The sequence below is a fragment of the Enhydra lutris genome, unplaced genomic scaffold (assembly GCF_002288905.1).
Source record: "Enhydra lutris kenyoni isolate GAN:26980312 unplaced genomic scaffold, ASM228890v2 scaffoldscaffold21, whole genome shotgun sequence".
Lineage (NCBI taxonomy): Eukaryota > Metazoa > Chordata > Mammalia > Carnivora > Mustelidae > Enhydra > Enhydra lutris.
The window spans coordinates 51,710,340-51,782,428 of record NW_019154105.1 but is presented as its reverse complement, the minus strand read 5'-3'; positions in this window follow the sequence as shown (position 1 = coordinate 51,782,428).

Below are 72,089 nucleotides of genomic sequence, written 5' to 3'. Positions count from 1 at the left end.
GAGGTAACAGGGTTGTAAAGAAGAGGAGCTTGGTGACTAGACTGTTCTTTTACCCTCAGAAGTTCCTGACCAACCAGAGAGAGCTGGGACTGAGAAAACTGAGCAATGTTGTATTCATCAGCATTGGAGTGACAACAGCAGGAAGAGGAACAGGAGTAAGAAATGACACTGTTTGGGAAGCGAGGGAAGCAAGGACTGAACCCAGACCTAAAGCTTCCATCACAGAAGGTCTGCATGGGTATCCTCTTAAAGGATGAAAATTAACAATTTTAATTCTTAATTTAATTTATTTAATTTTTTTAATTCTATTTTAAGAAAATAGAATTACATTCTATTTCATGGAAGATGAGTGCTTACAGGGGGTGAACTACCCCTGAAAATAGACACATTGGAGGACAAAGACTTGACTGCATTTGAATGAAAGTGGCACTTTCAATAAGAAGGGAAAAACATTTTATTTTTTCACCAAGAATAAGATGTGCCAGGAGGCAATGTTGCCATGACATTTCAAAGTGCTGGTTGCACCGAGAATCTTGGCTGTAAATTGAAATGAAGCCATAATCAGGGGGCATTCAAACTCAGGCATGTTATAATTAAGTAATTTTTTGATCCAATGGTTTTATTAAGTTTCTCTCCACAAAAGCCAGCACTTCTCTTCAATTTCTATCGCATTCATCATATTTAGCTACTGCTCGAGACTTCCTAATAGAAAGGCTAAATATCTCGCTTCCTTTACTTATTTATAAATGATAATACAATGATTTAAGCTAAGATATTGGAAGTGTATGACTTACTAAAATACAGTCAAGCCTTTTTAAATGAATTGGTCACATACAAGGAAAAATTATAATTTCAGTGCCACATACATGCTATGAAGATTGATTAAAGGGGGGCGCCTGGGTGGCTCAGTGGGTTAAGCCTCTGCCTTCGGCTCAGGTCATGATCCCAGGGTCCTGGGATCGAGCCTCACATCGGGCTCTCTGCTCAGCAGAGAGCCTGCTTCCCCCTCTCCCTCTGTCTGCCTCTGCCTACTCGTGATCTCTTTCTCTCTCAGTCAAGTAAATAAATAAAATCTTAAAAAAAAAAAGGATTGATTAAAGGGATGGAAAATAACTCCTGGATTATCTACTTCCTTCTCTGGGACAAGGACATTTGAGCAGAGACTAGAATGATAAGAAGAAAGCAGCCATGATAAGATCCGAAAGGAAATCATTCCAACCAGAAGAAGCTGGACGTGCAGCTTCTGTAGAATGAACATAACATTACATAAGGTAGAATGAACCTTATGTAATTGAGTGACAATAGCAAGAACAGTAAGACTAACATGTAGAGTGTGAAGGGGCAAATAGGGAGGATCGGATTGAAGAGTCAGGCAGGGTAAAGATTATGTAAGACCCAAGGGGGTAAAGTAAGAAATCTGGATTTTATTCTAGTTGCAATCAGAGACTCTTAAAGACCTTTAGCAGAAGAGTGATATTATCTGATTCATTTTTCCTGAAGATCCCAGGGGCTTTTCTGAGGAGGAATGCAAAGGAAACAACAAGATCATCTAGGAGGAAATTTCAAACCAAATGATGAAGGTGGCCTATTTACAGTTTGGTTAGTGGTGATGGTGAGATAAATTGCTGATTGATTGATTAAGGGGTATGAGGAAAAGACCAATTATAGAAGAGTCAAAGAAGAATGCTAGGTGAGGACAGTGAGGACAGTGATGCCATTTATAGAGACGGGAAACCTTGGGGAAGAATAAATATGATAGGAGGGACTATGAATATTTCTGCTTTGTTCGTGTTAAGTTTGGAATACCAAATAGGCCTCCACATAGAGAAATTGAGTAGTAGTTAAATATAAAAACCTTGGGCTCAGGTTAGAATGTTGAAATAAATCTAGTGATTTGGGTTCTACTATCATAAAGATGGCATGCTTTAGAGGCAAAATGGAGACAAGATCATGTAGTGTGTAACTTAGCGAGCTCAGAGAAGAAGCTCTGAGTCACTCCTACATTTGGAGATCTGATGAAGGGATGAAGCCAGCAAGGAAGGTGGAGAAGAAATGACCAATATAGTAGGAAAAAAAAAGAAAGAAAAGAAAAGGGCATGGTCAACAATTACAAATGCTGCTAGGAATTCAAATTGAATAAGATCAAAGAATTGACCATTGGGTTTGGAACTAATGGGAGTGGGAGGAGGTGGAGACCTTGAATGAAGAAGAAGACTCATGAAGTTGTTCTTTGAACAGAGAATGGCAAGATGGGCTTAAAGAGACTCTGAGGCCAAGAGACAGATTATTTTCTAGTAGGGTGATATTTATATTTATGAGTATGTGTTAAGTCAAATGAAAAAATATCTAATGGAGAGAAGTTGATTGATTGTATTAATTATGCTAGGCTAAGTACTCTGCAATAAGATATAAAAAACAAAATCTCATTTGAACAGAATAGAATTGAATTGCTCATTTTCAACCATAGTTACTGGTGGAAGGAGTACTGGGGTGGGGATGCCTTTCTCTGTCTTGGTTTCTGCCGGCATTCAAAGGGACTCCTTCTACCTCAACACAAACCCTCCAAATTCTTTGAAAGGAGAGAAAGGTCAATGCAAGGGGGTTGATGGCAAGGTGTAGAGGTGGCATAATATATTTCACTTTTCACCCACATTTTATTGGCCAGAACTCAGTCATATTGCTCCACTAACAGTGGGAGAATGAGCAATATCATCTTCCAATGTAGTCTGCAGGGAAATGAACTGGGTTTGATAGATACCTATCATTGTCATTGCAGATGTCCCTACTTAATGGTTTCCAAATATGCATTTCATTCTTTCTCACACATATAGAACATGCTCACCCTTCCCCAGGGAGGCAACCCAGAGATCTGACCTACACTGAAACTAGTTCCAAGTCCAGGATTTCTGGGTGACCTCTCTATTTCTGGATGTGGTTTTCGTGGTCTATCAGCTAAATAGCAAAGAGCCTATGAGCTAAAAAGACAAGTTACCTTCCTCGACTTCCACATACAATGTGCAGTGGTGGGACAGGGACAGAATAATCAGGTAGACTACTTCCAGTCAAAAAAAGGAAAATTAGGAGATGCTTCATTGTCACTTGTCTTTAGCAACTCCGAAATACCACTGGACCAACTTTGTGGAGGTCTACCATGAAACAGGTGAGAGCTCCTTGAATAGACTCCAATTCTGCTCTCTGAAGAAAACACTCATTTGTCCTTTGTTCTTCTTAATTCTGGATTCACTCAAGGATATTCTTTCCAATTTATTAACGCATGTTGGCCACATCTAATTTGGGTGTTGAAGAGTGTGCCCTTGTTGAGAACTGCACTGGTCACATGGCCCATGTCCTACATGAGGGCTGTTCTTAGATTCCCTGAACAGTCAGGTTTTCTTTTAGGCAAGGCTCAAGAACCCTTTGGCAGCAAACTCTGTCGAATAATCATTATGCTTCTGATTTCCTTTTTTCTAGTAAGATCCATGAGCTGATAACTATGTTCAAGGTTATTTTGTAGATTTAGATCACAGATTTCTCTATTTCTTTACTTCCTTACCCCAAGACTGCCTCTCTCTCTACCTTTAGGCTGTAAAGCTTGAGTAGACAGGCCATTTATTTGACTCAAAGCTGAGCTCTGCCTTAAAGCTGAGTCACTCCATTCAACTAAGAAGTCTCACTGCATCTGTTTCTCACAGCCTTTTAAAATCTCATCTCTTCCTTTGAGTCTGCAGGCAGTTGACATCCAATTCAGTAGGACCCTGACTTTGTAGACCTTATTCCCTTTCATTTTTGCATGTAACAACCCATTTCTTTCCTGAGCTCATCTCTTTTTTGCACCACATTTTATTGATTATAAGATGCCCATTCATTTCTCATGTTAATTTCTTAAGACTGGCCACATTTCATAACCAATGCAATAAAAAGTCATTATGGAGAACTTAATTGAGTTTATTTTTCCCTCTCTGAGTAGTACACAAAATGAAGGTGTGTCTTACAAACATAGTCTATGAACTATAGAAATAATTTGCAAAGTGTAGTTCATAACAACCAACATAAACCTATTAACAATCCCTTTCAATCCCTCCCTTAAGAACTGTACACTCAGCACATAAGTAGCTCTCCAAGTGACCAGAGGTATCATTTTTATCAGAGTTTTGCCACCACAGATGTGGATCTCCTGCCATCCGTATTTCTATTCTTGATTTCTCAACACTTGCCACTCAACTGCAAAGCAAATATCCTGGTATCACTCCTGGGCAGGCACAGTAGTTTTCCCTGCCACCTCTGCGAAGAAACTACACACATGCTTGCTTGCACAGTTTGTTCTGGCCTTTTGCTCCTCCCTTCCCATGAGAACAGCATGTCTCAAGTAAATCTGACCCTTCAGTCTAAGTCCCAAGATAAGACATATAGACCAAGGCTGAGTAGATGAAAATTACCATGAAATCCAAAAGATACTAAGTTTAGGTGATTTTTAGAGATGATTTCTATTAACCATTCAAGGAACAAATAATCCTTGTTTCATACAAACTGCATCACAGAATATTAAAAAAAAGAAAGCTACAAATTCATTTTATGAGGCTACTGTAACATTGATATCAAAACTAGAGAAGAACAGCACAAGGGAAAAATATTTAAGCCAATCTCACTTGAAAATATAGAGGTAAAATTTGAAAATGCGTGTAAGTATAATACATTTAGTAATCTGTTAAAAGTATAACAACTAAAATAGGTTAATCCCAGAAAAGCAAAGATAATTCTACATTAGAAAATCTATTACTAGGGATGCCTGGGTGGCTCAATGGGTTAAAGCCTCTGCCTTCGGCTCAGGTCATGATCCCAGGGTCCTGGGATGAAGCCCACCTCAGGCTCTCTGCTCAGCGGGGAGCCGGCTTTCTCCTCTCTCTCTCTCTGCCTGCCTCTCTGCCTGCCTCTCTGCCTACTTGTGATCTCTGTCTGTCAAATAAATAAAAAAATCTTTTAAAAAAAGAAAAAGAAAAAAAAGAAAATCTATTACTATAATCACTAGAATAACATATTAAGGGAAGAAAACATATAATGATCTCAATCAATGAAGAATCACTAAATCCTACTTCGGAAACCAGTATTATCCATATGTTAACTAGAATTTAAATAAAAGCTTGGAAAAAAAGGAAAAATCACCTGACAAAAACAATTTCATGAAGAAAACCTCTAAACAAAGAAATAGGGAAACTATTTTTCTTAATAAAAATTATATATGAAAAGAACTACACTAAGTCTCTTTCCTTACAACCAAACATTAAAGGAATTTCTTGGAACAAAAGTGCAAAACAAGGATACAATCAAGATCATTTACATTCAGCAATGTATCAAGGCCTAGCCAAGATAAATAAGATATAAGAATTGAGGCTAGAAATTATGTCCTTATTTGCAAATAATATAATTATAAAAATTCCTAGATGATTTGCCAACAAATTATCAGAACAACTAAGGTAATTCAGCAAGGTTTCTAGAAGAACTTCAGCAAGAAAAATGAGCAGCCTTCTTTATGTGGTTAATAATCAATTAGAAAATGTAATAGAGGGGCGCCTGGGTGGCTCAGTGAGTTAAGCCTCTGCCTTCGGCTCAGGTCATGGTCCCAGGGTCCTGGGATAGAGCCCTGCATCAGGCTCTCTGCTCAGCAGGGAGCCTGCTTCCTCCTTTCTCTCTGCCTGCCTCTCTGCCTACTTGTGATCTCTGTCTGTCAAATAAATAAATAAAATCTTAAAAAAAAAAAGAAAATGTAATAGAAAAATATATGAAACATTTTGAAATATTTGAAATATATGAAATATATCAACAAAAAAACTTAAGGCTTGGGGCACCTGGGTGGCTCAGTGGGTTAAAGCCTCTGCCTTCAGCTCAGGTCATGATCCCAGGGTCCTGGGATAGAGCCCCACATCAGGCTCTCCACTCAGTGGGGAGCCTTCTTCCCTCTCTCTCTGCCTGCCTCTGCCTACTTGTGATCTCTGTCTGTCAAATAAATAAATAAAATCTTTAAAAAAATAAACTTAAGGTTTGAGGAATAAATTTCACAGAAGATTTTCAAGACCTTGATGAAGAGAATAATAAACCATTATTAAAAAGGGAATAATTCAAGGGAGCAGCTTCCCCAAATAAATGAAGACATATACAGTGTTCAGGAATAAGAAGAATCGATTTCTTGGTGGCTTAAACAACACACATGTATTTATGTTACATCTCAACAGTTTAGAACTCCAAAAGGGTTTCATTGGACCAATAGAAATGTATCAGCAGGAGTATATTTCTGGCACACCTAATCAGCATCTTTATCTTTTCACACTTCTCAAAGTTGCCTACATTCCTTGACTTGATGTCCCCATCTTCATCTTCAAAGCCCACCATGTTGTATCTCTCACAGTTCTGTGGAGTCAGAGCTCCTTCTGCCTTCCTCTTTGACTTCTGAGGATGCTGGTGATTACATTGGGTCCCCTGGGTAATCTAGGATAATTGTCATATCTTAAAGGCAGCTGATTAGCAACCCTAATTCCATCTGTAACACCAATTCCTTTTGGCCATGTTACCTCATATATTTTCATGTCCTGGTGATTAGGATGTGGCCCCTTTGGAAGACTGTTATTCTGCCTACCACAGACAGGATTTAAAAAGACCAATAGGCATCCAGATGCATCCAGGTTTGGTGAAGCCTGAAGTTTATACAACTTAGAACAGGTGCTCTCTTTAAGAAAAAGAATACAAAAATATTTTTGAAAGGTTTATAGAAATATATGGCTATGTGACTACAGTGTTAAAACTCTTGCTGGGGTCTTAGAAGAGTCTGGTAAAGTGAAGATACCTAAAGTTTATGTTGCATTAGCTTTATAGTAATTCTGCCCCTGAGAAAAAGATTACTATTTAATATAAGTAAGCTGGAATCCTTCATTAGCAATATGGACAAAGATAAAAATAAATGCCTTATATTACCTCTTCAAAAAAAATCCCATTAAAATAAAAAGTTAAATACAAAACAAAAGTTCAAAACATTTAGATGAAAATACAGTAAAGTATTTTTATAACCTTGGGACAGAAAGGGATTTTTTGTTTTGTTTTGTTTTTAGGCATATCCTAAAGAAAAAACGGGGATTTTAACTGCATGAAAATTTAAATCTCGTATTAAAACTTGAAACTCTCTGGTTTCCCTTTGACTCCCACTCAGTTCTGTCTGCGTTCAGTCCTTGTCTCCCCACCCCCTAGTCTGACTTTTCTGTTGCTGCGGGAGTGGGAGGAGTACGTGGCATTCCGTCCTGCAAGAATTAATAACTTCAGGGTTGGCTGTGCAATAAAGACAGATGGCCCCTTGCATAGGAGATGGACAGCATGCCGTTCAGTGTAACACTGTCCAACCTCCTCTCAGATGAAAGGAGCTCAAAATCTAACTGTGTGATCACTGAATGCTGGAGACTGCTGGACAGTGTCTGCTCTATGTAGCATACTCTCCATGAAAGAGCTGCCCTGGCTGGTCTTGTGATAACCTTCCTAACTATGTTATTTTTCCTTAAGGAAGAAAAGGGTTTGGATGAGTCTTAGAAAGCAGGGCTATTGGGAATTAGAGGGAAAAATCAGTGTGGGAGAAAGATGTCCATCTATCTTTTCGGTCAGGCTGCTCTACACTAAATTAAGAGTTTTCTATACCCACTTAATGTTCAAATTTCACCCTCTGTTTATTAACAGAAATGAAGTTAAAATACAAAAATCAGTATCCAAAGGTTCATATGTTTGAAATTTTGTAAGAAATGCTGGAGCCACATTTCAAGCCTGTGGAGGTACTGGAGTGCTCATGTTTCACCAAGTCCTGCTTCCCCAACTTTGACGCCTCTTCTGCTCCAGGGAGAAAAGCTTTGACTAACACACCTGCAGTCACCTCATCAGCCATGACTGTGCTGTTCTAAATCCTGAGGCAGCACAGAAGAAAAGCAATGAAGACTGTTCCCCAATGTTCCTTTGACTGCCATCACTTCTGAGTGCCAAAGGAAGCCAGGGAGCTTGAAGGCTGTCACAGACACTCTCTTGAAAACAAAACAAAACAAAACAAAACAAAAACAGCATGTCAAGTGCCTCCAATATCTCCTGCTTTCAGCCAATTCCTTTGGTAGCCAGCTAAAGTGCTACTGTCACTTGAATTTCTCTGACAGAAGCAAGGAAGGTGCCAACTAGGTTTTCTCGAAACCATGTCCTTGCACAAACACGCCACGTCTCCATGCTTCCGCCATTGAATCTGATAGCTGTTTACACCACAACAGCCAGCCCCAAGTTTTGTTAGGTTGTTTTTGTCTTTCCTTTAGTTCTCACAACATGGGGAAGTAGTAGGAGTTAAGGAGGAAAGGACATGCATCTGGTATATTCTGCTACTTTTTCTTTTCTCCAGGACTTCCTTTCTCTTTCTCTCTATTTCTTGGTTTAGGAAACCAATGCTAAAACCAGCAGTAAGTGGGGCAACATCTCCACAGGAACACTTCCTGCTATGTTCTTTTCATGCCAATTACTATGTGCTGAGACCAGTTACCTCATTTCCCCTCATTTTACCTTTCTTTTTTTTTTAAAGATTTTATTTATTTATTTGAGAAAGAGAGAGAGAGACCATGAGCAGAACAGAGAGGAAGAAGCAGACACCCTGCTGAGCAGGAAGCCCGATATGGGGCTTGATCCCAGGACTCTGAGATCATGACCTGAGTCGAAGGCAGAAGCTTAATGGTCTGACCCAGCCAAGTGCTCCTGGTTTTCCCTTTCTTACAGCATATAAAACCCACAGCACCACTTCATTCGTCCAACAAGTATATCTTAAGCAACCTTCCAGGGCTTTCCATTAGCTACAAGAGATACAAAGGCAGATAGAATATGGTTTCCTGCCCAGAGGGAGCCTCTGATTCATGAATAAGACGATGCAGAAACACTAATGATGGAATGCTAGGTAGGCTGTGTGTGGGAGCACAGAGGTGGGGCACCTAGCCCCGCTTGGAGGGATCAGAAAGAGCTTCCTAGAGGAGATTACATCTCAGCTGGGTCTTATGTGAGTCACAGACACCCAGCTAAGAGAGGAAAAGGGACAGGAGCAGACCAGGAAGAGGGAATGATATGCACTAAGGCAGGGCTTCTGAGTCTCAGAACTACCAGTATGTGGGGCCAAATAATTCTTCCCTGCAGGGGAGGAGGACTGTCCTGTGCATTGCTCAATGTTTAACAGCATCCCTGGCTTCTGTTCCTTAGATGACAATAGCATCCCCTTCCTCAGTTGTGGTCATCCTAAATATGTCTGGATATCATCAGATTTTACCCCTAGGGAACAAAATTGCTCCTCTTTGAGAACCACTGTGCTAAGCACAGAAGACTAGAAACAGGTTGGCATATCTACAGTGTAAATTATGAGACAGAGAGCAACTAGTGATGGAAAAGTAAGCAAAAGCCAGATCTCCCAAGGCCTTTCAACTTTAGGAAAGAGTGTTTCCTCTTTTGAAAAATAGAAATAGTGATACTTTCCCTAGAGGAAGGTGATGAGGGCTAAGTCAGATCACACAAAGAATGTAGCTCAGAGCTTGCAACACATAAAAAGAGATCTGTCCACTCTCTTCTGTTCAGTCCCACTGTCCAGTATGGGAGTTAGGGGGCTGCAAGGGAGGCCAGTCCAAGGGTGGAATGAGTGGGAGGCAGAGCCCCTGTGGCAGGAACAGTGAAGCCAGAGGCAGAGCTGATGAATGCAGAGCTGGACCTGCTCCCACCTGGTGAATGGAAGCTTGAAATCCTCCTCAACTTTGCCTTTACCCACTTCTGAGCTTATCTTTCCAGAACACCTGGCTCACATGTGTTAGACACACTTCTTTGTCTAATATTAATCTCAACCCAGCAAACCGCTACCCTGTTCCTTATATAGACATACTAGGTCATGGGAAAGGGGGAGAAGACACGATAATAAATAGAAAATCTGGCCTTCGAGACCTCCATATAAAGGGTGAGGAAAATAGCCCCCCTGCTCCTCCTGTGAGAAAAACCTCCCTTTCTCTAAGCCAACAGGTTCAGGTCCTAGCTCAGCCATCTGTGCCTCTCAAGCCAGTGCTGGTGGTCTCCCTATCCCCGCTGGGGCTCGAGCTTCACTTTTCCAAAGGACTCATAGCGTCTATACCTCCCCTCTACTGTAGCCATTGGCATGCTGCCTTATAACTGATTTGTTGGTTGGCTTGTTTGCTAACAAATGACTTAAGCAACTTGAAGGCAAACATTCTCTATTTCTCAGACACTGACTGAATTAACGTGCCTAGACACATAGCCTCAGGACAGCATTTCTATGCCTGAATGCAAGCAAGCCGAGACACTTGCCTCCCCCCACTCCCATGCTGGCATGTGATGGAGCTCACACTTATCTTGTTTAAGTTTTGTGTCTCAGATTTTCTGCCCTCCCACCTTGGCTTCTAGGGCTGCCGTTAACAATGCCATAAAATTAAAACAACCTTGGTGACTTAAATCAACAGAAGTTGATCTTCTCATAACTCCAGATGCCAAGTCTAAAATCAGTACCACAGGTCCCAAATCAAAGTGTTTACAGGGCCATGATCCATTCAGAGGCTCTAGAGAAGATTCTTCCAGTTCTGAAGGCCATGGGCATTTCTCGGCATTTTGTGGCAGCCTGACCTCAATCTCTGCTTCCGTGGTCATACTCTTCCTCCTTTTCTGTGTCTGTCCTCTCTGTGTCTATTCTAAGGACACTTGTCATTAGACTTAGGACCTGGATAATCTAGGATAATCCTTGATCTCAAGATCCTTAACTTAATTATATCTGCAAAGACCTCTTTTCCAGAAAGGGTCACATATGTGTATCCGGGGGATTAGTCATGGACATATCTTTTTAGAGGCCACCTGTCAAACACTAGCCCATCCTTCAACCAAGATGCCTTGTTTAGAAACCCAACCTGGTATGGTTAGTTGCTACAAGATTTTAGCCTGTTGGAATCCAGCTTTCTATAGTGAGACTTAAACAGAGAAAGTAGGCTCTTTTGAGCTCTACCTAGTTATAGTAGGTAACACATGTGTTTAGAAGTATTTTTCTTTCCTCCAGCATGTTGCAGCAGAAAGACCTCTGTGCCCAGCATTGAGCATAGGAAGACAGAATCCTAGGTTTGCACCTTGAAAACAAGTTAGCTACAGTTTCCTTATTTGTAATCAAGGGCCTTGGACAAGTTCATGGGTTTCTTTACCTCATTATCCATATCTTCTTTCATTTACTCTTTGTAAAAAGCCTTCAAGGTGGGAACTATTGCAAAACTGATTCTTAGAAATTGTGGCCACATACAATTAAGCAATTTGCCCTTTATCACAATATGGGTCAGTCTAAGGCCTGGTCTGACTCCAAAATCTCTCCTTGGCCCAAAACCATGCTAGACATCTCTTCCACCATATCTGGGGCAGGAAGCTCTCCATTTTATCCAAAATTACTCAAATATAGGATTTCATCAGAGAACCAGATTCAAAATACAACACACACACACACACACACACACACACACACACACACTATTCATAAAAGATTCTATAAATAATTGAAAATCAGTTTCATTTGCTTGACACTAAGTGCTGACAGGGCCCTGAACAGGGACCTACTTCAGCATTCTTCAGAGGCTTTGCTGGTATTTGATAACTACTTGCAGTGAAACAAACTCCCTGTCAAACAGGCTGGGTTTGAGATAAAAGTTTCTGCAAAACAAAAATCTCTTTTCCTAGATTGTCAACCGAACCTCAATGAGGTAGTGACCCTGTTATGACTTTTTTTTTTTTTTTTTTTGTCTGTGCTGGCTTTTAACCTGATTTTGTGGTTTACCAGACAAATAGCCAACTTAGTTGAAGGCCAAACCTGTGGCAGGAGAAGAAAAGGAGGGCAATAAAAATTGTACACTGAAAAGGAAGCTTTCCTCGTCTGGTAAACAGGTCTTTCCTCCAAGGAACATATATTTTGAAATATTTAGTCCTCCATATTGCATTTGCAAAGTAATAATCCATCCTATGTTTTTGTTAATTATAGGCCCAGGTAAATGCCAATCAGAGATTCTGATTAGAAGTTTATCAGGATTTTCATTCTGAGTTACTGTACTTATATGAAAAGCTCCAACTCCTAGCAGCAAGACCTAATACTGTCATAGGTCTTAACACCTGATGTTAAGGATGAAAAAATCAAAATGCTGGGGAGTGGGAAGGGGCTGGTGAGGTGGGGAATGGGTAGAAGAGGACATCTTGCATTCCCTCTAGAGGCTGGAGTGGTGACCCCTCACATCTGGGGCTCACAGATAGAAAACTGTCATATTAAGCAAAGCAGACTTCGTCCTGGAGCAGGGCCCATACTAATGGCTCATGCTGACTGCAGGATTTATAAGCTGTCAGGAGGAAGCTTGTGACCACCTGAAGGTAAAGCTACTCTGTCACAAAGCTACTCTGAGAAATGACAGATTACACCTTCAGTTTTCTCAAGAGTCTGATGAGGCCAATGTTATGGGACCAATCTATAGATAGATCATTTAGCTTTGACTTCACCCATAACCACAGGTTCACCCTTAGTGACATGACAAGGCACCTGGGATCACCTAGCTTCCTCTTCACAATGACCATCATTGCACCTAAATACACATGGTGCACTCCCTCCCTTCTTCAAGTCTTTGCTGAACTAACACCTGCTCAATAACACGTGTGCCAATCATTCTATTTTAAATGACCATCCCCCACCAAGGCACACCTGATGTTTCTTATTAGCCTTTTTCTTTATCTATAGTAATGGCCAGCTTCTAATAAACCCTATAGTTTATAGGTTCTATCTCTTTTCTATTTTCTATCTCCTCTGGTAGAATGCAAGATCCATAAGATCCATGAGGACAAGGATCTTTGTCATTTTCATTCATGATGGAATCCAACCACTTACTACACTGTCTAGCACATTGTGAGTTCTCAGTAAAATATTTAATGAAAATGAATGCAAACATCAGCACAAAATGGCAACTATAAAAGATCTTTACATACATGGTGAATGGTAGAATTGTGATCTTTTTGTTTTTTTAAGGTAAGATATATTTTATTTGTTTTTATACTTGGATAGAAATGACCACCAGTAACTCTGGGTAACCAGATACACGGGATGCAAAATATCAAGAAATGTCCCCTAGCAATGCCAAGGCATACCCCACCTCTGGAGACTGCTTATTTAGAGCCCAAACCTTGCCATCAGCTTCCAAAACTCAAGCTCTGAGTCTACCACTGTCTTTACTGTACATGAAAAACAAACTCTTTAGGACTCAGTAAACTATAAAATGAAGATAGGAGTAATATCAGGTTTAAGTAAGATAATCCATAGAAATCCATGAAAAACCTAGAAGACTCCCTAGTTATTCCAATTATCATTATATACTTAAATCCTAAAACACTTTTAGTTTATCTTGACTTGATAAGATTTCAGCCAGTAGACATAACCATGTATCTATCAATAAACAAAACCAACCACAACAATCTACCCATGCTCATAGTGATTTCTTAGAAACTTCCTAAATTATAGTCAATCAGTTTCTGAAAATCTGTCCCACCAAGGTCCCAGTTCACAATCTAATTTCTTTGATGATCTCATTCTATCACTTTGGTTTTCCTAGCTTCTTATGCCACCTCAGGAAATCTAACTCAGACTAACTCCATCAGCTCTTCTAATTTAGATCAAGTAAGTAGGATATGCAGCCAAAACAGTACATCAAGATCTGAGTTGTGAGCTGTTGGGCTTACCCCTGGCCCAACCAACTGATTCTCCTTGACCACAGGACTTAAGTGTTCTAAAGCATAAAACTTGACTGTTGAATCCATCACTTATTTTCTTTGATGTTATACAAAATATTTACTCATTCATTCATACATTCAGTGTTCACTGAACATTAGTCTATGTTTATATACCGACATTAATGCCAGGATAAACTAATTTAATATACAAAACCAAAATATACTGTGTAAATTATCCCCAAGACTTGCAATATATTCAATGACATGTAATACATTTTCTCGCATAGTCAATAGAAACTGGGTGACTGTACATTTTGCTACCTGTGAATCAGAGTAATAAACTATCAAGGGAAAAGGCAGATATACCAATTCAGATCAATAGAGCTTAATGTTGCTGCAAACTTATTAAATGCCAGGCCACCACTGCCTTTCTCATGAAGGATGAATTGCCTAAGGAATATTAATAAATTTCTAAAATGAAAAATCTTATATAAGGCCATTCCTAACTGAGACATATATCATCCCTTTTACAATTCAGATTTTCAAATACATAAATGGGACAATAAATTCTGAGGGAAGCTATTCAACAGGCAGTGGCTTCAGTTATTGCTCCTAGCATTCTCTGTTAGTGACAGTATCATCAACATGAGTCCAAAGAATGAAGCTCTGTTTCGATCTTTGGGAAAATCCAATTCTAATACCACAAAAATGAATTACTCTTTCCTTTTACCATCACCGTTACTATTCGATCATGGTAAATGTTCTATCTTTGGCTTGATGTGATTAAATTACAGTCCCTTGTTTTGTTATTACTCTCACTTTTTTCAAATTGGATTTTTCTAAAGGACGCATTCTTTGTGCAACCTGAGCCATGATGCTATTGCTTGGTGCACAGAGAGCCTCATGGAAGTTGCTCCTTTCAGCACTCAGATGACATACAGTTGCGTGGACAAGATTGCAGAGGCAAATGACAGAGTCTGCAGGCTTGGAGGGAAAGGCATTTAATTATAGTTTGAGTTCCATGCCTGAATTTCTTGGGGCACATCCAAGGTGGGCATCTATAAAATAGGTAAAGCACGTTTCATAATCTACCTTCTCACAAGAAAATTATCACCCACATCTATTCCTATTCAGGAACTCTGGCTCTGGCAAGGCCAGTGAGATGGGGACAACGATCTTTAAAACACAGTGTGAGAGCTGGTGGTGAAATTGGCCAAATTAAACCATCACGATTATTAAATACAGAGAAAAGGCAATAGACGGAAGACAAGAGTAGCACCATGCGCCATTTATTGACCACATGGCAGGTGCAAGGCCTTCTGTAGGTGACTTTATATCCCTCATTGTATATCATCCCTGCCATCTTGGAAAATTAGTATTATTCCCATCTTTTTACACAAAGGAACCCATGGAGGTTTATAGACATCAGAGAGTTTGGCCAAGTGCCCACATATAACAAGAGCCTGCAATTAAATTAAATCCAGTTTCACCTCTGACGCTTAGAAACAAGCTGTAGCTATGTAATTGTCATGGGATGCAGAAAAATTTAGGGGGGAGTGGTGGGCTTTCATATACTTTACAGTTATCTCAACATCTCCAGTGGTGGGGAGTATGTGTGTTGTGTCTGTAAAGGCTGACTCACATGCTCCTTTCTTCTCCTTTGTTCGGTATTTCCCAAATCACAGCAAATCTTTAGCCATCTTTGGGGTATTCCACAGCACAGTGTGACTTAGTCCACCGGCCTCGTTATGTCGCTGCTAGTAACAGTTGTTGTATATGCAACAAGGATTATCATTTCCCTTCTATGTCACTATTCCAGAATCTCTGGTAGCCCTAACTCCAAAAGCAATGGAAATAGCCATGTTTGAGGCCCTCATAACCATATCTGACTTTTTAACTTCTACTGAGAATTTACCATAGTAGGATGAACATTCTGACAGCTAAACGACCTGTCCACTCAACACACTGCACTCTTTGCTATATTTAGGACTTGGCCCATACTGTTTTCTCTACCTTATGTCTTTCCCCTCTATGTCTGGTGCAATTGTATCAATGGTATTCATTCTTCATGGCCCAGGTCAAATATCACAGCTTCTAGAAAGCTTTCTCAAAAACTCCCAGACAAAACTAATCTCTTTCCTGTTTCTATTCATATTTTATACTTTACTATGAACATCTAGTATCTATTTGAATAGAATCAATTGTGTTCATCTCCCTTATTGTACCTCATCTCTGTATTCCCTGCATCTAATACAGGGCCTGGAGCATAACAGCAGCTCAAAACCATTCACTGGGCTGTGTTGACAAATGAGCTCCTCATTGTAAATTTTTAGAAATTTGAAAGATGGCATGTCGGGGATCATCCTGGATATACCAAAAATGTACTACCTTGGGAGGTAAGTACTAAATTATATTTAACTTTCAACTTCTATGTAAGGATTTTCTGGAGATAAAATTCATTCTGAAAAGACTGAAGGAAGAAACAAGACTGAGCTGGGGGGTGGCACGAGCAGAGGGAAAGCAATGAGACAATGATAAATGCCCCCATGGAAGCATGTTTGCTTGGGTTAATAGTTCCTATTTGTAGCCTGGACTCCACATTTGTGAAATGCTGGGGAGTTCACAAAATGTTTCTTAGTAAGAATTATCTGATGCACAAAGTATGATCCCTCTTCGATAACAAAGAACTGAGCCTCAGAGAACTGCTCAAAGGTCACATGGAAGTTTATATAATTGGTTGGAGGTTGAGAAGAAACTAGGACCTAAGTGGGGTTTTGGGAGGCTTTGGTTTAGTTTGGTTTGGTTTGATTCCACCGTGGGTTCTTTGCCTTACAGCGTACACTGTGTCAATCAACAACTTGCAATTGGCAATTGTCCTCAGCTCACTCTTCTCCTTCATTATCCCTTTTTATCACTTTTTTCCAATTCCCTTCACTTTTCTCCCTGAAATCCCTGCACAGACTCTTTTAGATTGTCCCTGTGAAGAAAGAGCCCTGTAAACAATGCCAGGTGCTCTGCCTCGCCTTAAATCATTAAACCCTAAGTCTGCGGCAGGAAAGTGACTATTGGCAGCAAATTGGTCTTTTCTGATACACCTGTTCATACAGAGAATGGTCACTCCTGGGAGAACCATCCTAAAATATTGACTGTTCTACTTTCAGAGTTCTCCAAGGTACTGCCATTTAATACTCTTGGAGGAAAAAAAGTGCTGTTTGCTAATAGTATTTCATGTCTACTGCTCTATAGCTGCCCAAATTTCAAGTCAACAAAAGTAGATTGAGCATCTAATACAGGTCATGCCCTGTTCTGAACACTGCAGATTCTCCGAGTTAAATGAAACATGGTCCCTGCCATCACCGTGGTCTTAAGAATAGTGAGTTATAATACAGTAACTGAGTAGAATACAGTAAGGTGAATTTGTATCTCACAAACTGAGCAGAATGGTCACACTACAAATTTATGGCTTTCTTTGGCCCTTTCAAAGCCACTAACCTGTCCAGGCACCCCTCTGCCTCTTCCTAGGCAACATTCATTCCTCTCTATTGTCCACAACAATTCATACCTTCACCACCCCTCACCGCTCTCCTACCTAATACCTGATCCTTACGCTTAGCCAAAACTTTGTCCGTCACCTCTTAGAGAAGGTTTAAGAAGTCCTTTCATCTTCTGAGCACTGTTGTCTCATCTACTGTGGCAGCACAGGTTTATATGGAGCCTCTTCCCTCTTTGTGTCTTGCTCTCCCATCTCCGTGGAAATGAAAGTGATGTTTTTATTCCTACTGGCACACCATATCCTCTTGCTTCTCCAAGACTTCCCAACACTAAATGGCCTCTACCTGTGCTGTCTGGCCAATATTTTCCATCATCCCTGTTCAGACAGATGAACAACTCTCTCTCATTCTCCTGGTGTTCAAGTCCAAAACCCAATAGTCATCCTTGACTCTTCTCCCTTCCTCCATGTCTAATCAGTCACCATACGTGGAGATTCAAACTCCCAAAGTCCTCTTCTGTCCACCGCCGTCTGTGCTGATTGCCACTGCCTCAGTTCAAGCCAGAATCCTTTCCTTCAATGGTCATTCTAGTAGCTTCCTGACTAGCTCTCTCTTGTTCTATTCTTCATTCTCTCCAATCTAATGGATGCTTTCTAGTATCTGCAACTAACCATGCTCCTACTCTGCTTAGCATCTTTTCATGGCTCCCTCTTGTCTGTGGAGTAAAATTAGACTCACTTACATAATGCACAATGCTTTCCCAGATCTGCCTCCTACCTGCCTGGCCAGCCATTCTGCCTCTCCCACTGGTACCCCAGCCTTCTTAAACTTTTTTCCTCCCACATCTTTATCCTCTTGTTCATGTTCCCCCTCTGCCAAAAACACATCGCCCTTTCCATAGTCTAGCTTTGTAAGTCCTTTCCCTTGACAGATCCTTCAGGAAGATTTTCCTGACTTCCGTTAGGTCCCTCCCATGAGCTCACACACACACACTGACGGTGCGGTCAGTAATGTCAAAGGTTTAGAGAAAAGAGAAAAGGAGAGTCATTTTACCCGTTAAAATAGTGTTTCTTTAGGGACTCTATCTAAACCGATTTATCTAAACAGCCCATGTATTATTTGGGGGCTCTGCTTCCTTGAAAACCGAGTACTAAATTATTACAACCTCACTCATTTTCCTTTTTTGACATGAGGCCCCTGTTTTTATAGAACCTGATTTTCATGTCAGGAGGAATTTCTTCGGAAATCCCAGCTCCAAAGCACAGCAGATGCAGACGGCTCTGGGAAAAGAACAGTCAGAGGCAGTTAATCACGAGTGCCTGCTTTTCAGTAAGCAAAGCCAGATGCTACCGTTGTAGGTCAGTGACAGGTAAACTGCAAATAAAGTAAATTATCACATAGGCCACATCACATATCAAAGCTTTAATTGAGGTTGAGGTTCTTCATTCTTCAGGAGAAAACATGCACTTGTTTTCCATCAGGAGTGAATAAAGACATCCCTCTCCTCCATCTGCATCAAAAAAAGATCACCCAATTATATATAATCAGTCCATTGGGAGCCACTGTCCTGAGGACAGGCTCTGACTGTGCCATCATTGCCAACAATGGTGCCCTGCGTAGCTTGTGGTCTTGGGAATCCTTTTGCCTGGGTTTAAGCCCTGGCTTGGCCACTTAGTGGCTGTGTGGCTTGAGGATGTTCCTTGAACCCTCAGTCTGCTCCTCCACAAGAGAGGATTAATAAAGATAATAAAATTTACCTCACAGAACTGCTGCAAAGATTAAGTAACATATGCAAAATTCCCAACACCTGCTCAATGTCCAATAAGTGGCATTAACAATTATGTGGGTATTAAATGACAAAGTCTAACAGAATCCATTAAGAGGAAAACGCTCTTCTTCTACAAGTTTTTCTCATGTTTTACTCCCTCTCCTAAACTTCACCTCTAACTATCATTCTTTTGACAGCACAGTGCAGCTGCATTTGGGACCATGGTTGAAAAAAGATTTGGACTGATGCAGACAATTTTACCATCAAGATCTTAATTACAGTATTTTTGCAATGATTTTAATTTAAAGAGGGAAATCTCAAGTCCCTGGGTCTGTATTTCAAGAAAAGATCCCTGCCCAAGATTTAGTTTGCTCCCTGAGTCTTCCTCTTACAAGGTGGCCTGTCAAGAGCACACTGATTTTTATGCCATCATACTGGGTAGTTAGGTCACAGAGGAATCCCTCTACAGAAATTCACGTTGCCCAGCCTGTGACTAAAGAAAAATGCCCAACACTTACCAGATATAGAGGTCAGCAGAATTTACCTTGGGGCTTTCTTTAAAAAATACATTGTGGCCCTTAGTATCTAAAGCAAAATTTTAAGTTCATTAGAACTGCAGAAGATATACTAAAGTAGTGGTTTTAAAAACTATTCTGGTATTTATTTTGATCGAATCACTTTAAAAAAAGAAGGGAGGAAGGAAGGAAAAGGGAAGGGAAGGAAGGAAATGGAGAGAGAGAGAAGGTGGGAGGGGAAAAGGACAGAAGAAGGAGGAAGAGATCATTTCAACTTTTCGTTTTAGAAAATCTCACTTTTGGGTGCCTGGGTGGCTCAGCCAGTTATGTGGGGTCCTGGGTCCTGGGATCCAGCCCCACATTGGGCTCCCTGCTTAGCGGAGGACCTACTTCTCCCTCTCCCTCTGCTGCTCCTTCTGCTTCTCTTCTCTCTCTCTCTCAAACAAATAAATAAAATCTTAAAAAAAATTAAATCCCACTTTTTTCCTTATTTACGTATCAATGCAAAAATCTATCACTAATTAAATGCAAAAAAATCATCCATTAATATGGACAGATGTAGTCTGAGTTCTGGGTGAGAAACAGATGTAGGTATATACTGTACACACACACACACACACACACACACACATAGTATTTAACATAGGACAAAATTGGAGGAAATAATTTCTAGTTTCTTTTTACAAGAATTTGAATGGTTTTTGAGCATGTACAACTCATTCTGTTACACTGTGTTTTGTATCTCCTCCTCTTTTTTTTTTTTTTTTTTCAAATTTGTTTCACGGTACTCCCTTTAGAAGAGTAGCTTATGAGTTCCTGAATTAAAGAAAAATTGTCAAAAGGGTGAGCAATTTCTTGTGTAGGAGCCAGGGACTGGGTTCAATGCCTCCTGATTGATGCTAATGTAAGGGATCCTGCTGTTCTCCCTGGTTCACAGATACACATGAAGAAACAGCTGGCAGAGCCACTTTGCCCTTCACGGAACTGCCTCACCCTGTAGCATCCTTCTCTCTAAATTTTGCCATGTCAGCTCTTATTTTTTTTTTCTTAGCACTTATTTTCCATTATTCCCTTAATGGGTTTGAATATTTCTCTGAGACCTTCCTAGAGTCTTCAGTTCTATCCTGTAGGTCTATTTCTCTGTCTTTCGAAGGCAAGTGTGTACACACACACACACACACACACACACACACACACACACACACGTTTGACTCTAGACTTAGATTTCCTCATTCATTTAACAAATATGCATTGAACACCTGCTCTGCTTCTGTCTCCATTCCAGACATGAGGGATACAAGAAGCCTACAGGAAGCTTGCACTTTGCATGGGTAAAAGATATTAAAGAAATGTATCAAACAAAAAATTGTTGATCACAGTCATAATGAACGCTAGAGTAGAACGTAGAGTATGAAATCACAGCTCCGAACATGGGGATCTAACGCAAAATGGAGAAAAGCACACTAAAATATCAGTTTTATTAAGAACATATTGCACTGATCCCTCTGTGGGCAGATCCACTCACTTCCTGAGGGCGTGAACTAGCTCCCCTTCCCCTGGCTTTCTCGCTGCTTAAAGCAATTGTACATTTTTGCTCCATGACACCTTGTCCCCATACCAGACCAAAGGTTATGGAAATCTCAAAGCTTCTCAGGGTTCAGCAGGTGCCTGCGTTCTTATTGTCATGATGCATCCCCCTATGCTAGCTTTTTAACATGTGTATGTCGTAGCTTCCATTATTAACCTATGGATATGTGTCTTTGGATTTGACCTTCTATCTCAGGTATCTTTCTTTCTCTTGATGACTCTTGTTGAGTACACACTATAAAAATGGACATAAGAGGGTTTTTACTGTTACTTTGCTTAGCTCTTTTGTATTCCTTCTCTCAATCACAAAATGTATATTAGACACCGACCCTGTGCCAGGCATTGTGTGACCTACTGAATACACGGCTCGGAACAGAGCAGGTATAACCCCTGCCTTCATGGAGCTTACACATTAGACTGACTTTTTGTTGCTATATGTTTCCTCAAATACTTTCTAAAATGTCTTGAAAAAGGCTTAACACTGTCAAAGATGTGGCTGCTGCAGAAAATAAGATCTCTGGTCCTGCAGAATTGAAGTTCTTATGAGGGAGATGAGACTTAGCACACAAAACAATACATGAGATTATGTTGTGAAACAAGGAAATGGATATAGATTTGAGGGTCCAGGGGAGACATCTCTGAGGAGATGAGGTTTGGAAAGTGCCTTGAAGAAAAAATAATCTTGGATAATTGATGAGAAGAGAGGAGCTCATCAGGGTGGAAATGACAGAGGATGATTTGATAAGATTGGAGAGAAGATAGGAAAGAGACAGGGTTAGCTAGAATGCAAGCTGACCAAAAGAAAAAAAAAGAAGAAGAAAAAAAGGAAGGTGGGGTGTTAAGTGCTAAGATAAGTTTTTGAGAATTGTTTTGACGTGATAACATGAAGATTTTTCTTTTCCTGGTAAGTGAGGAGCTCTTGGATCCTTTTCTAGTCATGTTTATGCTACAAAAACTATTTTTGAAAATGTATCTGGATTTCAAGGATGGGGAGACAGATGAGAACATTGCCAATTTGATTTAGGTGTGATGATACGTGTACAAGCATGTAACCCAATGGGACTGAAAGAAGTGAATCTAAGAGATAATTATAAGACTGTGCTACAGTCTGAATGGAAGGGATGAGGAAATGATGGACAGGAATATAGGCCAGGAAATGTGGGGAGTGAGGGAGTGAAGGACAGATACAAACAGCAAAAGAGTCTCGGTTAAGTTGGGGGTTGTTGAATTTTATTTGGTGGTGGAGCTTTTGCAAGAAAATGTCCTGTGTTTGTTTAAAACCAAGGACTTGGTGCCTGGGTAAGTCTAGCCTAGAAGTCAGGAAGTCATTGGAACAGGAGGGATGTACAATTCTGAAAATAGATGAGCTCTATGGATGAAGGGGATACAGAGACAAACCCAAACTTTCAGAAGCCAAAAAAAAAAAAGCAGTAACTATCTACTAGAAAAAAAAACAAAACACAGAATAATTAGCCTTCAGATGATAAGAATGTCTATGCCATTGACATCAGACATTTATTATGCTTACAAATTTCTTGGGAAAATGTAAATGCTAATTTGAGGTGGGGGGGCTTCTTCATTAGGTTGCCCTTACTCTAATTTTGTAGTTTCTAGAGAGGTCAACACTGTTGGCTTGGAAGAGACCAGCTTCCATAATTACCTGACAAATGCTAATGATTTGTGGGTAAATGGTAAACTCCCTATAAAGACAATGAGAAAATGGAAGCTGATTTATTTCCAGTAGCTGCATAAATCATAAGAAAACTTGAAAGATTTAATTAGGAACAAAAATGGCCCCCAGACAATTTAGTAAAGGTGGGTTGTTTCCCCCCAGATTCTTGTCACTGTTAGCTCAAGACCCCCTATGTTGAAAGCTTTAGTGACAGATAACAAGCTTCTATTTCCGACTCTTGCAAACCATTTGTGATCCTGTCATTGAGGACGTTCCACATATACCAACGTATTTGCCAGTGAACTCTCATGACCCCTCTTCCCAGTCACACAGGAGAAACTCACAAAAGTATTTAAATTTTAAATTGCAATTTCACTTTTAAAAATACCAGAGAGTGAAGGTATCATTGGAAAGATATAATCCCTGTGACAATTTCTGAATGCAGACACCGGTTCTGATGCTCAAAGCTTTTAAAAAAATCAAAACATGTTTCACGTGTTAGTATTCTGTCTTGTCTGGCTGCCTTGAGTGAAGCCTATTTCAATCCATACTATACCCACTTCCAGGAAGTTATTCTCAAATGGAATGTTAACCGTGGTATTGCTAGTTCCTTATTTTTAAGTGTCTATCTCACTAGGCAATTTAGGATGAAACAATACCTTACAGTTTTAAGGTCTCACTCTATCATCTTGTTCCAACAAAGCATTTACCTAATTTCAAAGTCCTTTCCTTCTGAAATCATTCATTCATTTACAAAGAGGAAGGAGGAAGAGAAGGAGAAAAAGAAGGGGCACCTGGCTGGCTCAGTTGGTACAGCATGTGACTCTCGATCTTGAGTTCAAGCTGCAAATTGGGTGTAGAGATTACTTTAAAAAAATAAAATAATTCATTCATCCGTTCAACAACCATCTAATTGATAAGTAATGTGTGGATAAATAGAAACAAGACAGAAGAGGTCCCTGATCTTACGAAACTTACACGTGTGTGTGTGTGTGTGTGTGTGTGTGTGTACCTGTGTGTCTGTGTGGCCAGGGTGAGGGAGCACTGGGAGGAAAAGACAAACAAAAGAGAAGCTAGGACAATTTCAGATATTGATAAGTGCTGTGAAGAAGGAAATAAGGAGTGAGTTGCTGCTAGAGGGTGAGGAGGAGACCTCTGAGCTCAGATCTGCAAGAAAATGGGGAGCCATCCATGGGCATGTCTAGGGAGAGCGAGTTCCATGCAGAAAGTCTGAGGTGAGAGCAAGCTAGACAAATACAGAAACAGAAGAAAGGTTGAGATACACATGGCGGTATTAGTCATAACTTGCAGCCCCTACGATGGTGCACTGTTGCACGTTTCACAGTGATATCTATGTGGAGCCGAGAGGAAAAGGGAAGGAGCAGCAGAAGGAGTGGGACAGATCACATTGGGTCTTGCAGGTCTTAGCTGGGGGCTGGGTTTCATTTTAAGCATAACATGATTTGCTCTGTATTTTTTAAAACCTACTATGGCTGTGCAGAGAATACACTGTAGCATGGCAAGAATGGAAATGGGGAGACAGGTGCAACCAGTTGCCCAGGGAAAGTGGATAGCAGCCTGAATTTGAGAGAAAACAGTGGGGTTGGAGGTGAACCGGCAGTTTTAAGATGCAATTTAGGGGAAGAGTTTGCCTGGACCAGCTAATGGACTGAATATGGAAGATCAAGGAAAGGGCCAATTCATGTGTGATGCCTACATTTTTGGTTTCATCAGCTGAGAACACTAAGAGGAACAGAGTTTTTGGGGGGGGGAGTTGGAACAGGAAACCAAAAGATCACCACCCCCCAACTCTTCTTACCAGTTTTCTTACCTTAAATACACCTCGTCGCTGTGTGTGCTATGTTTTATTGTAACTTACATTCTAATAGATTTCGAGCCCCTGGAAATTTTATTCATGTTCCAGATACTCCTTAAGTGTCTGGCACATAGTAGGAGCTCAAAATACACTTATTTAATAATCCATGAAGTAAAATGCTACAAGTCCAGTTGTTTTTCTCTTTGGAAAAGCACTGTTTGCATAATTGAATATTTCCTTTTACTTTGACTTATGAACTTTTGTTCACACTGGAAAATGCATACCATATAATAAAAAAGCTACGACTATTATTTAGATGTGCCATAATTAAAAGAAGTCCCTATTTATATGTAAAGCAGGTCATAATTTATGTAAAGAAGAAATCACATAAGTTATTTATAAACAAGAAATCTTTGCAGTCCCTACAGGGTTTGAGTTAGTCCCTCTGAATTTAGTAGGATTTCAATACATATTTATTTAATAAATGGAATTGAAAGTAACAGAGTATTTTATGTAAAAGCTTTCATTGGTCTATAAAAATTATATATGAGTGGGGTCCTTTAGAATAAACTGTTAAAATCTTGGGAGGGTTTAAATTTGCTATCTTGGAAAAGAGAGCCATTGGTATTTAAAGGCCCGAGTAAAGAATCAAACAGGTGCTTTTCATCCGAATTGACCCCTGGAGATTATATTTTCCAAGGCTGCCCAGCATGCTAGCTCAGTAACGTGTTCATTGCATGTAACTTACTGTTTTTGTTGTGGCTGCCACCCTATATCTCATAGGAAAATGAAATGTTTAAACCACAAAATCCCAGGTGGTTCAGCCGACAGGTATAAAAAGCAACACGATACGGAAATAAAACGTTGTCAGTTTTTGATTAATGGGAGAAGTTTTGATCTAGCAGGCGGGCTTGAGTTTTTTTTTTTCCTTTCCTAAGCCAAAGTGTTCTATAAAATCTCTACCTACACAACCACTATCTAAAAGCACAGAGAAAAGTCTTTCTCTGGGTGCAGTAAGGAACACATTGGAAAAAATGCTGGTCTTCCTTCAGTGTAGCTAATATATAAGAAATGATAGAGACACAAGACCTCAGATGGAGAAACAGGACTGATGAGGACTCTGTGGGATATAGCTGAAAAATGAAGCCATGACAAGGCTTGAATTTTGCATTTCTTGTCTAGCAGGACCCGACCAATCTGTCATGGGGTGCATGGGGGGAAGAGGGGACATAAAAAAGGGAGCCAAGAAAGAACAGCAACAATAGACAAAAGTATTATTTATTGGATCTTTTAGTAAACAATCTCTGTGGCTCACACATTGCCATAGGTGTGTATCTGTTGGCCCTAAGTCCACAGTCATCTCATGAGGCAGATGTGTTACCCCTACTTCTAGCAGAAGAACCAGCTGTTCAGAAATTATACAGAAATTTACTCAAAATGATATTGCCAGGAAGAAACCAGCCAGAATCCAAATCCAGCTATAGTGGATCTAAAACATCATCCTGAACTAGGGAGTGATACAGAAACAGGTGACATCGGAGGGCCAAGACATGAAGCAGAATAGAAACAACTCCCTTAGCCAAATCTGTGACCAGGTCCTAGGGAGAACACCATACTGAGAATGAGTCCTTCAACTTTGATAGAGTACTCACTGTCTTTCGTGAATGTATTTAGTAAATAGCTTTTAAGTATAGTTTCAGTTCTTCTCAACTACTTCTTGCTGTCTTCAAAATGCACCAAAGTAACGCCCCATTTGAGGTATTATTGAGGAAATGGACCTCAAATGACTAACCCACCTGATCATGGCGGTGAGGGCTTTCATTCCCAGAGGGGCAAACCAGGTAAGCAGAATGCCCCAAGAAGGTGTCACCTGAACAGGGCCCTGAGTGTGCCACATGACAGAACAGGTGGAAATGTCCTTCAGTCTCTCCCCCAAACCCTTAAATGTCTGCAGCGTTTAGTGTGTTTCCACCAAAATAGTTTTGCTGGGGTTGCATTCAGCAAATATATCTCTGGCCCATTTTCCAGGTGCTCTGTGATTGTAAGCTGTGTGCACATCACGAAGGTCAGCATTGACTGTAGTTCAACTGTCATACTTTCCTAAGCCCTTTTCACTTTTACAGTTTATGATCACCAATGACCAATTCTGTGTCCAGTAACTTTCTAGGCACGTGGGGGTTGATGGTAAGCTTTCTTAGAGGTACAATCCTGTTAGTCAATTTCAAAGATAAGATAAAGGATGAAGAAATACTCAATTCTTTGATAACAAGAATGAAATACAGGAGTTTAGAGAAGGGAAGGGAGGAGCTGGAATTAGCAAGGAAGAAAGGATTAGCAAAGCAGTAAAGATGCACTGGTCTGTGACAGATGTGTAGGGACTGGTGATGTTGTTGGGATATCAATGCTTACCAAGCAGCAACTATGTACCCAGCAACTTCTGAATATGTCATGTAATTTCTCATAGGCAAATTTCATTGATTTTACAGATGGTAACATGGAAGTTGTAAGAGAATATATTATCTTGGCCAATGGTCATATAACAAATAAAAGGTACTCAATTATTCAAACTCAGATCTGAATACGTCAAGATTCTGGGCCATTCCCAGTACACCAGAAGACGGACCATTATTTCATGGCTGGGGTTATAACCTGAGTAAACCCGAAGGTTTTCTCTGTTCTCCGGTATGCCAGACTTTGCAGTGTATCCTCTGCAGGAAAAATCTTCTTCCTGTTTTCCCTTGGTTAATGCCTAACATGTCTATCAAGTTTCCATTAAAAATCAGCTCATCAAGAAGTGATGTGTGGAAAAAGGGAGGAGAATCAGGAGATCCCCTGAACCTCCAAAGTGAGTGAATCCCCTGTCCTCATAGCCACCTGCACCCTCACACCTGTATTAGGATTAGGCTTGGCTAAAAGTTCTGACCTTTGATTCCTTGGTCTCAGAGAACTCCCTCTTCTCTCACCCCTCAGCTTTCCATGTGAGGATTGCAAAGGCCACATGAAAAATGAGGCGTGGTAGAGAAGGCAGCATCCCAGACCTGAGTTATGCTGCAGACCAGAGATTTCAACAGGAGGTTTGCAGGGAAGGTCTGTTGCCATGGTCTTGCTATCTAGCTTCTTTAAAACCACCTGTTCACTTACCCCGTTTGGGATGCAGAACGCTACGGTACCTCCCATGACCTAACTCTCTGACGTTTAGGAGTTCCAGCTGCAGGAAGGGAGCCTCCCAGACCAGAGCTCTGTTCCTCCTCCTCTGCTTACCTTTGGCTAGCGTCCGTCCATCCCGCTCACAGGACTTCGCTGAAATAAGCAAAAAGCACACACACCCACATTCTGAACTTGTTCATTTCCCCCCAAGCTGTAGACTTACTTTGCACGTGGTTGGTTTTCGGAGGTGTCTCAGGTGAAAGTCACACTGCCTCTTTGGCCATAGCATACAAGTTTCACTAGCTTTAATGGGGAAGACCATATCACATTTTAGGTTAAGTCCAGGAACACAGTTGAAAAGATGAAATTTTAAATTTTAAATGAGAAGTATCTTGAGGCGGGAGAATAGAATTCAATTAAACCAATGGAAATCAATTAAACCAAGTTTCCTATCTCCCATCTGTTATAAATTATTGGGAATCACTTCAATTTAAAGTGCTTTGTGTGGGGCACCTGGGTGGCTCAGTGAGTTAAGCATCTGCCTTTGGCTCAGGTCACAATCACGGGGTCTTGGGATGGAGCCCCACATTGGGCTCCCTGCTCAGCAGTGACCCTGCTTCTCCCTCTCCGTGCTCTCTCTTGTTCTCTCCCTCTCTCTCTCTCTCAAATAAATAAAGTGTTTAAAAAAAAAAAAGTGCTTTGTGCAATATAGTCCTCGAGAATGATGAAAACCACAATTCAGCATGTTTTTTCTTGATCTTCCAACATTACATCTTATTATCAAAAGTCTCTCCATACATTACCTATATTTTCCCCAAACTGCCTTAGATTGCAAACACCTAGTTCTTTTCCTGCTAACTCACAGCAGCCTCTGGCAGATGAGGCTGAGAGAAGTCTTCATTCCAGGGTGCTGCCCTCATTCCCGGGGTTCACAGCTCCAATCTGGGCTCTTCTGTGATGCCCCCTAAGCTCTCCACTTAACCTGTATTTGAAGCCTTGGGTTTAAAGCCAAATTACTTAAAACGCTTAACTTTTCCCTCGGCTCTGGAAGTGGCCTTGGGTCTTCCTGAACGTGTGTGCATTTCTCTGCTATTCTAACAGAAAGTGACAATATCCTCGTTTGTGTGTGCCTATGTATTTGCTGACAAAAATGAATGAATCTCTCATCTCTTGGCTACAGTCTGGATGCCCAAGGAACAGACTTTAAGATTTCACGTCCTTCCTCTCCTTCCAGACAATGCGGGTTGGCTTTTCCTTTTCATGGGTAGATAAGCAGATAGATGAGTAACTAATAGGTGGAATTGAAGATACATGGATAGATGAGAAGGAGAGAGAGGCATGTGTGTGTGTGGTTGGGTCAGGCAGACTCGAAATCTAGCTTAGGCTCACCCTGAATGAAAACCTATGTTGGTGTCCCTGAGGCTCCTGAGAATGTTCCTTCTCTCATAGTCACTCTCTTTGAGCTGCGTACTCTTGTCTGCTTGCTTTCTTGCTTTCGCTTCAAAGTAGGCAGCAGTGGCAGCCAACTCCAGAAATCTCGGCCTGCTGTTTCATGGACTGATTTATCCTATCTTCTGCTTTTGACCCTAGCTGCTTCCCCAACCTCGTGCACTCTGACTCACTGGCCATAACGGCAAAAGCCCAGGGCATCCTGCAAAGCCGTCTTTCAGAAGGCCACGCTGCGCTCCTGAGTCCACGCAGGTGCTGTCTTCAGCTTTGGCTAGTGCTGCAGAGAGCACATCACAAATCCCAGCTGACCAATGAGGTTTCTGTGCAAAGCCTGCCCTATTCAGCCCTTCCCACCACCAAATAGGTTCCATCACTGAAAACAAACAAACAAACAAACAAACAAACAAAACTGCCAAGCAGAGATCCCGATGCTCTTGAGCCTCTGGATTCTAGAGTCAGCAAAGGGAAAATATCCTGAACGACCAGGTAAGGTCCCTGGACTCAGAGTCAATGCTCAGGGCAAGGCAACAGTTACAGAACTCCATTCTTCCCAGGACTTGATGCTACATCAATTAAAGATTTATTCCTATTGACAAGCACCTTAGTAAGAACTAAATTAGATTGGTTTCTTCTTAACACGTAGCTATTCTCATCCTCAGGGAAGAAATATTGTTTAAGAGGGAGATAAAAACAAAAACAAAAACAAAATGATGGGGAGATATAGAATACGTAAGGAAGAAAGCTAGAGAAATCCTGGGTAAGACTAATATGGTGCCTGATCAGGGGATTTGAGAAATAGGAACCTAGACCATTTTAGTCTTAGAGCAAAGGCTCTAACCTTTGGAGAGGGTGATGAGAGAGATAAGGGGATGGTGTCCTTTTTCTACCCGTAAGTAGAGTGTGTGGGAGGGGCAGTTCAAAATCAAATAAACCTCATTTCTCATTATTTCTATTCAGATTCTCCTTCACACACTCCACTCAGGCCCCTGTAGCCCCTCCTGACATACCTCCACCATCCCAGACATGTCACCAGCGTGTGCAACAGAGCGGACCTTCTTTATGCCAGCCCACTCAGAGAGTTCCCTAAGCCTCTCTCCTGACTTCCTGCTCTCTTTATGACTTATCACCAGCTAGCATGTTTTACACATTTTGCTGATGTATGAACAGACTTCCGTCGGTTTTGTTCCCTCATTGTAGCTCCACTGTAGCTAGAGAAGGGCCTGGAGGGCTAGAGCAGGCCCCTACTCAGTATTTGTTGCCACTTTGCATGAATGAATGAACAAATGAGAGCCTGACTGCCCATGGAGCCCATTCCAAGTTCTGACGTATTAGCTCTCTCACTTCAGACACTGCAGTTTGACTTTTCTTTTTTATGTTCATCAGAATCCACATCCTGATCACCTAGGACTAAAACAAAAGGATGGGTCACTTTCAGGAGAATCTCAGTCATACAAGCCACACCAAGTGAAGGGAAGGTTGTATCTAATGTTTGTTTTGTTTTGTTTTTATTTTAGTAGGCTCCTGCCCAGCTTGAAGTCCAATGCTGGGCTTGAACTCATAACCCTGAGATCAAGACCTGAGCTGAAGATTTAGCTGTTTAAATGGCTGCGCCACTTGGGCACCGCCTCCCAAGTATTTATTTAGCTTGAAGAAGAGCTTATTTTCCTGTGTGCAGCAGGCACGCACATGTAGGTGTGTTGAGCAAACCTGTAACTATAACAGGAATGCTGCTAGGAATAAATGTCGGATTTTCCAAAACTTGGTTGTGAACCCAGTGTCCAGGAAAGTGGGTTAGACCACTTATACCATTCTTTTCACGTGAAAAGACATCCTTGTTCCCAAACAAGGTCACAAAATATATTCTGAAGTAAATTTGGCTTATAATTTGGGACTTGCCTAGAATACTAGAGATGTAAAATGTGGAGCCCAAGGCCAATGAGACACGCTCATTCTGACAAGTACACTGGGCAACTTGTGAATGGTTTATATCGGTTGTATTGAAATCTGGGCAGAAGATACAGGCTATTAGCCTGTTTCCCAATGAGTAGTAAGAGCTTGAGTGATAGCACCTCTATTTTAAGAATGACAAAGGCCAAAGTCTGTGGTTAATATTTGCTGTGGCAAAACCAAGTCTGGGTCTTTGTGTGCACCTGTCATATTTTACTTACCCTTTCTCCAGCGAAGGCATCCTCCAGTTTCTCACCCCCACAAACAGTGATGCAAACAGGGATCCTCAGATGTGCTGAAGAGGAGTTTATGAGCAGGAACAGGGTTGTGGGAGTGTTATGGATACACACACATAATTTCATTCGCACTGCCGGATCTCTCTCCCCCATGTTTCTACTCGTGTACACTTTCTCCAGCAGAATATGAGAATTCCCATTTCATTCTCATCACCAGTACTTGCTATTTTCCTAATTACCCATCTCAGAAGTATGAAGGATTGTATCAGTCTTGTATTACCAGCCTGAAGAGTATAAAGGATTAGATCATCACTGTTTTAATTTACACTTCTCTGATTATTAGTGAGTGCAAGAATCTCAGATACTTAGAAGAATTCAGGTTCCCCTGTCTGTGAATTGCCAACGCACAGCTGTTCATTATTTTCTACTTTATTTTAATTGCAGATCAACAGACACTTCTATTATGTCCTAGATAATAATCCGCTGGCTTTTAATGTTGCAAATACAGTTCCCGATTCCCAATTTGTAAGTTGTTTTGTTACCTTCACTGTCCTTTCCTGCCAAAAATCCTTAATTTTGTTGTAGTCATTATCCAATTACCCAGCCCACTCTTTGAGATCTTAAAAAAATTTTTTATTACTTTTTTTTTTTTTTTAAGAGCTAGAGAGAAAACATGAGTGGCAAGGGGCAAAGGGAGAGGGAGAGAGAGAATCTTAAGCAGGCTCCATGTCCAGCACAGAGACCAACATGACTTGATCCCACAACCCTCAGAACATGACCTGAGCTGAAATCAAGAGTTGGATGCTTAACGGACTGAGTCACCCATGTGCCTCCTCCATTTTTTTTTTTTTTTACATTTATACATTTTCTTCATGGAAACATGTCCACAATGTATTGTTAAAGGAAAAATAATGAGTTCTAAATTAGCAGGTATACTATGATCCCACTTATATACAATGACTCACAAGATTAGTAACAAGTATGCCCCCCTCATTGGTTTGAGTACAAAGTAAAGCCATATTTCTTTTACTGTTCAAATTACAATAATCCAGATCCTGTTTTGCTCACTTTAACAGAAAATATCACTTTCTTTCTCAGCTCCCCTGTCCCAAGATCCCTCAATGTCAGTTTTCTTGATCTTTCCATAGAACCAACTCTTGGTTTGTTGATTTTTTTTCCCTACTGTTTTTCTATTCTCTATTTCATTTATATCAGCTTTAATCTTTGTTATTTTCTTCCTTCCATTAACTTTGCTCAACCCACCTTTGACTTTTAGGGCATGTGCATTAGTGTTTTTTCTAAAAAGTCACATTTTTAAAGTTTAGCTTTCTAGCTGGCGTCGATTTTTAAAACACTGGTTTTCTTCTCACACAAAAAGCAAATTTCTTCAATGATTATCAACCAAAGAGTCCTTCCTTTCCCCATGATTTGTAGTGCAATTTGTATCATTTAATCAGGAGTAGATTCTGAGTTCTTCTTTATATTCCATTGGCCCTTCTGAATTCATGTATTCTATTATCAATTAATTAAACAAATACTGAGCACCTGCTATAACTGAGACATTTATTTTACATGCTGGGAAAATAGACACATTTCCTGGCTATCACAGAGCTTATCTTAGGATAGGTAGGTAATGTAGAGCCTTCAAGGTCACTGAAAGAACCCTGGCATTTACTAAAATAACAACAACAGCCTGCACATGTATTGTGATTACTGTGCACCAGGCACTGTTCCAAGGGCATTACACATATTGATTTACCTAATCCTCTCAACAAGTATGGGATATATTTACTACTATTTTCTGCATCTTACTGATAAAGAAACCATAGCACAAACAGCTTAAGTAACTTGGCTAAGGGCATACAACTATAGGAGGATGAAGCCAGAATTCAAAACCAATCAGTTTCATTCTGGAGCCTATGCTCTAACCCACTGCCTTGTACTGTCTCTAACTGGGATGGGAACCCACTGCGTGAATACCACGAATGACCCAGATATTAGGTTTACTTAGGCTACTGTGTTGAAAGTAGGCTGTAGGTGGGCAAGAGTAGAAAAATGAGACCCATGAGGGACTCTTTCAGTAGGCTCAACAAGAGATAGTGGTGATCAGGACTAATTAGTAGCAAGGGAGGAGGTAAGAGGAGCCACATTCTTGATTGTTGATAGCTGGGCAGTGGAGCGTTGGAGAGAGAGAAGAATCACTGATGATTTCAAGGTTTTTATTTTGAATGACTTGAAGGATGGAGTTGTCATTTACTAAATGGGGAAAACTGCCTGAAAAACAAATTAAGGGAAGTAAACTCCCTTAACCCTTTAGATGCTATTATATAGTCATTAGATGTCATTAGACACTGAGATTTCAATCTGTAGTTGTATATGTGAGTCTGGAATTCAGAGGCAAGATCTAAGACATATAAATATGAGTAACATGGCCATATCAACTTAAAAGATTAGAAGATATCACCAAGGAAGAGAGAGTTGGAAGACAAAAAGGTCCAAAGACTGATGTCAGCGTATTCCAACGTTAAGAAGGCACAAAGGTGCAGAGGAAATGAAAAAAGATTAAGATGAACAGCCAGTGAAGTTGGTATAAAACCAGGGGGCTACAGTTTTAGAGAAGCCAAGTAAGACGAGTGTTTGGAAGAGAAAGTAATCCACTTTATCAAAGACCCATGACAGGTGTTGATTAGTACCACTGTTTGTTTTTGTAAACTCATGTCTCAGCAACACTACTATGAGATCTTATTAGTTAAAATAATTTGTTTATTTCTTGTTGGCTTATGAAAGAACTCATAAATCTATAAAGAAGGACTGTTTCGTGTCTTGTCTCCTTTTCCTATTAATATACTTCTATGGTATTTGTTAGAAATGCCCACCAATATTTCCTTATCTTCTCCTTTCAGGGTCCCTATTAGGATTTCACTTCCTGCCTCCCCTGTCCGTGGGTGGGACCAGGGGCTCTTTCTGGCCAACTGAGTTTTCAGCCAAGTGACATGTACCCCTTTGGAATCACAGCATTAAATGGTGGATGCCAGGCCTGCCCAAGCTGTCTTTGCCCCTTAGATGTAATGACTGGCAATGTTTAAGATGATGGCTCTTCCCTCAGCCTGCCTCTCTGAGTGGTAATGAGGTCAACCTCTCTGCCAACCCATAAGGAGCATTTAGTAAGAGGAACAAAGTCTTGAGGTGGTGGTGGCCTGTCGTGGTGGCCAGAGGCAGTGGCGAAGGCCACGTGACCCAGGGGGACCACGTCCCCTGCCTGCCACCCAGAGCTGGCCAGGCCTGTGTCACAGTGTGAAGGAGGGCACAGTGGGTCAGCCAAGAGGATGCCCAGGCTGTCCTGCCCTCACCCTTCCCGTCCCAGAGCAATCACAGGCAAGTTCTCTGCTCCCTCCCATCTAGAAATTAGGTCTGAGGGAAACTGAGTTCCTGCCAGATTGGTAGCTCCCCAGACCAACCCCAAATCCTCTTCCAAGTGTCTTCAAAATGATTTTCTACCAAGACGGCCTTCTGTTCCTCTACTTCACCTACCTCCACGAGGGCTTTCTCACCCTCGGGCTGACCTGCACCTCCCCCCAGCTGAGCACTCACGGGGACCCCCCTTCCTCACCAGCACCCTGGCTGCAGAGAAGGTGGCTTCACAGACTGGTCAGAACAGGAATGGCCGTGACCCCCAAAGAACTGTGCAGCAGCACCTTTCCCATCTTCAGTCGCATCTCCCTGGGAAAGGCCCAAAGATCCTTTCCCAAGGATTGCCTGCGGGCCACCGTACTGGGGATCAGGGCCGACACCCAACTGAGCTTCCTCCACCAGGAGACACTTAAGAGCCTCCCCACAGCCCGGCCCTTTGCACGCAGGATATTTGGGGTCTGCGAGGGTCTCAGCAGGCAGTTGGCCTCGTACCCGCCTGCACCACCCTGGAGTGGTGCTGCCCGAAGACAGCAGGGTCACTTGCCACCCGCGCGCCTCCATCACTGGCCAGCGAGCGGGAGGAGGGCGCCTCGTGTGGCCCAGGAACTGCTTTGACGGCCTGATCAGCATCAGCTTCCCCATCTTCAACCTCATGCAGGTCCATCTGTAGCACCTGCAGAGCTAGGGGCCCTCCTGGGCCAGACTCTCTTGAGACAGGGAGCCGAGCTTCAAAGTGCAGGGAACTACTGACCCCTTTTGTTTCTGAGCTGGTGGGGTGGGCTTGGTTCCACCTTCTGGGCCATGGCGGAGCACCTTGTAGAACAAGCTGGGGGAGGGGGAGTGGCTGTACTTGGTCCCAGCAGTCCAAGAGTAAAGCCAGCAGGCCTTGAAACACAATGAGCTTGGTGAACAGGGCACAGTCTCCCCTGCCCTCCTCCCCAGGGCTGGCACTGCCTTCCGAAGGCATTGCCCTAAATGACCTGAGCTGGGAGTGACCAACACCACTTCCTGGTGCTCTGTGACCTTGGACATGCTCCTAGTTCTAGTGACCCTCTGCCCACGGGGCTCAGAGCCAGACTTGGCCTGCCCCTATGCTCACAGGGAGTGGGGAGCTCCAGAGTGAACAAGAAGCTGGCCTCCAGGGCCCTTGCTAGGTCGGGCCAGCCTCTGGCTCAGCTGCAGCCCTAAATGTAGCCTCCCCAGTTCCGCCCCTCCCCACCCCACCCCTCCTGTCTAACCATGGCTTCCCAGGGGACCTGAATCCTCTTTCACCAGAGCCTCCTGCTGGGGAACAGCCTTCTCCCAAGAGCATTATTCTGATCTTGGGACTCCACAGCCCAAGTCTGGATGGCAGGAGTGTGTTTCTCCCCCCACCCCATTTGTAATGTTCCCAGGAGGGTCACACCTCCTCCAGGTGGCAGGATTTGAGGAGTTGCCATGGGTTGGGGTCTGAGTCGTAACCTGGGGGCATCTGGCACATCCTTGGCTCCCCACCTAAGCGGGCACTTGGCCAAGACACAGGGCAATGTAGGGCCCACAGGGCTGTCTGATTTCCATGAATGGAGTGCTTGGAGACAGCTGGCAGCCTTCATCTTCCTAAAGTGGGAGACCCTGAGACCGTGTGTAGCATGGGGGCTGGAAGCTCGGAGGAATCAGAGTACCCCAGGGCAACTGGTCTCATGGAGAAGTCCCCTGGGGCCTGCTGGGTGTCACAGGGATATAGAAACCCCTATGTCTGGATGATGTTTGGGGTTTCTTGATTTCTTGGTTTTGTTTTTCAATCTGGCTGACCCTGGCTCTGGTCACAGTAAACACTGACCAGCGTGATACGGTTGCATGCAGAGGGTGACCATAGGGTCAGTTTTCATGGATGGCTCGGCTGCCACCATGTGTGAAAGGGGCTGAGAGGGGTGCCTGAGTGGCTCAATCTGTTAAGTCTCTGGCTTCAGCTCAGGTCATGATCCCAGAGTCCTGGGATCCAGCCCCATGTCAGACTCTCAGTCTGCTTCTCCCTCTGCCCCTTCCCCATTCACATTCCCATTTGCAGTCTCTCTCACATAAATAAAATCTTTAAAAGAAAAAAAAAAAAAAAGGAGGGGGGTGCCTGGATGGCTCAGTGGGTTAAAGCCTCTGCCTTCGGCTCAGGTCATGATCCCAGGGTCCTGGGATCGAGCCCCACATCAGGCTCTCTGCTCAGCAGGGAGCCTGCTTCCTCCTCTCTCTGCCTGCCTCTCTGCCTACTTGTGATCTCTCTCTGTCAAATAAATAAAATCTTGAAAGGAAGGAAGGAAGGAGGGAAGGAAGGAAGGAAGGAAGGAAGGAAGGAAGGAAGGGAGGAAAGAGAAGAGAAGAGAAAAGAAAAGGTCGGGTCTGAGAGGGCATGTTTGCTCACACACACATTTCCAATCACGGCTTTCATTTCTCCCCTTTGTTCTGTCCAATTTTTGTTCTTGCCTTGGACCTGCGGGTGTGAAATTCATCTCTGTCCTTCCTTGCATGTGTCTGCTGGTGAGCCCCTGTCTCCTCCCCAGGGTCCCAGGCAGACCCTGATGGCTGTCCTGTTAGGTGGGCTTCCCACCTCCTCTCCCAGCCTTGCTTACTAGCTTTGCCAGGCTGGGCAGGAGAGGCAGGGACTGCTCACAGGAAGAAGGGGTGAGGACCCAAGGGCCTCCGGGTTAAAGAAAGTAGCAGGGGTTGGGGGTCCACTCCAGGCAGGTGAGACCAAATGAATGGTTGGGTCACACTCTATACTGAGCTGCAGGCTGGGCAGCAGAGGGGAGGGCCCCCAGGTCCTGCTGACCCCCATGTTCGTCCCCAAGGTGGCTCACCGCAGAGTGGGCCTGGCCAGCCCCCTGCACCCTGAGTCCTGCACGCTGCCAGGCTGGTGCTCTCCAAGGTCACAACCCTGCCATTGGTGTAAGTCCTGATCTGGAGTTACCTTTGATGTCATGAAGACACTTTGTTTATATATTTTAAAGATCTGTGCCAAGATATAGTGTATTTAATAAAAACGAAAATGACCCCCAAAAAAGAACTTGTTTTATTTTTTTTAAAGATTTTATTTATTTGTGGAGAGAGGGAGAGAGAGTATGCATGAGCGGTGGAGAGGAGCAGAGCGAGAGGGAGAAGCAGGCTCCCCACTGAGCAAGGAGCCTGATGTGGGGACTCCATCCCAGGGCCCTGAGATCATGACCTTAGCCAATATCAGATGCTTAACCGACTGAGCCACTCAGGTGCCCCCAAAACATGTTATCTTTAATATCAATACACTTTTTAGTATTTTGGGGCAAGTGGAATTGTATAGGAATAGAATAGAAATAGAAAAGCAGTATTTTGAGATAGGAGTATGTTGAAATCTTTTTTGTTCCCATTTCTTTCAGACCCTTAACTGACTGAGCCACCCAGACACCCACTTTTGTGGTTTTTAAGCAATTAAAGTGTTTAGGTTTTATGAAGTGTAGCATAATCTCGATCATCCTGATTTGATATGTCTCTTTTTTTTTAATCTTGTTGCATTGGTCAGGACCTCCAATTCCATGATGAAGAGTGATGGTGGGAGTGAGGAATCCTCATTAATTATTAAACACCATTACATAATGTTTATAGTGGATTTTAATCAAGTTAAGTAATTTTCCATTTATTTCTCATTGTCCAGATTTTTTTTTCAATCACAAATAGGAATTGGATGCTGTCAAATGCACTTTCTGCATCTATTCAGTTAACATGTGATTTTCTCCTTTAATCCACTTGTAGTAAATCCCTGTTATAAACCATACTTGGATTCCTGAGATAAACCCTAATCATGATACATTGTTACATTGTAGGATTTAATTAATATCTCATTTGCATTTAGTCACTTATATTTGCAAGTGAAAAGGGTCTATAATTTTCTTTCTCATATTTTTGTGTTTGGAAGAATGGTTCTTCTAGTCTCATAAAACAAATTGTATCTAAACAAAACCATCATGCCCTACACCTTAAACCTATACAGTTATGTTTGTCAACTATTTCTTAATAGAACTGGGGGAAAATGAATTGGGCATATCTTTCTGTTTTCTGGAAATAAATCACTATGGTAGGAATTATCTGTTCCTTGGTAATTTGATGAGACTCAATGCAAAAATTGATTTATTTGTTTTAATAGTTTTAAACACTTTACTTATTTTAATTTTTGATTTGATTAATATTCTGTATTACTTGTACTCAATTTCATTGATCTCTGCATTTATCTTTGTTACTGTGGATCAAGTGAGTTAAGCATCAGTAACAATGCCTGGGATAATAAATGCTATAATATAAATGTTAACTTACTGTTATAAATTGTGTTTTATTTCTTATTTGGGTTTAACATTACACATTGTTAATTCTTTTTTTCATTGAGCAACCAGTTCATTTGACTTCAGTTTTTCCTGTGGTAAATGTTTTTAAAGCTATACATTTTGCACTGAATACTGCCTTAGCCATATTCCATAAATTCTGTCATATGATACTTTTGTAAATCCATTCTAGTTATTTCATCAGTTTATCATTATTTGTCCTTTTCCCCAAGGGTTATTTAATATTATGAATTCGTTTCCAAAACTGTGCTGGTTTTCTAGCTTTCCTTTTGTTCCTGATTTCTAATTTGATTGCATTTTCCTGTTATGTTGATTCTTTTATTGGTTAAAACTTTACTGGGGCACCTGGGTGCCTCAGTTGGTTGGGCATCCAACTCTACTTCAGCTCAGGTCATGATCTCAGAGTCCTGGGATCCAGCCCCATGTTGGGCTCAGTGTTCAGTAGGGAGCCTCCTGGAGATTCTCTCTCCCCTTCCCTCTGCATCTCCCCCCACTCACGTACACTCTCATGTCCACACTCTCTCCCTCTCTTTCTCAAATAAATAAATAAGTCTTTAAGGGAAGTGGGTGGGGGGATGGGGTAATTGGAGGTTGGGCATTGAGAAGGGTACCTATTGATATAATTAACACTGGGTCTTCTATGCAACTGATGAATCACTAAATTTTATCTCTGAAACTAATTAAAAAATGAATAAAAATAAATAAATCTTTAAAAAAACCCCAAACACCATTTATTGTCACATAGTATTTTTACAGTTTGTAAGTGTTCTGTGAGCATTCAGTAATGCTAAAAATTTTCTACGTATATTTTGTATTTGTATTTCTGTATAAGTCTATTATCCTGAGCATATTAATTATGAGGGTCTCATCTTGCATTACACTTAATTTTTGTCTGTTTGCTCAGTTTCAAAGAAACGTGTTAAAACCCTACCCCACTGTCTTCTTATAAGCAGTGCGGTTGGACTCAGCCCCTCTGCCTGGTTCTAATGTTAGATGCTTCAAATTAGGATAAATGTCAGCATCACTCGAACATGATGCCCCAGCCTGGCCAAGGCTGAGCTGGAGCTGTGGGTTTAGGGCCTCGCTGTGGCTCAGGCATAAACAACAAACCACCACCACCACCACCAACAACAACAACAACAACAAAAAGAGTACAAACGAAGCTGATTCCCCAACCTCTCTCCCATGGGTACTCTGGTACCCTGTATTCTTCCTTCTATCTCCCAGGAGATTCTCACAGTTTGACATGAGCTTCTCAGTTCCCAGTACCATGTATGTTCCATAAAAGCTAACATTCAGTGGGTCACCATTAAATCCCAATAAGCATAGAAAGGCCTAAAAGGTGATTAAACAAAGTACTGGACACATTTCTCCAGTACCTCCTCACCTCTGTAGCATTCCCAGATCTGAGATCAGGGTAGGGAGCCAGTGATGCAGACAGTTCACCACTTTGCCAGCTAAGACATTCAGGAAGTCTTTGCTCCTTTTCACCCACTTTAATGGACCAGGGGTCTCTATCATGATACCATGATGCTTCTCTGCCCTGGGCCCTTGCTCCAATACTTAGCTCCCGTGGTGTTCTTCCCATCTTAATTCTCTCTACTGGCTTCATCTCTTCAACCTAAAAGCATGCTCAGTATCCTTCTACCCACCTTTTGTTTCTTTTCTTTCCTCTCCTCTGGGACTTCACTAAGTTATTTTTGGAAAACTGACTCTGCCATTCACTTCTAGTAACCTATATTTGGGCTAGAGCCAGAAGATGGGGCAAAGACAAAACAAGGATGGAATCACCTCGGAATGCGTTTCAATAGTCCAGGTACAAATGGAAGTGAGTTTGGACAGATGTGGAGTAGAGTTGAGGAAAAGTCTAGAAAGGGAGGAGAAAGTGCTTAGACAAAGCAGAAAATATATAAAATACTTATTCCAGGGGCGCCTGGGTGGCTCAGTGGGTTAAGGCCTCTGCCTTCGGCTCAGGTCGTGGTCCCAGGGTCCTGGGATCGAGCCCTGCGTCGGGCTCTCTGCTCAGCAGGGAGCCTGCTTCCTCCTCTCTCTCTCTCTGCCTGCCTCTCTGCCTACTTGTGATCTCTGTCTGTCAAATAAACAAATAAAAATCTAAAAAAAAAATACTTATTCCAGAGAGTTAGTTACTAAAGAAAGTTAATAGGTTTGTTCAGCTATGTATCCACTTGAGTTTGAGGAGCAGGATTTATCAATGTACCTGCCCCACTGTGTGATCTCCTCTAACAAGTCTCAGATGCATGGAGACCGCCAATCCTGAAATTAGCAAAGCTTTGTGAATCCTGGATGTGCTAGTCATCTCCTCTAGATTAATCTTCTTAAATCCATGTTGGGGTTAACTGACTTCTCTGCAGTAATATGTGCAGAGAATCCACTGCCTACATAACAAAATGTAAGGGGGCGCCTGGGTGGCTCAGGTCATAATCCCAGGGTCACAGGATGGAACCCCCCATTGGGCTCTCTCCTCAGCATGGTGTCTGCTTCCCCTCTTCTTCTACCCCTTCTCCCTGCTCATGCTTGCTCTCAAATAAATAAAATCTTAAAAACAAACAAATAAATAAATAAATAAAATTTAAATATTTCTTAAGAAGGCTTTCAAGGTCTCTCTATAATCTGGCCCAAACCAAACTTCTCAGCTTTACCTTTTCTATCTCATTCTCTTCCTGTCATGTTGAACTATTGGCCCTTCTCAGAACACATTCTGTTTTGCTTTATAGGCCTTTGATACTGCCTTTCCATTTACTGAAGAAGACTTCTGCCTTCTCTTTATGTTCCCCAGCCTTACCTCTCAGGTGTGTCCTTAAAAACCCAATGCAAATCCCAGCTCGTCCATCAAGCCTTCCTTCTCTGACTGTCCAGCAGGTTCTGGCACCTTCACAGGCTTCCTTTATTTTAGTTGTCTGGGTCCTTGACTTGGTTAGTTAACACATCACCTGGTAACAGAGGGGCAAGAGATCTAGTGTTTCACTTTCCTCCCAGAGTCCATCGTCTCCCCTTCCTCTGTGAACTGTACTTAGATGTTCCTTTGGGAAACCACCTCTCCTATACTTTTAATCCATTTAACTTTGGGAGAGGCACCCTTGGATGAGGGAGGCATAAATAACCCAGGCCCATAGGCAGTAATTGGCTCCTGCAGGAAGCAGCTAGGTCACTGTAGCCATGGAAATTCAAATCCATGACCATCGGGTCCTGGAACTGCTTCTAGAAACATGGAGAGGCAGAGGAGCTCCTTCCTGGTGCTATAAAGCTGGCAGAACGTGCTTCTGAAGCAGTTAGGGGCAATCTGGCCCATGGGAAGAGGACTTTGCTGAGAATTAAGCCAACAGAATAAAGGAAATCCAGGAGAATGGAAGACAAATATTATTGGTGTCTTCATTTGCGTCCTGGGATATGCCCATGCCAGAGGAACTCCTGGGTTCTTCAGCTATGCCACCAATGAATGTCCTTTGTTCATGCAGTTGGGAGTTTCAAATCCTTCAAGTCCTATCACCTCTACAAATAGCCACACACAACATTTTCTCCCAGCTCCAGGCCTCTGGGGCACCTACTGCGTAGACACTAATTCAATATTTAGGACAAAGTGGGTTATACAGTCATTGACATGGTTAATGCATTGCCTGCCTCTCCACCTAACAGCCGATTATCTGAGGGCAGTTTTCTGCCAACTCTGACGCCTCACTTCCTGGGGCTTGAAGGCTGGTTTTACCTCTTACCCGTCGAGTGACACCGAGCAAAGCACCTCACCTGCTTAGGCTTCTGAATCATTGTCCATAAGATGGGAATTAAAATGGTAACAACTGAAAAACAAAAACAGAAAAAATGGTACCATCTCAGAGACCTGCTGTGAGGAGTTAATATATGGAAAGCCCTTAGAAAAGTATCTGGCACATAATATGCACCATAGTAAGCCCTGTGTAAGTATAAGCTATTTTTATTACTATTATTATCACAACAATGCTGATTATCATTATTATTATTTGTAACCCACTTCCTACCGCAGTGCCCCTCAATTATAAAGAGTGAATCACTCTTAACTATTATGTAAGGAATTTTAATATAGTACTTGTTTGCCTGGTCCTACAGTTTTAACATGGATCAAACCATCAAGGCATTAAAAGGAAGCCCCTGCCATCTCAGCTCAGAACACTGCCAAAGTCCCAAATCTCCCCGTCCCATTTCTTACCTTTCCTTCCCCTTTCCCTCCATCCCTGCCTGAGCTCACTGTCTGCCCTATACCTTTCCTCTCTCATGCCTAGCACTCAACAGGCCCTAGAACTTAACAGATTTCTCCTTGTTCGTTTCTTCTCTTCAGCTATCTCTCTGCTTTACAGTGGTTCTTCTGCATTACCTCACCCTGGCCTTCTGCCCTGGGGGATTAGCTAAAAGTTAATAGGAGAGCATCTACTGCCCAGTAAGACTTTAGTATATACTCTAATCAGAATTTAAAATGTAACCACCAAGACAAAGGAAGTAACTAATACTAAGTATTTCAAAAGGACTAAGAATGAAAATATATCTTTTCTTCGACTAAAGTCCTGTCCCCTTCCCCCATGTCTGTTTTCCTCCAAGTTCAAGGAGAATTTCTAGGTTAGGTCGTGGCACTGTCTGTCAGCAGCAGTCAGTCACCTAAATAGGACTAGGACACTGATCGGGTCAGAGTAATCACTTACAATCTACTCATTTACAATCTCAGGTTGGAGGAAATTAGGGCCACTAGTTTGCAAATCATGAGCACTACTGAGCTCGATTTAAAGTCCATTTATTATGACCTGGCCATGCTGAGAGTTGAACACTGTCACCAGTCTGGATGCAGAAGAAACTGCCATCATTCAGGATATTACCTGAAGCAAAGTGGGAGATAAAGTTAGCAAAAGGCACATAACCCATAATAACATCTATGATTTAAACATGAGACATTTCTAATGTGCTAAATTTGGAATGATTTGCTTACCCATGGTCCTGCTGGAAGAAATAAAATGCACAGCTTGGGAAATGAAGGAAGAAAACATATCAATGTTTTGCTCATAGTGCTGAAAGAAACGGAATTATCTGAACCATGTGAATTCAAAATGTACCCATTTTTAAAAAGTACATTGGCTATATTTGGACTACAACTTAAGAACTTAGACTTTCAAACTCCTAAAAATTCAATAGTGGAATTTTTAAGGCCATTTATGGTTTCCATACAACAAATATATATAAGCTGCACCTTTATACATGAACACACTCAGCAGAAAACTTTTCTGTATGGCTTGTTATAAAAAATAACAAAGGTCAAATAAAATCTTATGAAAAGTCATATAGTAGCAGAAGGCATCCTAATAGGACACTGCATGTAATGTTGGTCATTGATTCTTTCTCACCTAGAATGAATTACAAAGCACAAATACCATGTTAAACAATGAAAAAAAAGGGGGGGGGGGTGGAATGAGCATACTCATTAGATTTTAATGTATATTTTTTCCTAGGTCAACTTCCCAAGAAGCAGATCCTGAGATGAAGGGTCACGTGCAAGGGATTTATCAAGGAAATGCCCATCAGTAAAACCAACAAGAGGCTGAAGGAAGAAGGACACAGAAGGGGAGGAAGCCAAATAAGAGTATTATCTCAAGCAAAATCCCACATAGCTTAATCCCACAGGGGACTTTGAAAAAGAAGTTACCACCTGAGAGTTGTTCTAATCTGAGTCAAGGAAGAAGGGCTTTGAAACTCCATTGGCAAGGAGCATTGCCAAAGGGTCAACCCAGGAGGAACATAAATTCCTATGTATTCAAAGAAGGTTCCAATAGACCAAAGAAAGCCTTCCCTAAAATCATTTTAGATTATGAGTGATGGGCATAAAAGCACACTGAAGTCTGGAGACACAAAGGAACAGTGAAAAGGGATATTACAGAATCCGGATAGAGTACTAACATTATTTACTATTTGGTTCTTTAATGATGATTATTCATATAAGAAATGACTCATACCATTATTATTAACTTTATTATCTGAAAATACTGGATAGATACACCTCCACAATTCAAACACTGGATATATCTTCCTGATATGAATGGATGGATATGTTTAACTGCCTATACAGATCAACTCAAACCAAGAATTTATTCCGTGTTCCACCATTTTTATTTATCCAATCACTCAAAGGTATTCATTGATTGGCCAGTATGGAGAGTCCATTTAACCATGTTGTTAATAACTTTGGAGTCACAAAGAACTTGTTTTGAAGCTCTACTGGTTACCAACTCTATGATTTGGAGCAAATGACTAAATTCTCTAAATCCCTGTATAAAATGGGGACAATCATATAAGGATTAAATGAGATGTTACATGTAATTGACTTTGCATTAGTGGATATCACATAAGTGCTCAATAAATGCTAATAACAATGAAAATTATGATAATGTTCAAGGCAGGGTGATAACGTTTGTGTATGCTGTAGTATGCTTAAAAGAAAAACAAGATGTGGTCCCTGCCTTAAATAGTTTATCTTGGAGGGCAAAGCATAAATAAACATTTAGCACAGAAAAGTAATCCAAGAAAGCAATGTATGATGCTGAATGAGATACATAAAAAACTAACAGATATCCCACCACCAATCTCTCCTTCCCACTAATGTGATCTCCACACTGACATTGGAGTTCTTTTTCTAAAACATAACTCTAATAGTGACACTCTTGTGTCAGTAACTGGTAATGGCTCCCCTGTATTATCTACATTAAGCAGTCCAGGTTCCATAGCCTTCACCCTTGATCTATGTGATCCCTGACCCCAGCAATCTACTAGAGTAAACGTCTTCGGCTTCATCCCAGTTATAGTTCTTCATCCCAGGACAGTTAAGAATATTTTTCTACTTGTGTGTCACAGCTCAAGCAATCCATGTGGAATTTCTTCTCCACTTCTTACTGTTGAAATTTCTCCATCCTTAGATGTCCATCCCAAGTGTCATCTCCTATATAAATCTTCCCTATCTCTTCCATGCAGATTACTTCTCCTGTATCCACCTCCTGTAGTACATTGCTCTACTGACTAATGGGCACTGCCTGGCTTGACACTTGTGTACTAATAGATGCATCAAAATAAATGGCTGGAGAGAAGAGCTCTATGCACTGAGACTGTAGTGTCCACTTAGTAATGTCTCCCAAAATGCTGGACTTGGCACTAGACTGTAAGTTTCCTGAGGCCAAGGATGACCCCTACGATATCATGGTGAATTACAAAGAAGGTAAATTAGCATACTGCCATATTGTGGAAATTAAGGGAAGATAATTTCAAGAAAGCAGATGAAGAATTTGGTACAAATACTTCTGAGAAGTCCAGGAAAACAATGAATGAGATTTGTATAGACAAGGTCATTGGTGATTTGGGAAAATGCAAATAAAAGCTATGAGACATGGTAGCTAGTGGTGGGAGGTTGAGGAGATTTATGTCATGAGAAAGTAATTTGTAACATTTTTTAAAAAGCTGTTTTTGTTAAAGGATAAAGGAGAATGATTCATTTAGGGGAGACATATTAAAAATGCTAAAGAGGATTATTTGAGAAGGAACTGTTTTTTTAAAAAACTATACTCAAAACTTTACTCTGTAATTAAATAATGTGGTTGTATAATTCCTATAATTCCAGAATGTGGAAATTAAAACCACCCAAACTCTAGCTTGACCTTTTTGCAATTTAGCATTTTTCTATTACCATTATGCAGTTGGATTCATGTATTTGAATTCCAACAGCAATTGTCTGCTTACTACTTCATTCTTAGGTAAATTCCCCATTGCTTCTTAAAAAAATCTTAACAGTTTTTTATATTAATTTCAGGTGTACAACCTGGTGATTTCATATTTATTTACATTCCAAAATGGTCACTACAGTAACTCTAAATTACTGTCACCATACAAAGTTGTTAAAATATTATTGACTATATTCCCTATAATGCTGTATATTATACCCCTGTGTCTTATTTTATAACTGGAAGACTGTACTTCCTAAACCCCTTCACCTATTTCTTTTTTTTTTTTTTATGTTAGTCATCATTAGTTTCTGAGGTAGTGTTCCATGATTCATTGTTTGCATATAACACCCAGCACTCCATGCAACCTGTGCCCTCCTTAATACCCACCACTAGGCTAACCCATTCCCCCACCCTTCCTCTCCTCTGAAACCCTCAGTCTATTTCCCAGAGTCCATAGTCTCTCATGGTTCTTGCCCCCTCTCTGATTTCCCCCCACTTCTGTTTTCCCTTCCTTCTCCTAATGTGCTCCATGCTCTTCCTTATGTTCCACATATGAGTGAAACCTTATGATAATTGTCTTTCTCTGTTTGACTTATTTCACTCCGCATAATCCCCTCCAGTTCCATTCATGTTGATGCAAATGGAGGGTATTCATCCTGTCTGATGGCTGAGTATTATTCCATTGTATATATGGACCACATCTTTATCCATTTGTCTGTTGAAAGGCATCTTGGCTCCTTCCACAGTTTGGCTATTGTGGATATTGCTGCTATGAACATTGGGGTGCATGTGCCCCTTCTTTTCACTACATCTGTATCTTTGATGTAAATACACAGTAGTGCAATCACTGGGTCATAGGGTAGCTCTATTTTTAACTTTTTGAGGAACCTCCCTACTGTTTTCCAAAGTGGCTGTACCAACCTGCATTCCCACCAACAGTGTAGGAGGGTTCCCCTTTCTCCACATCCTCTCCAATATTTGTTGTTTTCCTGTCTTGTTAATTTTGGCCATTCCAACTGGTATAAAGTAGTATCTCAATGTGGTTTGAATCTCCCTGATGGCTAAGGATGTTGAACAATTTTTCATGTGTCCATTAGCCATTTGTATGTCTTCTTTGGAGAAGTGTCTGTTCATGTCTTCTGCCCATTTTTTTGAATTGACTGTTTTTTGGGGGTTGAGTTTGAGAAGTTCTTTATAGATCTTGGATATCAGCCCTTTGTCTGTAGTGTCATTTGCAAATATCTTCTCCCATTCCATGGGTTGCCTCTTCGTTTTGTTGGCTGTTTCCTTTGCTGTGCAGAAGCTTTTTATTTTGAGAAAGTCCCAAAAGTTCATTTTTGCTTTTGTTTCCCTTGCCTTTGGAGACATGTCTTGAAAGAAGTTGCCGTGGCTGATGTCAAAGAGGTTACTGCCTATGTTCTCCTCTAGGATTTTGATGGATTTCTGTCTCACATTGTGGTCTTTTGCCCATTTAGAGTTTATCTTTGTGTATGGTGTAAGGAAATGGTCCAGTTTCATTCTTCTGTATGTAGCTGTCCAATTTTCCACTGGTTCTATACAGTTCTACCTTGGTCTGCAAGGTCGAGTCTCTCCCTTCAAACTCTCAAATCCACTCAGGATGACCAGATTCCCCAGCCTGTTAGCAGAAGCTTCCAGATGTTCAGGACAGCTGGAGAGTAGCTTGATTGTCTGTGCAAGGTCAGTTGGCAGGGGTCCGCACTGGAGGGTGGGCTTATCATGGGTCATTTCCAAATGAAGGGCCTTTCCTCTCCCTCCTACTTTGGGGACCCCTAGTCCTTTTTCCAGTTCTTTCCTTCCAGAGTCACTGCCCTACCTTTCCTTTTCTCTTTCTCCAGGCCCAAGCCCTCAACCTTATGGTCTATGAGATAAAGAAAAAAAAAGAAGAAGAAGACTCAAGAATATTTGTTTAGAATTCAAGTCAATAGTCTGAATCTTTTTTTCAGCATTGTGTGGGGCAAGGAAGGGAAAAACCCTCAAGAGATACAGAAATTAGATTGGTGGTTATTAGAAGTGGGGTGTATGAGGTGGGCAAAATGGGTGAAGGGGTCAAAAGCTACACATTTCCGGTTCTAAAATGAGTAAGCCATGGGGTTGTAATGTACAGCACAGTGACTATGATTGATTATAGGGTTGTGTATATTTGAAAGTAGCTGGGAATGTGGATCTTGAAACAAGTTCTTACCACAAGAAAAAAATTTGCAACTATATATGGTGATGGATGTTAACTAGACTTACTGAGGTTATCCTTTTGCAATAAATATAAATATCAAGTTATTATGCTGTACACCTGAAACTAGTATTAAAAAGAAGAACCTCAATATTCCCGTGAAAGCAAAAAGGAATAGAAAAATATACTAAAAACAGATTAATGACCTGAGGCATAATTCTGGCATGTTATGAAACAGATTAGTAATAATAGTGCTTATATCTGTCAGACATTGGTCTCATCCTTTATGTTTATGACTTATGAAATCATTATATAAACCAGTGAGAGTGGTGCAATTATTTCTACCACTCTACAGATAAGAAATGGAAGCACAGAGTGGTTAAATATTTTGCTTGAGGTCACTCAGCTAAGAAGTGGTAGAATTCTGAGTGGAATTGAATTCTGAGTCTGGATGGTCCAGTTCCAGAGAGTCTACACTTGTAATCATCACACCATACTTCTAGGATATCACGTTCTTCAGTCTGCTGCAACACTGCTTCTCTAAAATAAAAACCATCACTTTGGGATAATATTTCAAAAATAGATATTTTTATATTACCACCCTGTAGAGAAAGACTATGTCATGCAAATCGGCATTCTCTGGTCCCTATGTTGGTCCAGCTATAAAAGTGCAAAGTATAGTTGTAGATACCTAGTGAATGCAATATTGAGAATATTATATGTGAGATCAGAAGTAGAGTGACAGTAACTAGTTACATTCATTACCTTAATTTACATGGATGGTTTATAAAACCACATATAACTTGCTCTGAGAGTACGTAGGTGGTTTTTAGATATATAGAGAAATATGGGAACTGACAAAATAGATTTGTCTCAGTTGTATGATTTCAATTAAGTTTTTATATAACTACTTTACACATTGCTTGAGTAATGTGAAAATCATCTGCAGAGGACAGCATGGTTATGTCATATGGGTTCTGAGGTAGCTAATTACAGTTATCTCCAGAAACATACTATAAATACTCTCTACATCCAAATGAAACCTTCCTAGAGAACCATCTATAAATACAAATGAAAGCATTGCTGAGGAAATATTAAAAACTGGTAATTGTTTTTTTTTGTTCCCCATAGAATTTCTATATAGAATTCATTCCTCTTAGTGTTTACAATATCTAAAACAGTGGTACTCACTCATTCTAAGCAGTTAATTGTGTCTCTGAAATGTAGATTCCTGGACATCCACAGAAATTCTGATTCATTAGGTCTGGGCATGGCCCCCAAATCTGTGTTTTTAAACAAGTTCCTCTGGGAATTCTGGTACAGATGATTAGCCCACCACACTTTGAGAAACACATATCAGAGACAAACAAACTCAGGGCAATATATGGCTATGTCCTGAAGACACGCATGCTTTGTTCAGTAGTGCCTGGGAAGGAGGCCATTTACCTGGTTTGGTCCACAGCCATTGGCTACCCAACTGTGGTACCACGCTTAAACACTGTTTACAGATTCAGTGCCTTGGGGTTTCGAAAACCAACAAAAGGATTGGTTGAAACTGAACCTGGAATACAGAATGAATTCTGCTATTTACTCAGTAACTATTTAATACTTGCATTAATTAAACATGTAGATAGCAAATTTTTAGGAGCAGTTATTAATATCTAATCTCTCCTCATCTAAGGACTAACAAATTATATCCAGATGACATTAGGAGTAATGTTTTTGTCCTTATTACTGTACAAATCATCCCTTTTTGTTGTCTTAGTTTAATGGAATCTGCTGACTCCTTTCTTGTCTCAAGCGTTCACATTGATTCTGCCATCTACACTATCTGTAATCGTTCATTAAGGTCTTCGTCAGTTATGCATCTGTAACTATGGTTGTTCCTCCTTTTCTTAGCTACTGCACAGATCTGTGTAGAATTAAAATCTGTTTCTCCTCTGACTTTGTAAACACGTTCCCATGTCCAGTTATGACAGTATGGGGACAAATACCATCTTTGTTATGACAAAGTGAAGATGACAGAGTCAGTCTTGCCTTTTCACAAGATAAGAAGGGCTGCCAAATTGAGTGATGTCTAAAACAGTTTCCAACAATGGGCAGAAGGTTTTACTTTTTCAGTATGTGTTACATAATCCAACGCCCAAATGGATGCTGCTATTTAAACAGACCATTCCCTCTTCTGTGTGGGTGGGTTTTACAAGCTTAGTTTATGTTACCATGTTGGCTCTTTTGTGACACAGAGTTGCATCAAAATCTTACTTGCTGGGGTTGCAGTTTATAGTGGAAAATACATTTTCAGTATCGTTGGAAAGCTTGGAATTTTACAGAGTAGTTTTTTTTTTTTTAAGTGGGTTTAGGAAAAGAAGAAATCTTCAACATGCCAAGAACTATGGAGAGACAGTTGATAATTGTTTTCTATCCAATTTTTCCAGTGATAATTTCCCAGGAAAACCACAGGATGAAATCTTTCTTTATATCCTTCACTGTATAGTTTTCAATGCTAAAAATTTGTAAGTCATCAACAAGGCTAAAAGGAAGACTCGGGTACCCTTGTGCTTCTGCGACATGCACCTCTCGTCACTCAGTAAGTAGAGCCCTGATGAGAATCCTTACGTAACATGCACCATGAAAACTGCAGTCCCTGTGGTTCCATGGCTCCATGTGGGGAGCCAGAGGGCTCAAAGTCAAGCATCTGCACCCAAAAGTATGTCTGGGAAGATTCAAAAACCAATCACAAAGAATTTCTATATTTTAGCTCCCTTAAAAAGTAGGGGAAGAGATCCTGCTATCCTAAGTACAAAGAAACCAAAGTAAAATCTGGCTTTCCCATTAGGTTATGTGTTCTACAAAACCATAACAAAACAAACAAACAAGGATGGAAGCAGCTCTGAGTCCTTGCTTAACCTTAAGGTCATCCTAGTTACATTCTGATCAATAAGCTTCAGAAGTAGTTGTCTTGTATTTTTTCCCCCTCATATACATATCCTATTTCTTGAATTCTATGATACTATTTTGAGGTATCTATCCATTCTTAAGGCTCTAAAGTTTTTGTTCTGCCCACTTGTGTAAAATTTGAGGAGTATTTTTTATTTTTGCTTTTCCTTAAAATTTCTTTGTGTAGTTAAAAGTCTCAGAACCAACATTTGTATTTTTGATAGTTATTTTCAGAGCAAATAAACACTTCAGTTTCATTAAGCTCAAGACAAAATAGTCATTTTTTTTCTTAAAAAAAAAAAAAGGTTCAAAAGCTCAGTGGAATATTGGTTCATTAGTTGTGAGAAATACACCACAGTAAAGTAAGATATTAATGTGAAGGAAAACTGGCTGAGGGTATAAGGAGACTCTCTGTACTATCCTTGCAACTTTTCTGTAAATCTAAAATTATCACCCCCCCCACCAAAAAAAAAAGCTTTTAAGAAAATTCAATGGGTACAAGGGCGCCTGGGTGGCTCAGTGGGTTAAGCCTCTGCCTTCAGCTCAGGTCATGATCCCAGGGTCCTGGGATCGAGCCCCACATCAGGCTCTCTGCTCAGTGCGGAGGCTGCTTCCTCCTCTCTCTCTCTGCCTGCCTCTCTGCCTACTTGCGATCTCTGTCAAATAAATAAATAAATAAAATCTTAAAAAAAAAATTCAATGGGTACAAAGAACAGAGATAAATGAGGTAAGAATTATGTGAGACTATAAGATGATCTAGCACGACCACCTGCTGAGCATAGAAATCTTTTTGTCAACATCACTCAGAAAGTGTCATCAAGGCTAGATACACTTGAATTGTATTGCAGGTGGAAAAAAACTCTAAGCCAAGGAGACTTACAGACTTGGGAGTCTGAGAGACTCCTTACAAAGTTCCTCCCGTGATGGAGTCCAGAGTCTCTCTCTGCAGATTCCATTTTGGAGCTATTCCTTGGAGTCCTCTCTGGCAGGGGCCCCTCCAGCTCATACCCTCAGCTCAATACTTTTTAAATACAAAGTAAATCTCACATCTTCTGTTGGTTTGCTAGGGCGACCATGACAGAATACAACTAGACCTCTGTCCTTGGCTTGTAGATGCCATGTTCTCACCATGTCCTCATGTGGTCTTTTCCCTGCATGCAAACATTGCCAATACCTCTTCTTATGAGGACATCCATCCTACTGGATTAGACCCCTGGCTTTATAATCTCATTTCATTTTAATTGCCTATTTAAAAGCTTTATTTCCAAATATAGTCACATTGGGGGGATAGGGCTTCATTTGGCATGTGAGTGGGGAGGGGGGAGCACAATTCAGTCTACAATACCCCTTGTAAGTATTAAAGCCCTGCAAATATTGGAAAATTGCAGTGAGATATTACAGTACTTTACGGAGTGTGGACCTGGGGTTAGTCCTGTGTTTAAATTCCAGCTCAGGCACTGGTCAGCAAGATGCCTAAAGGTAGCCATTGAACCTTATGGAATCTTCATTGTCTTACATGGAAAATAAGAATAATGGTAATTACTTGATATGGTATTATGAGGCCTTAATTTATAATTCATGTAAAACACTTAACAGAATATCTACAATATAGCAGGGCTTTACTTAATACTAATGATAATAATGCATCTTGAGTGGCGCCTGGGTGGTCAGTGGGTTAAAGCCTCTGCCTTTGGCTCAGATCATGATCTCAGGGTCCTGGGATCAAGCCCCGCATTGGGCTATCTGCTCAGCAGGGAGCCTGCTTCCCCCTCTCTCTCTGTCTGCCTCTCTACCTACTTGTGATTTCTGTCTGTCAAATAAATAAATAAAATCTTTAAAAAAAAATAATGCATCTTGATTCTCCTCTACCCTAAGAAACCCTTACTTCTTTGAAGTAGTTTCAGTCTCCTGAACCTAAACTGTGTGTCCTCAAGGTGACTGTCCAGGTGTATCCCCGCACATAGGTTACATTCAGCTAACCACTTCCATAGGGTTGGAAACATATATCCTAATACTAAAAGTGAACAGAACAGTAAGCAAACTTACTCTTCTGGCTCTCAGATCACAATACCTTCACATTCAGCTATCCAGTAAAACCCCAGAGTCTTTCTGACTCATCAGTCTACTTCTTTGGAGATTTCTGCTAAGCCAAGAATCATCCTCACCTAATGGGAGGGTCAGTTTCCTAGAACCAAAGTCATGACTGCACATTCATTTATACCAAATTTCATCTTGTTAGCATCACGTCTTCTGCTCATTCTCTAAATGTTCACAAATCATGTTCGTTCTCATCAATGATCTATTGTAGAGTTTTCTTTAATCCACCCAAGTTTACTGATGAACACAGGGGAACAGCTCCAGTGTGACAACTGTGCAGATATCCATATAACAAAGCTTGAATCGGAGCTAATCCACATCCTGGCAGAACACTATCCTGGAGGGTAGAGAGGGTGGGTGGCCTCTAAGGAGCTGCTAGGAAGCCATCTCATACCCATGTCTCTATCTGTGCAGATGTTATGAGAGAGTTTCTCATCATCTCCTGGGTTCTGATGAAGGACAGGCAACTCAGCAGCAGGGCATCCCACAACTAGTCTTGCAATCATTGCCCTCTGGGTATGATCCTTTTTGGTGGGTAGGACACGGAGCTCACCCCTCTGACTTACTCTTCTTCCTGTTATTCAACATGAACCATCTACATCTAAAAGGGGCTCCATGTATCTCTACTGGTTGACCAGTCAGGCTTGCCTTTGCCTCGTGTTCTAAGTGTGGATGAGCTTGTGGCATAGGGAAGCTTCTCATTCTTTAAAATAGGAGATAAGTTTACCCAACTCCAATTCTTTCAGAGTTTTCTACTCCTCAGAATTGAGAACAGCTAACACTTAAAGCAGCTGGTTGTTGCTCGTTTCCTTAGGATCTTTTCACCCATTTGAACTTCCTTTCATGCTTATCCAAGTTCATTACATACTTCATAGCCTCTGTTGTGCATGCAAACTTCAGCCACCATTACCCACCACCGTACAAATGTCTTGGCTCTAGAAATCACAGCCTCTGACTCCTGGATAGCTATTTTGCATTGTGGCACACAGCTATTCTTTTATTCGGGCACTAAGCAAGTAGTGACTGTCAAGGAGCATTAAAATACTAAGGGGTTAATACTTAATCAGCAGTCCTTAGCAGGTATGTGTTCTTTACACATACAAACCTATTAGATTCTCACAATAGCCTTATTTAGTATGTTCCATTATTAATGGTGTCCATCCTATAGACGATTAAAACTGTAAAAGGTTAAGTACATTCTAGTAACCACAAGATGAACAAGGCATGACCCCAGAGGTTCAGGGGCTCACAGTCCAGCACCTCTGAGTCTGTAACATCTAAGTCATTGGTCCTGAAACTGTAACTGATACACTAATGAAGGGCTTCCTGAATGTGGGGCTAACCAGAAGTAGAGCACATGGTGCCAAGAGGTGGAAATGAAAGAAGATCATGAAAGATGAAGGAAGGGAATGAGAAGACCCGAGCTGAGATCATGACCTAAGCTGAAGTCAGACGCTCAACCAACTGAGCTACCCTGGCATCCGAAAAGCACTATTTTATAGCTCACTTAGAGAGAGCAAGTTACTGTAAGAAAAAGGCTCACACTGTTGCAGAGGCTGAGAAGTTGCAGGGTCTAGACAGCCAGCAAGCTGAAGACACAGCAGAGTCAATGGTATAGTTCCGATCAGAGTCCAGAGGTCTCACCACCAGGGGAGCTCATGTTCTACATTCCAGTCTAGGACAAAGCTGGTGTTCCCACTTGAAGACAGCGATTTCTCTCCTATCTTGCCGTTTTATTCTATTCAGGCCTTCAATGGATTGCATGAACTCCACCCAACCCCACCTTAGGAACAACAATCTGTTTTACTCAGGCTAGGATTCAAATATTAATCTCATCCAAAAACACCCTCGCAGACACACTCAGAATGACGTTTAACCAAATATCTGGGCTCCCACCTGGCCCTGTAAAGCTGACACACAAAATTAACCATCACAGCACCATCAAGCCATCATTCCTGTTTAGGGTAAGAGCAAAAAGAATGTATTTTAAACAACATGTGTCTGATGTCATATATATCCCTTCTGTCCCTATACTACCGACCAGAAAGTAATCACATATACAGGGAAATAGCCAAGCTTTGTGGAGTCTGAGATTTAAAAGACACAATACTTAACATTTATTTAGAAATAACAAAATATACAGATTTTTTTAAAGCTGTCAATTTCCACAAATATTACAAAATCCAGAAAAACAATGATATTAATCCCACCAAACCTTCATAATACTATTATCCTATGCTAGCTTTTTTTTTTTAAGATTTTATTTATTTATTTGACAGAGAGAGACACAGCAAGAGAAGGGACACAAGCAGGGGGAGTGGGAGAGGGAGAAGCAAGCTTCCTGCTGAGCAGGGAGCCCAATGCGGGGCTCAATCCCAGGACCCAGGGATCATGACCTGTACCGAAGGTAGATGCTTAATGACTGAGCCACCCAGGCACCCCTATTTTCCTGTTTTTGACACTATATTTTGATTACTACTTCACACAATATTCTCTAATTATCATTTTGTATAGTAAGAATAGAAAAATAATTTCCTGTAATACGGATTATCAAAATTTGTATTTTACTATTGATGGTTTAGAAAAGTTCCTTTCAGCTTCACAGTCCGTTGTTGGTAATGTCAATATCAGGCAACATATGATACTCTGAAATGTATAAAACACATAACTTAAGATACAATCTGTTTGTAGAACTGCTGAAGAATTATGTACCACGAATGTAGGAATTCTGATCTGTTCATTTTCATGCAATATTCATCAAAGTAAGAAAAGTGTGTAGCATGTTTATAATTGTACGCTTTGAGTAAGTATACTCCAGATGGGAAAGAAGTTCCATTTTGACAAGGCATCAATGAAAACTGAAACCTCTGACCCCAACCTGATCACTGAAAGACCTTTCCACAGTCTAGCTTCCGACTCTGCACAGTTCAAACCTAATTTCCCCTCCAGTACCCACACACTTAAGGGCCCTGGAGGTCCCCTCTGCACTGAGCCCAGCTAATGATAATGTAACTCTCCAAGGAAATGATTGCAAATCACACAAATATATCACAATGAAAACTAAATGGACACTACTACTCTTCCCCTAGATCCCCCTCAAACACCAGTGACCACTCCCTCATAACCAACACAAAGTGTAATAAAGAAAAAGCTGGAAGGCAAAGACCTAGTCGTCTTAACCTACTGTGATCACAATATCTTATTCTTACAAATTTTCAAAACTTAGGACAATACAAAACAAAACAAACAAACAAAAAACAAATACCAAAAGTTAAGATCAGGTGAACACATTGAGAGGTCCCTCCTGGGTTTGGGAACCGACTTTTGCAAGTAAGGAAGGATCCTGAAGCTGACATGTCACTGGTTTTGTTGTAAATCTCCTTCAGAAAAGGCCATAAAATGTAGTTACTAAATGAGCAGCTGTGAACCTATCTAAAGGCATAGGTTCTACCGCTAAAAGACAGAATGAGAGAAATGGATACAGGAAAGCCATCAGGGATCATTTATCTCTAGCTAATCTCTATTCAGCTTCTTTCAGTGATAATCTCTGTCCAGGGAGAGAAGAGTTGAGAAAATAGGCAAATATTTACTAATGCCAGTCATATTTTCAGCGCTTACATCATGACTGTGGAAAAACTTATAGTAATGATTTGTTTCATATATTTAGAAATAATGGACATTGATTCTTGAACCAGGCTTTGTGTGAACACAACCTCATGCTCATCTAGGGGGGCAAAAGCAAAAACAGAACAAAACAAAGAGACATCTCAGAGTAATGCCTCTACCCACATCTTCCTACTGTTTGAGAAGCACATATCCTCATGCTCATTCTCCTTCATAGATAACTTGTATTTCCTAGCTCTTGTTGCATAACAAATCACCCACAACTTAATAGCCTATTATTATTTTTCACAACTCTCTGGGTTTGTTCAGGAGTTACTCAGTTCTCTGCTGCGAGAGCCAAGGCTGGGTGGCCTAAGATGGCTTCAATCATAGATCTAATGGTTGGCAGCCTGGCATGTGTGCCAGCATCTCAGCTGAGACAGCTTGTGTCTGGTTCACATGAACTCAACTCCTCCATATGCTAGCCCATGCTTCTCTCCATGATGGTCTGGGGCTCCAAAGAGGAATGAGAATAAGTAGCTTTTAAATTTTTGGTTGTGTCACTTTTGCTAAGTTCTTCTGGCCAAATCAAGTTACATGGTTAAGCTTAAATTTAAGAGGGAGAGAAAATAGACTCCATGTTTTGATGAGAAGAGCTTCAAAATATTATGACAATTTTTGCAATCTACCACCATCCATACTCTAGCCAGAATCACTTCAAATCTTCCCAAATGGGAATATGCAAACCCACAACCCCAGGGCCCTGAAGTCTCATTTAATTATGGTAACAGACTCAAAGCCCATGATCTCATGATCAATATCTTGTCAAGATGCAGATAAGGCTGCTTGAATTCAAATCATGAAGAACTTCTGTGGGTCAAGAGACCTGGTTAACTAAGAAGACAAACTATCTCCCTTCAATGAAAATGCATTGGCAAGACCAGAACAGGATAACCACAGTGGTCACTCCCATTCAAAAAAAGAAAAGCAGAAAGCTGGAAATATTTCTTAGTTGAAGTTTAGATCTTCTCTCTGGGAAAGGTTACTCTTTGTGCCATTTTCTTATCTCATCTTCTCCCTCTAAAATATCCTTCCTTTTTAATAAAAATTCTCCCATGTTTCCAGAAGACAATGCTTCTGAGGTTTCTTCTTAGCCATGAAAGTTGGAATCCTAGAAGTCTTTTCTCACTTTCAACTTTCTCTGTCCTTTTTGGCCCAAGCTGGAAGTACATTTCCTAGCATAATTTTCTTTAAAAAGTTATTTGCATGTTCTACGTTAATTAACTGGGTTCATTTCATTCTCCAAACACCACATCCATAATTCTCCCAGAGAGATTTCTCTGTACTGGACCACAGTTTAAATAACTGAACAACTGGATAGTGCTAAATCAGACTCTTGGCTGAATTCTTTCTGGTTCTGATGCTTACTGTTCCTGAATGATGGTGCCCTCATCAGTGGCAGCGATGTAAAGGCAGTGGGGGCAGAAATGGGGAGTGGGTGGTTATAATTATGGCCAGTCCTTAAGAGATTTCTACTGGGTATCAGATGTCAGGAATGAGGATGCCCAGGTGGCTTAGTCAGTTAAGCATCTGCCTTTAGCTCAGGTCAGGATCCCAGGGTCCTGGGATCAAGCCACATGCCAGGCTCCCTGATCAGCAGTGAGTCTGCTTATCTCTCTCCCTCTGCCTCTATTCTTGCTCCTGCTCTCTGTCTCTCAAAAAAATAAATAAAATCTTTAAAAAAAAATGTCAGGAAGGGGTATGAACATAAATGTAGAATCTGGTATATTTAGCCTTTTTGTTGTAGTTGTTTTTTATCTGCAACAATATGGACTCCCTTAACTCTAAAGATTCCTTTTGCTTGTCCAAAAACTCTAGCCTTTTATATCTTCACTTAGAAGGGGTCCAATATCGTCAAACTCCATGAAAACAGGATTTCCATACTAAATATAGAAAGAAACAATTTCTGCCAGGCTTTTTGATTTCTTTAAATAAATGAATTAATTCCAAATCAATGTCTCTGCAGGGTCCTTAAATAAGGCTAAAGAAAGGAGAGAGAACAAATCTGTATCACTTCAAATTAGAAAAATTGATCCAGAAAAATAAGGATTTCTACAAGCCGTGTAAACCAAGAATTAATGGTTCTACAAAATACAATCAAGTTCAGCCTTTAAAAAAATGATGAAAATCAATGACATTATTACCAGGTGTATGGACAATGAAAAAAAGTTCTTCCAAATTCAGAAAAGAACAAAATTGCAGAGATGCACAATAATGTTCCCTCGACAGATCTAATGGTCTTAATTATATGGTTTTTGTCTCTTTAACTGAGAAACATTCTTAATAGCTACTAACAACTCCGTTTCTACCTTAAGAGCTGTAGCTTATCACAATTAGCTCTTCTAATTTTCTAAAGAGTTGATAAAATTTGCACTTCATGAATAGAAAATATATTTTGAGCAAACTGTTTATATACCTTGGTCACCTCTAAGGGAATGAACAAATGACACTGCAAGTTGTCTTAAAATTTAATGGGGAAGAGGGCTTCACTTCCAGCAATGCTAGAGTAACTGAGATCAGATTTGTGCACACACAGTAAAGAAGTAGGGAAATGGAGAAAACATATGAAACCGTTTGTGGACATTAGAGAACATGTAGCAAAGGACAATCCCTAAAGGAGGGGCAACATCTAGGAGGGTGATACAGTCACCCCAGCTTTCTGCCTGGTAGCACTGTCTCAACTGTGCTGGAAAAGAGAACCCCAAGCAGAGCACAGGAGTGTCAGTGAGTCCAGAAAGGAAAGACTGGCACTCAGCGAAGCCAGTGTGGTTGCACTTGTAGAAAAGAACCAGAAACGAGAGAACCATACAAAGAAAGAGCCCCAGGAATCTGCATGGGGATCTGCTCCAGATAATAACTGAATGCTAGGTTGTGCAGGCATGAGGCGAAATTTCACCTAGTCAGGAAAGAGCATTTGAGAAACTGTAAGAACTCTTATGTGGAACTGACAGATGTCTGAGTTTTAACCAGGCACAGCAGGGAGGCCACAATACCCACCCAGAATAAACACCTGAGGGTTACTGCTAAGTTACTGTTAAGTTTTAGGGGTAAACCAGCCTCATGGTGAAGTCCACACTACATAACCCTGAAATAACAGCCTGCTGAGGATTAAACAAATCCTCAAGAGTCTTAACTGTCTTCAAGAAGAAAAAACTCTAGTGCTTAAGACAACAAAATCCAGCACTCAACATAGGAATCACAGTGTACATCCTTCAGTTAAAGTCAACAGACTCAGAAGCTGGAAAATGTCACCCAGGAATGACGGGGGCTGGGGGGGTGGGAAGCCAACAATAAAAATCACTAGAAATGGCATAGGATGACAGTATCAGACAAAGACTTAAAGGAGCTGTTGTAAATATGCTCCATATTTTATTCTAAAGGAAAACATAGACATGATGAAAAATACAAAGAAAGACCAAATTAAGTCCTGGAGATGAAATATACACTATCTTAAGTGAAAAACTGGATGGGCTTAACAGAGATTAGATACTTTAGAAGAAAAGATGGGTGAACTTGAAGATACAGGAATAGAAACTATCCAAACTGAAGTACAGAGAGGAAAAACAGATAAAAAATGAACAGAACTCCAGTGATTTTTGGACAATGTCATGCTGGTTTATGTGTAAGAAAAAGAAAAAGGAACAGCCTGCAGATTTCACAAATTTGATAAAAATAATAAATAGATCCAAGGAATATACACACAAAGAAAGACACACCTAACACATCATAATGAAATTGCTGAAAACTAATGACAAAAATCTTAAAAGTAGTCAGAAAGATAAATATTTTACTTAAAAAAATCATCAATTCATCAACAGGCATAACAGTTCTAAGTTTATATATGCACTTAATTACAGAGTTTTAAATATATGAAGAAAAAATGACAGAACAGAAGGCAGATAGGTTGAATATTCTGAATCAGTAAAAGAATGAGTAGACAGAAATCAGTAAGAACATAGACATCCTTAGTAATGCTGTCAATCTAACTAATCTAACTTACATTTATGAAACATTCTATCCAAAACAGTAAAATGTACATCCTTTACACATGTTCGCCAAACATTCAACAAGAGAGATCACATGCTAGATATAAAACAAGCCTCAAATCAACAAGACTTAATGACTTATGAAGCGTGTTCTCTGATAACAAAGGAATTAGGGAATCCATAAAAAATAATCACATCTGGAAAATCTTCCAGCATACTTCCAAACAACTCATGGGTGAAAGAAATAATGAAGAAAATTAGAAAATATTTCAAAATGACTGAAAATGAAAATAAAAATTGAGGGGATCCAGCTAAGGTAGAATTTAAAAGATAAAATTTATAGCTCTAAATGCTTACATTAGGAAAGAAGAAACAATATCTAACAATGGTGAACAGAGTTTCCATTTCAAGAATAGAAAAGAATAGCTTTGAATTAATAAAAGGCATCTATGAAAACCATATACCTAACTCATATTTAATGGTGAAAGAATAAATGGTTTTCCTTTCAGATTGGAAATGACATTAAGAAAATGAAATAAAACACATACAGATGAGAAAAATTAAAACTGTCTTTACTTGCAGGTAACATGATCACATATATGGAAACTCCTACAGAATCTACAAGAAAGTTACCATTAATTGCCATGTAAATTTAGCAAGTTTGCAAGTTTTATTAATCGTAAAATTGTATTATTTTTCTATATACCTCAATAAACAATTAGAAACTGTTACAAACTGTTACTTCTTTCCCTTCCTGTTAATCCCATTTTGCCTTGTTCCATTGCAATTCCCAACTGTTAATTTGTTATCCAGTCTTTTCATGTACTACATTCAAATCAAAATGCTCAGTTAATCACAGCTCAGGAAAAGCCGCTTATTACCTGTAGCTTGCAAAAATGGCCATTCCTCTTCCTATCTGTATGCACACTCCTTTGAAGTATGACTTTGTAGCTCTTCCCATCAGCACATAGTCTGTTCTCTAGGTCCTTGCATCTGGGCTTATCCACATGACTTAGGTGTTTAGTTGAACCTCAGAAAATGCATCAGAAGCAAAAGCACAAGGGTGCCTGAGTGGCTCAGTTGTTAAGCTTCTGCCTTTGGCTCAGGTCATAATCCCAGAGTCCTGGAATTGAGTCCCACGTTGGGCTCCCTGCTCAGCGGGAAGTCTGCTTCTCCCTCTCACAGTCCTCCTGCTTGCTGTCTCTCTCTCTCTCTCTCTGTCAAATAAATAAGTAAAATCAAAGAAGAAGAAAAAGGAGAAGGAGGAGGAGGAGGAGGCGGGTGGGGGAGGGAAGAGGAAGAAGGGAAGGGGGAGATGTGGGGGAGGGAGAGGAGGAGAAGGAGGAGACAAAGATGAAGACGACGAAGAAGAAGAGGCAGAAGCAGCAGCGGCAGCAGCAGCAAAGGCATGAAAAGTGCTTGGGCATTGGAGTTTACTTTCTCTTCCTTCTCTTTGGAACCCCAGGACTCCTGTATGAGGAATCCAGAGCTAGCCTGCTGATGGATGAGAGAACACACAGAGCAAAGAGATGATGCCAACCGATGCCCTCCTCCACCATCCAGCTACAACCAGGCTGACAGCTGACCACTGAGATAAGCCAAGCTCAGACCAAAAAGCATGCCTGCCCAACCCCCAATATCATGAGAAATAATGTTTGCATGAAGCGACTAAGTTGTGGGATGATTTATAACACAGTAATATCTAACTGGTACAGGTTACTCCTGTTCTCATTCCAGGAGTGAAAGCAAATCACATGCCCACAACTCACTTCGATGTCCAGTGTCCCCAGCAGGTGTGGGAAGTAAGCTTCTAATGAGCAGTAATGCTCTATGCCTCAGGGGTTAGGCTGTGGATCATCTTTGTTCTTTAGAGATACAGGAGGATATATTTAGAAGAAAAAATGATATGATGTCTAAGTTTTAATTTAAAATAGTCCTTACAGGAAAGGAGGGAAAGGAGGAAGAAGGTGGAGGGACAGATGAAGGAAGCGTGGCAGAATAGTGATAATTACTGAATATGGGGTGTGGACAGAGTACATTCACACACTTGGGCTGTCATGACAGAATTCCACAGGCGGGTGGTTTAAACAATAGCTATTTCTTTTCTCACAGTTCTGGAGGCTCGAAGTCTGAGGTGAGGGTGCAGGCATGGTTGACTGCTGGCGAGAGCCCTCTTCCTCACTTGCAGGGGGTCACCTTCTGTGTCCTCAAGTGGTCTTCCTGTGTGCATGCATGTGGCGAGAGATCTCACTCCTCATCTTCTTACAGTCCTGAGAGATGAGGACTTCATCCTTCTGACCTCGTTCAACCTTAGTTACCTCCAAAAAGCCCCATTTCTAGAGTCACATTGAAGGCTAGAGCCTCAACAGATGAATTTGGGGTGGGGACATGATTCTGTCCACAGCAGGGGGATTCATTATACTACCATTTCTAAATTTTTACATTTTGAAAACTTCTGTCAGATTTAGAAGGTGTAACTGTATTTTGGCTCCTGTGTATTTATACTTGATTTGGTGAGAAATAGAAAATGCTGGAAGGTTCTGTGGTCCCATTATACCATTAAAAATCTCTGGGTTATTAGAAATGACAGCTCAAGACAATAATAATAAAGATAGTTAATGTGCAATCTTCCACTTCCTTCCAGGTTGCTGGTTCTACTATAGTTCCATGTCTGCCATAGAAAGAGAAGCCGGCCAGGTTCCCCACTGCTGTGCCTCATCTCCCCATCTATCTACAAGTGGCTTTAGCTTCGATCCAAACGGACATACTGGGGAAGAGAGCAAGAAAGGTGTGACTGGAACAGGAACTGTCATATGTTGGCCCTGAGCTCTCTGGGACCAACTCAGCCACAGTTTCCTTGACACAGATGGATGCATACAGTCCCCTGGAATTCCCTCCTAAACCACAGAAAGTCAATGGCCCAGTTCCAGACTCTTCTGGCAGAGACTCCCTGCTCCCACAGAGGGCAGTCCTGGACATGCCAGCAATCTCTCCTGCAAAGCCTGTATCTGATCCATAGAAAATACTCACCCTTCCTTTCCCCCCAGTCTGTGCCTGTCAACCTACATCACAGCAGCAGCACTCTTGACCTCTGTCCCCAAAGCAGCAACCTGTGTCTTAGTTTCCAATTACACAGCAACACGTTATTTTACAGTTCAGGAGATGAGATGTCCAAAATCAGTTTCACTGAGCTCAAAATCAAGGAGCCACTAGGGTGGCATTATTTTGAAGGGCTCTGAAGAAATGTGGAGAACCCATTTCTTGCCTTTTACAACTTCTAAAGGCTAGCTGTGTTCCCTGGCTCAGGCTACAGTGCTCTGACCTCTACTTCCATTATGACGTCACCTCTGGCTGACCCTCCCACCTCCTTCTCCAGAGGATCCTAGTTATCCAGGGTCTGGGCCCACCTGGTTATCCAGGATCATCTCACCACCTCAAAATCCTGAACCGCTTTTGCAAAATCCTGTTTGCCAAGTGGGGTAACATATTCACTAATTCCAGGGATTAAGATGTAGACACCTTTGAGGGAACATCCTGTTGTCTATGTTTCTCGGGGGCTGGGGTGACTTGGACCCGAATTCATTATGCCTCCATTTCAGAGAACACATAGCAGCCTTCCCTGGTTTCTTCTGTCCCCACACAAAGGGCTATCTGGCCTCTTCTCTGATCCTTAGTTTGTCAGACAGACACAGAGTTGTGGAATAGGTACCTTCACACTTCTACAGAATTTGTATGCAATGCTCTCACTCCGTTTGGTATCTTGATATTCATAGAATCAGCACCTTAGTTGAAACTGAGGCATGGAATGTTCCACTCTAACATCCTGTACATAACTATCTCCCTAAAGCAGAAACATGAAATTATAAATAGATCCTCATGAATTGTTAAATTCTTAAAGCTTGTCTTCTGTTTGGTGACAGAATGTATTTAATGAGTCAAAAGGAATTTCAATATTCAAAGGTGAATATTAAATGAGTAATATTCTATAGAACACAAAAATACTTTTAGGAGAGTATTTTTGCTTCTGAATAGCTTTTAAGTCAGTTATACTGTTCCTTCTTGAATTAAGAACTATCACTCAATCTTCTGCTGATGTGAAAAAGAGTACTTTGAGCTACAGAGCAAACCTCACCTGCAAAAGAGTAAATGTGTATGTTGGATGCTGGTGTACTCTATTTTGCCTAAAGTAAGGTACTTGTTCATTCTTAAGCCTCTCTCTCATAGTGTGATAGCTAAAACATTTATAAAATGCACAATATAATGGGGCCATAACTTACGTATATCCATTATTAGGCATTTCTACTCAAATGATAAGAATGAATGGAGTGTTTATACAAAAATGAAACTATAGTATTTGATGGTCAGATCTGGAGTATTTATTCCATCAAACATTCCATCAAAACAGAGATGTCAAATCTCTGAGAACACACCAAAAAATGAGATGGAGGCCCTATTGGTGTATTAGTTTGAACTCTTCTGGGAAGAACTACAGTTTCAGCCAAAAAAAAAAAAAAAGGAGTGGGGGAGCAGGAGACAATGATAGAATGTATCACACAGAACTCAGCAGGCCGGGAATGCAGTTAGACTGGAGGAAATTTCTAAACTGTTTCTTGTCTTCACTGCCTCTGGTCTTCTGCATTGTTCTCTCTGGCTGAAGGGTGACATGATGGAATATAGGACAGCCGAAGGATCCTAAGTCTTTACCCATCAAGTGACTAGAAGAGATTTATTTTATTTTATTTTTTTAAGATTTTTATTTATTTGAGGGGGGTAGGGGGCAGAGGGAGCAGACTCAATCCTGGCACTCTGGATCATGATCTGACCCGAAGGCAGATGCTTAACCAACTGAGCCACACAGGCATCCAAGAGATTTCAAGAGAGTTCAAATTCCCAAAGAAGCAATGGTAACCCTGGCTGGGGTCATGTAGCCATTCCTGGAGTAATTAATTATGGCCGGGAGATCACACTGCTTGAAAATGTCACTCACTGTAGATGAGCGTGAGATGGAGAGCTATAAGAACGGTAACTGTAACAGGTCACTCCAAGGTGCTGGGATAGAATAATGCTGATTAGCTAAGAGACGGTCACATCTGGACTCATAAATCCTACAGGTCTCCGAGAGTATGCAATTTCAGGCTTGCATTATGTTTGCTTCTTTCATCTGTGGAAGTGGCATCAAGCAAGGCCAGATTTATTTTACTATTGCTAGTCGGGGATATTCATAGAAGGATGCAGGCAGTAAAAATTTAAATATGAACCCATGTTGTTATAAACTCACAGAGGAGATAAACCTATTTGCTATCTCTAAAAGTGGGTAGATTTCTTCATGTGGCTAGAGCCCCCTGAGGCACTCAGTATTGCGTGGTAATCTTGGCTGCAAATTCCTGCCTCTGTAAGTATCAAGGTCTTCTGTCAACACAACCAGTCAAACCTTTCAGGCCTGCCAGGGTGTCAGTTTGCCAATGGAACCCTGATGTCAGTAGAAGGTATGGAGATCTCGTATAAACGCAACTCATCAAACATAGTTTGCTTTCAGTGTTAAGAACTTTTAAGTTGTGTTATAATAATTCTAAAGTTACAGGGTTTTCTTTACTTTTTTGTAAAGCTAAACTACTTCAGGGAATATTCTAGGTGAGAAAATCATCTATGTGTCTCCTGAATCATAGTTAGAACTGTTCTGCAGTGAGATACTTTCCTCAGGTTTTGCCAACACCAAGGAGTCTCTCAGGCAATGTATCCTCAAGTGGAAGCACATTCTGGCATCTTTACCACATGCCATTCACCCCAGAAACATCTACTGGCATGGGAAAAGAAGAAAACCTGTCAAAATGAGGAGTTATGAAATTTAAGCAAGTAAGGGGATCCTTCATGGGCAGGTTAAAAACAGAAATGACGAATAAACTTTAAAAACAGTTTCTCACTATACTCTAAGGCAAGCAGAAGTAGCCTATTATTTTATTTAAAATAAACAAAAAAGAAAACATGAAGGCATTTACACAAAGCTTACAAGATTTCAAGCACTAAATCCTATGATCCTCATTATTTCCAAACAACATTCACAGAGAAACACATAGCTCTAACTGTAGATTTTTTTTAAATGGAAACATTAAGAACCCTTTTTAGAATGCCAGAGAAAGGGGTGCCTGGGTGACTCAGTTGGTTAAGCATCTGACTCCTGGATCTCAGGGTCGTGAGTTCAAGCCCCATGTTGGACTCCACACTGGCTGTGGAGACTGCTGTAAGTGAGTAAGTAAGTAGACAGACAGACACCCAGGCAAAGAATAGCAATGCAAACCACAAAAAAAGGGAGAAGGAATAATGAAGAACAAAAGGCCACAGCAGGAGAAAGCAATCATAAAATAGACAATACTAGAGCTGATTTTCTGAAAAGTTTAACACAAGTGACAAACCTCTATGACAGAATTTCCTAAATGAACAAAATCCAAGTAGAATTATCAGGAATGAAATAGGTGAAATTAGTATACACTTTTTAAAAAAAAATTTTTTTTAAAGATTTTATTTATTTATTTGAGAGAGGGAGAGAGAGAGCATGAGAAGGGAGAGGGTCAGAGGGAGAAGCAGACTCCCTGCTGAGCAGAGAGCCAACGCGGGACTCCATCCCAGGGCTCCAGGATCATGACCTGAGCCGAAGGCAGTCCCTTAATCAACTGAGAAACCCTGGCACCCCTAGTATAAATTTTAAAGGATCAGAAGAAATTAAAAAGATCTTTACGATAATAAATTTGTCAACATTTTTTTTTTAATTTGTCAACCTTTGACGAAATGGCTGGACTCTTTAAGAAAATATACATCTGATGCAACTGAAAAAGAAAATGCAGAAAAATTTTAATAGTTCAAGATCTTTCAGAAAATTCAATCTGTAACTGAAGAAGTACCCATGAAAAAAAACTTGAGGCCAGGTAACTTCACTTGAAAATGCTTTCATGTACTTAAGGAAAAACTAAACAATCTCATAAAAACTTCTTCTGAGAACAGAGAAGTATCAAGTATCACAATTCATGTTAAGATACCAGGATAACATTCACCTAAAACCCTTCAATAAGGATATTAAAAGAAAAGTATAGACCAATTCCTCTAGTAAATGTAGATGCAAAAAGTACATATGAAAACCAAATCCAGTTTTCTAGAGAAAGGGTAATATTATATGACCAAATAGCACTTACTCCAGGAATGCAAAGTTGGCTTAGCATTCAAAATGCAGTTGAGTACTTGACTATGGTAATAGAATAAAAAAGAAAACCATGCATTTCAAAAATATAACAAAAGCACTTGATAAAACCCAAATCCCATTCATGGTAAAAACTCAGATACCTAAGCATTAAAAATACTTTCTTAATATCATGAAGGGTATCTACAGAACACCTATTTTTCAATATTGTATATCAAAAGGTGAAAGACTATGATTATCAGAGCAAAAATCCTCAATAAATACTAGCAACTAAAATTCAACAGCAGGGGCACCTGGGTGGCTCAGTGGGTTAAGCCTCTGCCTTCAGCTCAGGTCATGATCTCAGGATCCTGGGATTGAGTCCCACATTGGGCTCCATGCTCAGCAGGGAGCCTGCTTCCCCCTCTCCCTCTGCTGCTCCCCCCACTGTGCTCTCTCTCCTTCTCTCACTCTCTGTCAAATAAATAAATTCTTTGAAAAAAAAATAAAATTCAACAGCACATCAAAAGGATTATACAACATGGCCAAGTGGGATTTATTCCTGGAACGAAAGGATGATTTAACACATGAAAAATCAATCGGTGTTAATATGCCACATTGACAGGATGAAGAGAGAAAAGACATAATCTTCTCAATTGCTGCAGAAAACACATCTGACAAGATTAAGGACCCCTTCTAACAAAAAAACTTTTTAAAAATCTAGGAACACAAGGAAACTACTTCAGTATAGTCAAGGCCATCTATGAAAAGCCCATAACTAAAATCATATTCAATGGTGAAGAAAAACTTTCTCCTCTAAGATCAGGGACAAAACAGAGATGCTAACTTTTATCATTTCTATTCAATACAGTACTAGAAGTCCTAGCCAAAAGCAATTAGACAAGAAATAGAAACAAAAGTCACCCCAATTAGAAATGAAGTTAAATTATCTGTTTCCAGGTGACATAATAATATATACAGAAAACCCTAAAGATTTGGGGGGGGGGAACCCTGGTAGAATAAAATTCAGCAGAGTCGCAGGATACAATAATATCAAGACACAAAAATCAGTTGTTTCTACACAATAACAATGAACAATCCAAAAATAAGTTGAAGAAGACAATCCCATCTACAAGAGCATCAAAAAGAATAAAATACTTGGGAATATATTTAACCAAGGAAGTAAAAATCTTGTACACTGAAAACTACAAAACACCGCCGGAAGAAATTTTAAAGAAGACACAAATTGATGGAAAGACATTCTGTGCTTATGGATTGGAAGGCTCTGTATTAGGATGTCAGGATGTTACTATCACCATTCTAAGTGATCTACAGATTTCTTTTTAAGTATTTATTTATTTATTTATTTATTTATTTATTTATTTATTTGATACAGAGAGAGAAAGTGCACAAGTAGGGGGGGTGGGTGGCAGGCAGAGGGAGAGGCAGAAGCAGGCTCCCCAGTGAGTAGAGCCCAATGCAGGACTCAATCCCGGGACTCCAGGATCATGACCTGAGCTGAAGGCAGATGCTTAACCTACTGAGCCACTCTGGCACCCTATGATCTAAAGATCCTTCTCAAAATCCAAAAAGAATTTTCTGCAGAAATAGAAAGTGCCATTCTAAAAATCGTAAGGGATCTCAAGGAGTACCAAATAGCCAAGTACTTGTTTTGTGCAGAATTATATACCCACCAAATTCCTATGCTGAAGCTCTAGCCTCCCCCAAGCCCTTTCCACATAGCTCAGAATATAACCATATTTGGAGATAGGACCTTTAAAGAGCTGAGTTAAAATGAGGCCTTTGGATGGGCCTTAATCCAGTCAGACTCTGAGAGGAAATTCAGATCAACAGGGACACCAGGGATGTACCCACAGAGAGGAAAGGCCGTGTGAAGACAGAACAAGAATGGGATCATCTGAAAGCCAAGAAGAGAGGCCACTTAAGAAACCAAACCTGCAGACACTGTGACCTTAAACTTCTAGCCTTCAGAATTGTGAGAAAATGATGTGAGAAATAATAAAAATAATAAATAAATAAAATAACTGTGAGAAAATAGTCTGCCACTACACACCCCATCTGGGCTACTTTGTAACAGTCGTCCTAGCTAACTAATACAGCAGTCCTGAAAAAACAAACTTAGAGGCCTCACAGTTTAGGATTTTAAAACTTATTACAAAGCTCTAGTAATCAAGAGTATGGTACTGGCATATAGACAGACATACAGACCAATGGAGTAGAATGGAGACCTCAGAAATAAACCCTCAGTTTTAGGGTCAGTTACAGGGTCAAATGACTGTCAACAAGTGTGTCAAGACCATTCAACGGTGAAAGGACTGTCTCTTCCACAAATCAGGTAGGAAAGAATAAATATCCACACACAAAAAATGAAAGTTGGATCCTTACCGTAAACCACACAAAAATGGCTCTTTCATCTGGGCTGCCAACATGTCATGCAGACTAAGGAAGACCCAGAAACCCCGGCGCCATCAAAGCCGGGGCCACGGCTGCTTCAGCAAACACCAGAAGCACCCAGGAGGCCTGGGTCATGCTGGCCGTGTGCATCGCCACAGGATCAACTTTGGCAAACACAACCCGTGTTGCTTTGGAAAAGTCAGTATGAGGTATTGCTGCATAAAGAGTAACTCGAGCTTCTGCCCAGCTGTCAACCTTGATAAACTGTGGACCTGGGTCAGCAAGGATCCATGGGTAAATACGGCCAGAAACAAAACTAGAGCTGCTCTTATCACTCATGTGGTGTAATCAGCGGCTACCATGGAGAGCTTCCAAAACAGCCTGCTATCATGAAGGCCAAATTCTCCATCACGAGAACTGGGGGGATTAAGCACTGAGGGTTCTGTGTCCTGGTGGCTTGAAGACACGTGGAGGGAGGTTCATTCAATGCTAACGGGTGAAAAAAAAATGCAAAAATGAATTTAAAGTGGATCAGAGACTTAACTGTAAGATCTTAACTTTTAGAAGAAAACAGGGGAAAAGCTTCATTACATTAGGTTGGCAGAAATTTCCTGGATATAATATCAAAGCATAAGGAACACAATTAAAAACTGATAAATAGGACATCAAATTAAAAACTTCTGTGCCTCAAAAGACACAAGTGACATAATGAAAAGACAACTTACAGCATGGAAGAAAATATTTGCAAAT